Raw genomic sequence first — 72,089 nt, 5'->3', positions numbered from 1 at the left:
TCATTAAGTACGTGCTAAAAATATCTTTTTGGCTAACAATGTTGTCTAACTTTTACTATGATCGTCTTTTTTCAAAAACCATGTTTTTTATTGTTCTTTTTGCGTTTTCGCAAAAAAAAAAAAAAAAAAAAAAAAAAAAAAAAAAACCGCATGTGGTAGATGCTACTCTTGAAGATGCACTTTCCACCTTAGCGCAAGACGGAAAATTGCGCGCGATACTATTTTTGATTATGATGATTCGTTTACGTACTTTATAGTCGAGCTAATGACATTACTTCTTATGAGGTTCGTCATTAGAAGTTCGCATCTCTTAATAGGACGTCATCAATATGTTTATTCTTAAATGTGCTTATTTTCGTGTTCATCATTTTTTTAGTTGTAATTGGTCAACCTTGATTTAAGAGTATAATTTATTTACCTCTTATATGGTTTAAAAAGAAAATCTCGAGAACTTTACTTGGGATGATTGCCTCACACAAAAAAAAAAAAAAAAAAAAAAAGAGAGAGAGAGAGAGAGAGAGAGAGAGAGAAATAGAACGAAAAAAAATATCGTTCTTAAAAAAAAAAAAAAAGAGAGAGAGTATGATACAAAAAAAACATATTATTCTAAAAAAAAAAGAGAGAAGATAATGAATGATAAAACCGAGAAAATGATTTAATTATTTCTTGATTTTACATTCGGAGGCCATCATTCTTTTTAAACAAATAGTAATATATAATCCTTTAAAGATAAGCAATATGAGAATCATAATTAAAAAAACGATATTGATCTCTATTGTAATCTAAATGAACAACAAATACTATAATGTATTTGATAATTTTAAGGAGTGTGTTCGGGTTGATTAATTTTTCTAAAAATTTGATGCGCATTTTCAATCCAACTTTCTTCTCTTTCTCTTCTACCTTTTTCGAAAACAATTCATTTAAAGTAAAATCCTTAGATGATTACCTTGTTAAAGTCAACACAAATCATGACATTCCATTAATGATTGTTTGTGAATTTTTTTTTTTTTTTTGACATTCTTCATCAACAAACTTGCTTAAAGTGAATTTGTATTACAAAAAAAAAAAAAAAAGTAAAACAATCATTTTGACTTTAGTTCATTGTTTGAATGCTTGGCAGAAAAGGTTTAAGTGAACGCGCTCAATGTCTCGTGATACACATTACTAGATCATCTTCCACATTCGCATACTAGTCCAATCATGGGTGACAAAACAGCATTGGAGAAACTTAGAGAGGAACTCCAAAACCTAAAGGCCCTACAAGAAGAAGAAGCCCAAATGAAGGCTCATAAAAAAGCAAAAAAGGCTAAAATAAAAGCAGAAAAAGAAAAAGAAAACATTCTGCAAGAAAAATCAAGAGCCGAAAGAGTAGAGGCCTTGGAGAAACCTGTCCTTCGAGCTAACTCAGGGAATAAGTACTTCAATTATGAGCTTAGCTTGCACCACAACCTAGTGGCAAGACTCTCCGAGAAAAGTTCTTGACTACGGATTTGCCAACCTTCAAGGTTATAGACAATCCTAGGACTCACTTAATGAGCTTTATTGGAATTATGGCATTGAAAGGGGTTGAGCCAAGCCTATATGCATGTACTTTTCCTCTTTCATTGGACCCAACTGCTAGATCATGGTTTTATAACCTCGATGCAAAACAAACTTCCACTTGGAGTGACGTTGTAAAAGCGTTTTTAACCCAATATGGAGATAACATCGAGCTCACAACTACCTTGCGTGATCTCGAATTGCTTAAGCAAGGGGAAGAAGAAGGCTTCATCGACTTCTTTTCTAGGTGGCGATCAAAGGTTTCTCTTATTCCACAAAGACCTCCGGATCATGAACTTGTCCCAAAGTTCATAGATAATATGTCTCCACCATACAAGTGCCATTTACAATACCTTGGTTTAGACACATTTCAGAAAGTCTATATTGTGGGAATATTAATCGAAAGGGACTTGATAAATGAAACCATGATCATATAGATGGACTTGATTTTTAGAGAGGATTTCACCTACGTCAGAAACGGACAATGCTCAAAGACAATCTCAAGAAGTTGTCAACAATTCAAGATGTAGCACTATAGGTCTTGTTTTGTTTCTTTCCTTTGTTTTTTTATGATAGACTAAGAGATTCATGCTGTCGAATCTACTTATTTTGTACTCTCATTAATTAATGAATAAAAAATATATTTTCAAGTACGTCTATCTTGTTCTCTTTTCAATCTCTTTATTGTTATTGACTTGAATTAAATAAAACGTATAAATACAAACAGGCAATATCAAAAGGCATACATACTAAACACTTTAAGAATCTTGATGAGCTTTGGCTCACAAGATGTATTGAATGAAAAGAGGCCCATCTTAGGCCCACAAAGAAAGGATATGATGATTTCACCAACACAGGAGGCAACTTGAAACTCCACAAATATAATCCCATGTTCTTAACCTAAGAGAAAATCCATGTTTTTGGCAGCCCTTTTAAGCCTCGTCAATTGAGCCTTAGTTATTCAACCTACATTATTCCATACATTGGGATGGGAATGGTGCAAAGATACAAATAGGAAATTGGGGGAATGAAACATAAGAGGGGGACACAAAGTTAGTCTAAACCCAAAAGGAAAGATCAAATGCAAAAGAAAAAAGAAAAATCGTTCTCAACCCAAAACAAAACTTGTCAGAAAAAGAAAGGAGAGATGACAAGGAAAAGGCACCTAATGCAGGAGTTGTCACACAAAACAGAAAGGTTCTAATTTGATAAGCACCAAAAGTAAAGGATTTTGGGAGTATACTTGAGCATGTCCATCCTTCATAACACTAAGCCTAGCCACGTTACAACCTTGGAAAGGCCCTTCTTGAGGTAGACCATAACCATATACCAAATTCATCATTCCATGAAAATATGGCCAATCTTAGGCCTTTGCACATATGGACCTACTATTGAGTAGTCATGCCCATATATAAAATGCATAAAGTGTTGAGTTATGATTTCAAGATCATACAAAAAAAATCAAGTGATTTGGATGATTTGATAGCCATTAGCTTGATTACATCATGTTAGTAAAGCAATCGAATCAAACTAAATTCGAAGTTTTCCATATCTTTTGCCAAAGAAAAATGAGATGATTATCACTTTAAAAAAAAACAATCATCTTATTTTTTTCTTTTAATAATAGGACTATTTATTACCAAGGTCATTCAGGTTCTACATACATTGCCTAGAAAGAAAAAGAGTTAACACAATAAATTGATTTGATATATCGACAGCCTTGACGTCAATTTAGATGTCTTTTACAACTCTTGAGCATTGGTCTTCTCACTTATCATGAGCAACTAATATATCCGCCTGCGTGGGATATCTCCATCTTCTCTAAGCGAGGAACATTGATTGAACATGATTGCTACATGAAAAAAAATGATCGTTATCACTATCACACGTATACCTCACTGCCAAGTCATCACGATGATTCAAATATTAAGTCAATAATCCTTGCTTTTCGAAAACATGTCTAATTTTCTTTCTTTATTCTTCTATGGGAAAGTTGGATTGCCCTTCCTTTTTATACAAATCCGTCTTTTTTTCATTTCTTTTTTAGGGGGTTAGTCGGGATGATCCGTCCCATTTGGCAACTAAAATACTCGGAAATAGTATAATTTTCCGCTCTTTGCCTCAAATTGGGGGCTTAAAAAAGACAGGACATCCCCACTTCTCTCTATTCACATATTTGAACACGCTTTTTATGCTGCGACATCAATGTCATGCAAAGCTTATTACGAACCATCTTAATAACTTTAAATGACAAAGGGAAGGATACCACTTCCTATTATTTGACCAATATAATTAATTATGTTACTTGATCAAACAATTTATGATAAACATATGCAATATTCCGCAAATTGAAAATACAAATCTTGGGGCCTTAAATAAACATGAGATACATCCCCTAGCATATGTATACATGAATTCCAAAAGCCACCTAATTCTACACTTGGGGGCTTAAAATTAAAAATGTAAGTATCACCTTAACTTTCATTTTAAAATGAGACCATATTTTGGAAAGTGATTCGAATGATTTTATAAATTATTATAACACTTCACCAAACCTAGGTTTGATAAACATTCGTTTTCAAACTACGGTGCTTATTTAATTGAAAGAAATTCACTTCAATTAGCAAAATATGACAACGATGACAAAAAGTAAAACTTAAACAAAATCAGATATACGAAAGTTTGCTCACATTTTCATATCTTTGTTGAAATAAGTTGCAAATTACAACTTACCTTCATCAATCTTGGACAAAAAAGCCACACTCAATTACGAGCTAGACTTTTCTTTCCAATTTGGGTTCAATTTTGAAAATAATATTATGTATTTTGCCAACTATAAAAAGTTGCTTTTCAAAAGAAACTTTTATTTAAATTATTGGACCCTTTACAAATTTTGAATTCTAGTTCGAAATAACCTGTCTCCAATAAAAAATAGTATTCAAAATTTCCTTTCTGAATTTTCGTTTCATTTCCTCAAATAAATAAATTTTCAGTTTCTCAATAACCTTTTGGATAATACGTGTATGTACATTTATATTTTCAAAAGGAATGAACTAAGATTCGACTTCTTGGATCGAACTTGTTCTCATTGGCTTAGGGATGGTAAACAAACCACTTGCAAGAACAAAATCAATGATTGATAAGAACAAAGAAAATGTTTGATGTTCTAAATCAACTTTGAGAATAAAATCACCACAATGATCTTTACAAACATTTAGACATTAGGTATGATATACTAAACCTTAAACACAATTGTTTTGGTTTATAAACAAGCAAAGAACTAACTTGCTTTCTGGAACATGACTTTAACTAAAATGTGAAAGCCATGTCATTGTCCTAAATATCTCAAAACAAAAATAGGACATATACATAGGTCTATGTCACTATCATGATTATATGAATGGCCTAAACAATAGCAAGTCATTAGAACTACCCCAAACTGGGGGCTTCAAGAGAAATAGCAAGAATGTGCATAACTCGACACATGGGGGCTCCAATATCCACAAAGAAACAAAATGAGATATTCATGCCATTCGAGCTACTTTCAAGAATCGTCTAAATAGTTGTAGATCTCGAGCCTTATAATTTTCAAATGCATCACAATGATTTAATAATCATTTTGTTCCTTTGAAAACAAAGTTTGCAACTGAACTTGGCCATGAAACAAGTTACATATTCAAGCCATTTTCAAGTTCAACTTCAAGAACTAATCTTAGTGCATAATTGTTGTTTCAATACTTCAATTTACTTTAGAAATTAGAGAGTATGACTAGTATAGAGCAACAAAATCATGATATTTGCTCATACGAAAGTTTAGTACTCAATCATTCATCATGAAAATTGTATGAAGACACATTATTAACATAAGACAAACAATTTCATGAGTTAGAATGTAAACAAAAGACTCCTAAATTCGAAATTAAGGAGTCTTCATTCTAAATTATTCTCCATTGTTGCACACATTGGAATTTTGCAAGGAGGATAACATCTACTTTCTCAAGCTTTAAAACAGTGACAAAATTTGAACTCAAAAGAAAGAATTCAAAAGTAGCAAGAATAGACGAAAAATTTGAACAACATTTCATTTTTCCCCTTACTTGTTCTAATGAATGACCAATATGGCTAGACTTAGCAAATTTCTTTGTTAAAACTATGAATGGTCAAAAAATGATTTAAACACACTAGTTTAATCGTTTCCAAGATCCTAGTTGTTATTATAATAAGACGAAAAACGGGATTTCTAGACCCATTTCAAGCAACATGAAAGAATCTAATTATTTAAAAAAAAAAACAAGTCATCGTAGTCACCCAACATTGGGGGCTACAATATTCGAAAACATAAAATGTGGGCTCAAAAGCCCGAAGTATAGCCAAACTATTCCAGTTCAATGATCTCTTCAAGAATTTCCTAAACTAACTAGTTTTGTGCAAATCTTGAAATCGCAGTTTTATAAGTGAATAATAATAACCATCGGTTATTTTTATCATTGATAAAGCCAATTTTGCAACTTATGCATGAAAAAAAAGAAAAAAAATATGAGTCGCAAGAACAAATTCATGCTTTTATAAAAGTTCAAATTTCATTCATAATTTTAATGCATAATTGTTGTTCAAAACACATCAATTTACATTAAAATTAACAAGTATAGTCTATGTGAGAAAAAAAGAGAAATAAAGTTTAAGCACAAAGTCAAAATTAAAATGAACAAAAAAAAAACACATATATGCTTGACATGCTCATACATGATCAATACTTTATCACTTCATATGAAATTTGTTGCAATATATATTGCTTAAACATGTCACAACAACAAACAAACAAATTCATGACAACAAATCGAATCGAAAACCCCAACTTTCGTTAGGATTCTTCATTCGATTTCTCCATTTTATTGACCAAGGTCAAAGTCTGGTAGAATAAAAGGAGCAAGATTTACTTTCCTTAGCTTTAAAACGACAACCAAAATGGAAAAAGATCAAATTTAGAGAAGGAGGAGAAGAACATAGTGACCTGCAGAGCGCACTTCTCCAAATCTTGTTACTAATTCAAATGTCGCGCGCAACTCATCAAGTTGCGCGTGGCATCCCAGCGCAACTTAGATTCTTGCGCGCGCCTGGCCAGCGCGACTTACTATGTTGCGCGCGGACAGTGGTCACTTGAAAGACCAGTACTCATATTTAGATCCGTTTTGAATTTTTCCCAACAGTTTTGTACGTTGTTAGACGTAATAACGCGTAAATTATCGAACCCTTTTAAAACTGCTTTGCATCCAGTAGTTTCTTTTCTTATTTGATAGTTTTTTGCATCATTTTGCATGCACACCGTGCTTTGTGCCTTCCCTATGCATAAGTTTTGAACGTTTTTTGTAAGAGTATCTTAAGACGTTTTGTGGTGGTGCTTTACGTAAAAGCACCCATAGACAAGTTTGTCATTTTACTGTACTGACGTTATAAATGTCCGGTTTTTCTTCTTTTTTCACGTCCGAAGAAAAAAGGAAGGCGTTGTCATGCAGCGTAAAAATGCAAAAGGTGTATCGTACGGCGCAAAATTGTACGACGTAGGTGTTGCGTAAAATTTCACTTCAGCCCAAGCGTTGCGAGATCTACCTCTCGGAAGTAAAAGGTAGAGGATTACTTTAGGCGTTAGCTCACGAGTCGACAGGCACGCCGAATCATCAGGAATAGACACTTCTTGATTGGAAGCAAATACGGTAGTTAGTGAGCTTACTTGCTTACCAGACAGTTAGGGTGTCCGTCCACCCCCTGTATAAAGAAGCGAGAGACGATGTCGCACCTATGTAGTCACGTGCCCCCAGTCTTAAGACACGTGTACTCATCTTGTGGACAAAACTTCTGAGAGAGTTGTTGACTTTCTTCCCTCTCACTGGATTTGGATATATGCCTCCAGTCCCGAGACATGTATTTCTATCTTGTGGACATCCAGCTCGAATACTGGACAATTTCGACTCGAATACCGAAAACACCTTTTTCATCTTTTTACTTTGTGAAAGTCAGGCTAAAGTTTCAATAACATATAGAGGGACTTTAGACCAACGTACGATGATACGATTGAGAGGAAATCATCCCCTTTTATTCTATTTTAAAACCGATCTCTTCTGATGACTTGATATCACCCAGAACACCTTTACTTGTAAAAGCGTTCTACAATTGCAAAGGATCAATCTAGATTCTTTAGCGCGTCAAGACTAGGAAAAAACTTTTCCTAGCCTTAATATCTACTTGTTTTGAACACTTAGCGAGCCAAGGATTGTTTCCACATCCTTAACATTTCTGAAAGATTCTCTATTCTTTGAGAACTTCGCGGAATGAGTCTCGGATTTATTTCCTTAACTACTTTGATCATCGTCTATTCTAGACTCGATCAAAGTGGGGGATAACTGTAGACACCTACTTTTGGCCTCTTGTCCCGAAAGGAAGTGCGATGATGTTACAAAAATCCGTTCTTCATGTTAGATCAAAGTTGAAGTGTTTATGGACTACGAAAAGTATTATGAAGTAAGATAAAACCCATATTTGAGACCAAGTTATCTTAAAGCCTTGTTCGATTACTAACTAATTAGGCCTAAAACGTGTTCATACATGTTTAAACTTGATTAATAACGGACCCAAATGCGTCAAATGCAACGATTGGATCCAATAGAACCTACATTGTTGAAAACCGAGCCAAACAGATGAACCAAACATCAAATTCCCATGCAAGGACTATACATATGGATATACCTTTCAAAGATATTTCTAAAGGTAGATTATAAGCCCAATTTCGAGCCAAAACGAAGAAGTTATGATCAAAACACTAAACCGGGCCCTAAAACCAACACCCTTGCACTCCAGCGGCCATAACTTTTGATCCATAACATCTTTTAACCTAATTCTAACGGAATTGGAAATTATACATTCAGAGATTTCCAATGATATCTCACACGCCTTAATCCAACTCCGCAATTAAAAGTTACGGAAGTTTTAAAAACGCGCTTTTGTATAAGGCAAACCGCAAACAGGCGCAACTCAATCAGTTGCGCGCGGCACCCAGTGCGACTTTGAGAGTTGCGCGTGACACCTGAAGGCGTGACTCTAAAATCCTAAACCTAGATCCCTAAGCCTATAAATAGGGGTCTTAGTTCAGCATTACGAGGACCGAAAATTCAGAATTGAAACCCTAGTATTCTCAAAACTCTAATCTCTCAACTTCTCTTACTATCATACTACTTTTCCCTCTTTATTCCCAACTACTCTTCAACCCTAATCCATCCATTGAAGCTCTTGAAGGTACGAAGAAGAAAGAAAATCCATAAACACATTAAACGGAGATTTAACATAAAGGAAAAACGGTTAGTTTCCTGAGCACTTAGATAAATCACTTTTCTTTTATTGTTTAAATAACTTTAACTGATTAATTAGTGTTGTTTGATCACCTTAAGCAAACTTTTAATTAATTAATTCACATAGTATTATGTTGTAAATCAAGAATAGAATTTGATAATTAATTGTTGTTTTTAATCACTTAAGACAAGGCGAATATTGTTTATTTTGTTCTTTTCACGAATATTTATTAAACAAAGAATAACGACTTTGGCAATGTAATTCCTACGTGATTAATGCTTGTAAATAAAATCAACTAACTTATTCTTTAGGTATCACGTTGCATATATTGTTTAGTAATGAAATTGTGAAAATAGAAGAGCTAGTAGAGGTCGTACTAGGGCTAGATAACGATTCCCCTCTAAAGGGAACGTTATCTTAGTACCCTCGCTCCCGAACTCATTTCTGGTTTATGTAGACCAATTTGGGCATGGGTAAACTTACAATTCATGCTAATTATCCCTTGAACTCTACTTGAGGGAAAGGCATGAACGAGGTTTATGAGTTTTCCTAAAAATCATTGGCGACTCCTACTTGTTTCTTACAAAAAAGCGGGATAAGAGTATCATTTCTAATTCAAGGTCTCCCAAACAATCAGGTATTCAAATCCTAATACACCCTAACAAGTGTAAAGTCCTAGGCTTTTAAATGGCCATGGGCATCTAAGGAAGGACCCCCTTATGATGGGGATCACCTTCCTTAATGTTTTTCAATAAAAGACTTGGGAGAGGCTCAGTACATATTATGGATCAACATCTATAGGGATAGATCAAAGAGGATGATAGGATTGAGTCAAATTACTTATATTGATAAGGTACTAACTTTATTAAACATGGAAGGAGCCAAGAGAGGCCACCTACCCATGTTACATGGCATAACCCTAAGCAAGAATCAGTGTCCAAAGACACCTGATGAGCGGGAAAGGATGAATGAGATTCCATATGCTTCGCTTATTGGATCGATCATGTATGCCATGATATATACTAGACCAGATGTATCATATGCCTTGAGCGCTACGAGCCGATACCAATCAGACCCATGAGAGGCGCATTGGATTGCGGCCAAGAATATTCTAAAGTACCTGAAAAGGAACAACGATAAATTCTTGGTCTATGGTGGTAGAGATGAATTGGTTGTTGAGGGTTACATCGACGCAAGCTTCCAGACAGATAGAGATGACTTCAAGTCATAGTTTGGGTACATATTTTGTATCAATGGAGGAGCGTTTAGTTGGAAGAGTGCTAAGCAAAGCACAACTGCAGATTCCACAACTGAAGCCGAATACTTGCCAGCATCTGAGGCAGCTAAGGAGGCAGTTTGGATTCGCAAGTTCATTGGGGAACTTGATGTTGTACCCTCCATCAAGGGTCCAATAGATCTCTATTGTGACAACAATGGGGTTATTGCTCAGGCTAGAGAGCCACGAGAACATCAGAAGGTCAAACATGTCAAGAGGTGATTTCACATGATTAGAGAATGGAAATCAGAAGGTGAAATCAGAATTTGCAAGGTTGGAACGGATGACAATGTAGCCGATACACTCACTAAACCTTTGTCTCAAGTGAAGCACAACAAACACGTTAAGGCAATGGGAATCAAGCACATTGGAAACTGGCTTTGATTTCCTTATTTTAGTGTTTTAATTAAATTTTGGACAATGTTGATGTAAAACACTATGATGAACCATTCAGTTTGGAGTAATTAAACTTTCATGCAATTTAAATCACTCCGTTTCTATTTAATTGTGGTTTAGAATTAAATAATGAGTCCATTCAATTTTAAAGAATACTCAAAATAGGGTATCAAGACAATGTCTTGGATAAAGAAACACCTATTAAGTGAACATTGAATATTTTAATCGAAAATTATCCCTAATCAAGGTAATTTATATGGTGGAATATTAATGACCAATAGAGATTAGTATGTAATATGATTTATGGCACCATTTCTTGTGCTATGAGGACACAAATCATTTGCACAGGTATTGGTTTAGAACCATACTGGATCGACCTATGAGAATACTTTAAGAGATTCAAAATCGTCATAAGTATATTTCTCATTATTGCTACCGGAACTATTTTCCTTAACCATGAGTATTGTGAGGTCTCTTGTTTGAGTACTAGTCCGTTTTTGATGTCGGTCAAACGTCTGCTGTAATTGGGGATTATAACGACGGCTATCAGGCGGCTAGGTCCTCTTAGTAAGAGAAGCTACAGTACAAGACTGGGAATGTCCCCCTACTAAAAATAGGGAACATGTCTTGTTGTTTACAAGGCCGTGCTTAGATGGATTTTAGAAATCATCTGCTTATTGATAGTCAAACTCGGATTTCGAGAAACACTTCTAGACGTAACAGGGATGACGAATAATCTTACCTTGTAGTTCATGAAGAGACATGAAGAGACATAGGAAAGGGGCTATACACTGAATTCTCACTTGTCCGGAAGGACAAGTGGGAGATTGAACGGAATGGTATCCTTCGAACAAGTGTATTATTCTGATAGTGGGTTTAGAAATCTAATATATTCAGTAAGGTCAAGTGATCGGAATGCCTAGGTGGAGGCCGCTTCCGATCAGTAATATAAATGTATAATTAATATTACAGCTTAATCTTGACTGAACCCTTCGGGTCACACCCAACCAATTAACGAACCGACTCGACGAATTAATTCGGAAGAAATTAATGAGTCGCCCGAGTATTAAATATTTAGACGTTGGAAATTCGAGCTTAGAGCGTCGAAATCGAAAATCGGAAGTCGAGTAAAAAATAGTAAATGACGAGACGCGCAAATAATAATAAATTGACAATATTTCCCAAAATACCCCTAACATTGGAATGCCCCAAGCATCCGAGTGCTAGGGGCATAATGCGTAAGCATGGTGGCTAGCATGCGCACCAAGCCGAGCCAAGGCTGGCTGGTGCTGTAACACCCCCGATTTACTAGCTAATAATAAACAATAAATAAAGGAAAAATAGACAACCTTTAAATAAAATTGCGGAAGCATACTCCTAAATCGGAGGTATTACTGCCACACTCAAAAACTTGTCAAGTGATAAGGCTTACAAAATCCCAATAATTACAACCCAATAAACTAAGTGAGCTATTTATACAACTTTATAAACTCGTTATAACAAACTAATCGAAACACTTGAGCTCTTTTAGCTACGACCACTTGATCAACCTGTTTAGACAAACTTGACTGCTCACCATTAAGGACAAATTCCAAAATAGATCGTCGCAGGGCCACAATAAGAAAAAGACATGGCCACAAACACAAGTAGCACAAAAAATTAACACACACGTCAGCAAGAAGCTGAGTAATCATCACATATCAGGATACAAAGAATAATATAATAATTAAAATTACTAGATCAATTAAACAATTTAGTTTGAAACTACATTACACATTGTACTCTGAAATTAACCTTTATCAACTCAATCTCGAATAATTATACAAACCTTTACTCAATTAACTCATTTGTCCCATAAATGTGTCATCTCTTTGTTTTATACCTAGCCTTGGACATGGGTAATTCGAATAAAACCAACAAGTATAAAAACTTGAATACTCCCAATAACCAGAAAAACACCTTGAACCAGACCACATATGGGCCAATTCCCACTGTAGGGGACCATAGAAAAACAAATAATAAAGATTGTACCTCATTCTTAACTCATGATCATTATCTCATTACCAACATGCCAAGGACTAAGGTCTATAACGCAAAGCCTCAAACCAATAACAAAATAATAATCTCAACCTTTTTGATCTCATACATCGATCAAATAATCATAAACTTGATAATAAATAGTATCTCAATAATGGCACGAGTTCCCAAATGACATGACAATTCGATTCATAATATCTCAACTCTTAAAAAAAACACTAACAACCCAAATATAATCAAATCTCCACCCAAAAATAATACTCTGCATTAACAACCCTAAAACCTTGATAAAACAATACTCCCTGTAACAACAACATTAAAACCCTAGCAATAATTGTACAATCAATATATACAACAAAAATAAATAATACGATACTCAAATCTAATAAAATCATATAATACCATGATAATTAATCATATATACAAAGAGTACAAATAATAAATCATATCACACATAACAATACGAAAATATAGTGTGATTACCTTCCGAAGGAAATTACTCCAACCCTTCCAGTAAAATGACACGCAAATTGTATAGTGAGTGATGATGATCAAATTAAATAAGTCAGATCAATTAGTTGCACACAACTCAAAACTCACGAACAACATTATTAATTGTTGTTGACTTGGCTTGAATTGCAAAATTCATTTTGGAAGAAATAATTGGTGAAGGATTACTAATCCCTTATTTCGGTTTATACGCAAAAGAAAATCTAAGAGAGAAGCTAATATGATATTATACGGCCGCAGTTTGTGTATCAAAAACTTAAAAGGGTTAGAATAGTTTATATACGCTTAAAATAAAGAATTATATTTAAATTAAAATAGGGTTTTAAACCTTTCCGAACGCTAAAATAAAAGTATGAGATTAGGAAAGTTATTTAATAAATAAAAAATAACTATTTTTTTTATAACATATAATATGTAAAATCATAAAATATTCGGGTATTACAGGTGCGTGCTAGCGCACCATTGCTAGCAGTCGCGACATCCAAGGGCAGCAAGCTACTAGCAGCCCGCACTTGGAATGCGCGGCATGCTAGCAGCAGCCCGCACTTGGAGTGCGTGGCTTGCTAGCCGCAAGCAGCAGCCCGCATCTCCAAGTGCGGGGCTGGGCCGTGGCTGGGCATGGCACAGGCTAACTAGGGTCGTGGATATGGGAAGCATGTGAGGAGTGAGGGACATGTGGCACAAGGAGAGAAAGGAGTGGGGAGCAAGTTTGGTCCCCCCTCTTCAAGTGGTCCTCACTTCCCTGCATGTATTAACGACACTTTTAAATTTATTATTAGTTTGCTTATTTATTTTATTTTAGCTTTAAAATAAATTGTTGAATTTCATAGTCCCACATTGATGGGATAGAAATTCCCACTCTCACCATTCCCCATAGATACCCAACTTGGGTTTTTGGGAATGATGCTTGAGTAGGAGTTCAATAGTGCATTGCATTTGCAAAAACTCTTCAACTCATATAATACCCGCGTTTTGGTTTGACCTCGCTAACCTTGAGGTAACGGACCTAAAAGTCAGTAGTCGTTTTTGCGGGTGGATCTCTGTCGGAGGCTCTTGTGTTTTCGGGGCTAAGCTTTCAAGTAATCTTAGAAGAGCCCAATCAGTCGGACGAAGCACGCGACAAAGGTATATTTCCTATTTTTCCCTTTTGTGTTTATTTTATGCATTAGTGATATTATTTATTGCGAGCGTGATCCTTGGCTCGAGTTTTTTCCGCGGTGAGTAGGACTCACCAAACCCCAACAACGGGCACAAAACTAGATTTTGTAGGATAGAAAAGTTGGATAGATTTAGATACATTTTGTAGGATAAAAAAAACCATTTTGGATATATTTTTAAGATAAAAATTTTTGTTTGGAATTCTATTTTCAATAACATACCGATATTTTATATTATAAGTGGTGGATTAGGGTAATAGTGGTACAATTGTATCCCATTCTTCTTCCGTATGAAAAATCAAATAAACCTGTTATTACATACAAGTATAAACGATATAACCATATGATATGAAAAATATGTAAATAGGTGTAACAACTCTAAGCTGATTTCTCCTAATTTCTCTAACTATGCTACTTGCGTCACTTAACCACCCATATCTATATCGTTATGAGCATTAGTACTATATTTTATATTTTACAATATCGTTATGAGCATTAGTACTATATTTTATATTTTACAATATAATTGTCAAGCGGTTTAATCCATGAGTAATTTTTTTTTAAAAAAAACATTTATATTTTAGATAAAAAGTTTTATTTTAAAATTCAATAAATAACCCGAATATCGCACGGGGCACAAAACTAGTAAAATATTAAACAGGTAGCAAATGTGACACAATATTCTTTTGTAGCAAATAGGGATGTCAACGGGGCGGATCGGGTTTTGACATTACCATCCCCATCCCCACCTTAAATTTCCATCCCCATCCCCATGGAGGTCTGCAATTTATCCCCATCCTCCCCACACCACGTGGATATTCATCCCCGTTACAGCCCCACCTAATCCCCGCCCAAATCCACCACAAATTATAAATTTTTTTGCTATAAATCTATAGCCCAACTATATATTAATGTAAAATTCATATATTTATAAAAAAAACTTCAACAACTACAAAATTACATAATAGAGAATCTGTGAAGCTATGAATTATTTTATCCCAAGAATACTAAAATGTTGGAGGAGCGGTTGCTTGTGTGTTGTTTCAGCTATAGTAGTATTGGGCTTTAGGGTTTTTATGAGAGAGAAGTGAATGAGTGAAAATATCTTGAGTGTTTTAATGGAGTACTAGTGTACTAGAAACTTCTTTATGATATAGTACGCTAATACGGTATAAATTTTTTTAAAATTATTGTATTATAAAAAATTATATATAACTATGGGGGTGGGTATAAGGTGGGACAAGGCGGGTATGGGGTGGGGCAAGCGAGGTAGGACGGGTATAACTTAAAAATCACCCCCGCCCCATCACCCGTGACGGGTATGATTTTTATCCTCATCCCTGGCATGCCCGCCACCCGCCAAATCTAGACCCATCACCGTCGGGGTGGGGATGAGGTGGATCTCCTATTTGACCCGCCCAACAAACATCCCTAGCGGCAAATGTCAAATTTTCCTATTTATTTTTTGTTTAATAAATTTTTCCAACATTTTTTCCAAAAAATATAGAAAAAAAATCCAACATTTTACGTTATTCGCCCCCTCTCCAAAAAGCCCTAGTGCAAAACCCCTCTGAAATCTTCCCAAACACCACTTGCAACGATGTCGTTGTCTATACTTCGATCTCGACTCTTAAAATCATCCGCCATTAACACCAATACCAAAAACCTTAACACCATTATCTCCCAAAGATTCCATTGCACAAATCTTCCCAAGGAATCGCCTTTATCGTCTGCTTCTTCTCAACCTAACGAAGTTCCTCCATCTTCTCCGCCGAAGAATTCCAACGCTTTTTTCACTGCCCTAAGATTCGGCCTTACTGCCGCCATTACTGGTGCTGCTGCTTCTGTAGGCTATGCCACTTACGGTTCGCTCTCGTCAATTGCTCTTTTTCCGATGATACTTTTGTTATTTTATTCTATCGCTTTTCAAATTAGTTGACGCGTTTTCCTTAATGTGTTTTTGTATTTTTTAAAGATAAGTCAAATAATTTTAATGCTAGTAATTCTTGTATTATTTGATTTGATCTTTGGTTCACTTTTTAGTTGACTTATGTTGGTGTTGTGGTTTTGCAAATTGAATTGCTTGGTAAATGCACAGCTGCTACTTATTAAGGCTGCATTACCCGAAGAAGTAAGTAAGTCCGGCGATTTTGGGGTGGTTGGTCTGGTGCTGTATTACTGTATAGTCTCTAATCCTCACTTCCTCTCTCCCTCTCCCGGTTTTGCCATGGTATAGGGTCTGCCCCAGTGAATACAATATTTAGCTGTTTGGTTTAGTTTACGCGTTGTTGGAGTAGTTTGAGGTCGTGTTTGTTTGTTGAATTGGCGGAGTTTTGATTTCAACAATGTATTCTTTTATTGATTGTCGATGTATAAACAACTGTTTGCTACCAGGAAATGATAGTTCGATAGAGCTAGAATGCGCCAATGCGGAATATGTTATTTTAAATTCTAGCTCTCATATGGCTGATGAATCGATGATACTTAGTAGTTCCACATAGATTGCAATGTTGAGTAACGAGATTGTGAAAATCTAAGGTGTAAACAAGAAAATCAGTGAGAACACCTTTTTTATTTTTATTTTTTTTGTTTTAAAATATTGTTTATTTATTGTGTATGGTGATGGGCTAAATGCATTTAACAAGCTCATATGGGATGTAAGCACTATGAAACTTACACTGTTTAAAGTATGGATTTTTTTATCCATTAAATTTTCATAAGTAAATTTTAGTGTGATAGATAAGTGTCCTGTAATTTATACAGAATTTAAGGTAGTTTTTGTTTGCAGCATACACATTAGAAGAAGTAGATGAGAAAACAAAAGCATTTCGAGCTTCTGCGAATCATCACATTGAAGATGATGCATCTTTTATCAACGTGAGTACAGGATTGTGGTTGCCTTTTAGATTCTTTACAGTTTCATGGTATTACTTCAGTTATGTCCAAAATATAACATGATTATGTTTTGGGAAGATAATATGTCTGGTTCACTGAGGCAATGATGCCTGAAATAGGAGACTTGGGATACAGGATACTGGTCTTTGTGTTTTGACCTTTATCCTTATGGGATTAAAAATTTATCACATTGAAGATGATGCATCTTTTATCAACGCGAGTACAAGCTTGTGGTTGCTTTTTAGATTCTTTACAGTTTCATGGTATTACTTCAGTTATGTCCAAAATATAACATGATTGTGTTTTGGGAAGATGATATGTCTGGTTCACTGAGGCAATGATGTCTGAAATAGGAGACTTGGGATACAAGATACTGGTCTTTGTGTTTTGACCTTTATCCTTATGGGATTAAAAATTTAAGATCTTCTCTCAGTATTTTATCTTTTCTAGTCAATGTTAATAACACTTGTTACATGATCGTTAATGATGTCAAACACTGGTCTGATGAAACTTCTATATGTGTTCTTGTGTAGAAATTTCAAGCTTTGGGGCATTACGCTGCTGTGGTTGGTATATTTCTTTCTCTCTTTTTTCCAATTTTTTTATTGGATTTTTCTTTTTTTTATAGGGAAAAAATAATGTTTTTTTTTTTTTTTTTTTTTTTTTTTTTTTTTTTTTTTTGGATATAACATATTATCAAATGAGTGTGATAATTTATACTACATTAAGGGCTTATAGCAATGTCAAATAAATTATCCTCTAAGCTATTGAAACCAATATCTATGCTACTTGGATCCTTAACTTACCTTGCCAATCCTCTGTGTTATAGATTTATTTCTACACAATGAACAATTATGATAGCTCGTAAATAAGGTCGAATGCTTGAGTACTTGGATTACTAAACGATTGAATTACAGGGGATAAACATAACTTGAGGTTATGAGTCTCTGAGTAACTTTAGGCTACTAGTCTCTCTAGTGTTTTTCACTCAATTTTCTGGATACCCTCTCTCCTACTACATTCCAATACATATACTCAAGACTTAGATCCTACATGTGACCTTAATTAACTAAAATGGAAACTCATACATTCATGATTAAAGGAAGCTGCTTCCTTTCCCTAACTCTTCCTTAATTAGTCTTGTCTTGTTGCTCATTGTTTCCCTTCAACAACTGACCCTTGCTGCTCTGTTTTGCGCGCCTGGAGTAAACCAAAATAGGTGGCTGAGTTGGTGCTTTGTAGCCGTTGACCCTGCTGACCCACTCCATAACATCACTCCCCCCTTTGAGTTTCACCTTGTCCTCAAGGTGGAAGGAGGGAAATCGCGCATTAACCGCTTCAAACTCTTCCCATGTGGCATCATGCCCCGGCAGACCCTTCCATGATAGCAGTACTTCGAGGATTACATTTGAACCTTGCTGGGTGGTGCGCACATCCAATAGCTCCTTTGGAAAGTTGTGGGAGAATGGTTGCATAACCCGTGGAAGTTCCTAAGGCTCTCTTGAGTTGTGAAATATGAAATACTGGGTGGATCTTGCAATCAGTCGGGAGGAGAAGTCGATAGGCCACCTTACCAATCCGCTCTAACACCTCGAAGGGGCCATAAAGTCTGGCTGCTAGCTTTTCGAATGGTCGTCTAGCTAGTGAACGTTGGCGGTACGGCTGTAGCTTGAGAAACACCTTTTCCCCTACGGCAAATTCGTCCTCTCTCCTCTGTTTATCAGCATTCGCCTTCATTACTTGTTGTGCCCGATTTAAGTTCAAACGCAACTCTTATTCTCTCGAGCAACAACTCCTCCAAATTACTGACCATAGTCTGCCCAGCCCCTATACGCCATAATTTCGGGGGGTCCCGCCCGTAGACAACCTTAAAAGGTGTCATTTTGGTCGAAGTGTGGGGGGAAGTGTTATACGAATATTCGGCCCAAGACAACCAACGGGCCCAGGTCTTGGGCTGTTCCGATATGAAACAACGCAAATACATTTCAAGACTCTTGTTCACGATCTCCGTTTGGCCGTCGGATTGAGGGTGATATGCCGTGCTACGCCGGAGATGTGTTCCTTGCAGCCTAAATAACTCCCTCCAAAAGATACTCATAAAAACTCGATCGCGGTCCGACACAATTGAAGCCGGAAACCCGTGAATCCTCACAATTTCTTTGACAAACACATCTGCCACCTTAAGGGCATTGAATGGATGCTTGAGGCCAATGAAGTGCGCATATTTGGATAATTTATCCACCACCACCAACACCGAATCGAACCCCCGTGACAACGGTAGGCCTTCCACAAAATCCATTGAAATATCCTCCCACACGGCCTCGAGAATCGGTAGAGGTTGTAGCAATCCCAACGGGCTCTTGGTGAGGGTCTTGTTTCGTTGGCATACATCGCATTCACGAACAAATTTTCCCACGTCTTTCCTCATCCCCGCCCAAAATCAGTCCGCGGCAAGGCGGAGATAAGTCTTGATTTCGCCATCATGGCCACCTATTGGAGAGCTGTGGTATTCCTGTAACAACAATGGAACAAACTTTGAAGTGTTAGATAATACCACTCGGCCCTTATAAAAGAGTCGATTCCCTTCTACATGGAATCCTTTGGGCCCTTCCTTGCCTTCCTTTAGGCACAAAACAATGTGGCCCAGACCCCTATCCTCCTCCAATTCCCTGTCAAGCTCGGTCCAATCCACATAACAAGAGTAGACTAAAGCCCCATATTCCATCATCTCAGTCTTCGTCTTCCTTGCTCCCTTCCTTGTTCGAACCACCATAGCCTCATCCTTATGAGAAAGCGCATCCGCCACCCTATTTGCGGCCCCTGGTTTATAATGGATCACAAAATCAAATCCCACCAATTTCCTCAACCACCTTTCATACTCTCCATTAACTTCCCGTTGCTCAATTAAAAATTTGAGGCTTTGTTGGTCGGTGCGAATTACGAACGGCCGCCCTAATAGGTAGTGGCGCCACTTAGCCACAGCCAACGAGATTGCCATCAACTCCTTTTCATAAATCGATTTTCCCCTCACACGGACCCCTAGCAACTTACTGTAAAAAGCGATCGGCCTATCTCTTTGCATCATCACGGCGCCGATACCGTACCCCGACGCGTCCGTCTCAACCACGAAACCTTCATTGAAGTCGGGCACAACCAAGACCGGTGCCGTGGTCATGGCTGTTTTCAGTTTCTGGAATGCCACGGTCGCGTCTTCCGACCTCCCATAATTATCTTTTTTCAACTGAGCAGTGAGGGGGGCGGCAATCTGTGCATAATGCTTGATAAACTTCCGGTAATAACCGGTTAATCCCAAAAACCCTCGGAGTTCCCTGAGGTTGCTCGGAGTTTTCCACTCCACGATGGACCGCACCTTATCAAAGCTCTACTGTAATGCCATCAGATAATAGGGTGGAAGTCACAAATCTCATAATGTATAAAGCTTGACCTAAAAGTTGTCTTTGGCAGACCCTAATTGTTTCATAGAAATGATCAAGTCCACAAGAATGAGACAGGAATACTGCATTGTAATTTAAAATAGAAATCATATAGTACTGGTAATATTATAGTGTTGTCATATTAAAAAAAATAATATATTTGAGATTCTTATTATCCCACGGGACCCACACTATAATCTTGCCCATACCGTCAAAAGTATTTTTGTTTCCACAATTACTTTGTGTGTTTTATAAATCGAGGACAGGAGATGCCACATATTGGACTTTCTAGCGTATTATAGATATGGTGACCAGTGATCTTTTGATTTTGAGGTAGTTGTGTGTGTGTGTGTGTGTGTCCTTTGAAATATATTTAAGGTAATGTGTGTCAATTTTGCAATTTTTCTGATCTTTATCAGACTTTTATTATTATAATAATTATAAGCTTCTATCTTGTTTGGTATTTTAGTGCCTGCCAAAGCAATTGAACTCTACTTAGATTGGAGGAGATCTGTTGAGGATCAAGTTCGAGTAAGCAACTATGAAATTTAAATATAATTCCTATCATTCTTAAGTTCAACACTGTTTTGATCATATTTGTTGAATTTTTTTTGTTTGTTACTTTATGACAGGGTTTCACTGAACCGTTGTCTGATAAGCTACTTCCTGATTTGCCACCTGGAATGCAACATGTATTTACACTTATTGTGGATCTGAACGAGACTTTAGTTTATTCTGATTGGAAGGTAAGACCTAAAATTGATGCACACCTGAAATTGAGTTGAATTCTATTGGCTAGTTCAGTCAAGCTTTCCTGGCAACCCTAGTAAACAACTTTGTTTTTTTTATTAGTTGCAACATTTTTAATTTCAGATTTGCCACTACGTAATGTCAATCCCTTGTACTTGTTGTTATTAATATGTAAAAAATACAAAAAAATGATATTTTACTTATAAATTGAGACAAATTTAACAAAATCTGACATTATTGTATTTTTTTCTTAAGGTTAAATCATTATAGAGAGTCAAAGCAGAGTGTGATACGAAATAATCAATAAAAGGGGGAACAACATCAAACAATAGGTCCAATGCAACAACACAAGATTAATTTATCTCAACAATCACCAAGATCTATACAATAAGGGTTCTTAATCAATACCAACACCAAGTAAAGCCATGATTAAGGTAATAATAAAGAAAACAAAGGAGTATTAAAAAAGATCACAAATAATCACCAAGATTAAGGAGAGAGATCTAAAAACACGTGTAACTCTTTTTATAGGGCATCAATACAAACCCAGAGTTCTAATATTACAGCCCTAGGATTACAAGATGAATATGCAAAATAAAAACAAGTAAAATGAAGGAACAAAGGAATCAAAAGTCAACGCGGAAAAGGGGTGCTGGAGCGGTTGCTCTAGGGAGTAGGAGTGAGCGCTCCACCTAACAAGTCACTCCTCGCTATTGCCTTCTAAACTCAGCGGGGAGCTAGAATTTTGCCTCACTATCGAGGACCTTCTTTGAATTAAGCTCTCTTTCTTGGCTTACACTTAGAACCCATGTGACTTTATTCTTAACTACATAAAAGGATCATTCAGCCATGATGATGGTCAACCTAGAGACATGACCACCTTATCTTAGCACGACTTTGAATTACAACATGCGATTCTTCTTCGACCTCCTCCACTAAGTTCCATGCACCCGCATCAAAGTGTGTGAATTGTGCAAAAGTGAAACCAGTGTAACTTAAATGAAAACGGAGGAACTACTTTCTTTGTTATGTTTTAGTCGCACTTTTTTTATCACTTTTTTCAATGCACTAATTCAACGATTAGTATCTCTAATTATCAGTAATTATAAATTATAGAAAGTTGATAATATAAAAGTATACATTGAGATAATTCTAATAAGCTCCCATATAACTATTAATCACCGAAGGTAGTCAGAGTAGACTTTGTGAATAGTTTCACAAATAAAAACTTGTCAAATAAAAAGGGACAGAGGAAGTTATATTTTCTAACCTGCTTTTTCTCCATCTGTTGCTTCTTGGGGCTAATAAAAGGAAATTATAAAGAAGAGTATGTTGTTGGTGCAATGTGTCAATTTACCGTGTAAGTAAGATTTATGCTTTAGCTTTTGGCCACTTGAAATTTTATTCTTGGTAGTTGTATTCCAATTTACATTATTTGGTTTGAAAATGCAGTTTCGGTCGCGGTAATTCTGTAACGGAATTAATGCGTTTATCGCAGACCGCATCGTGGTTCTCGCACAAGAATTTTTTTAAATTTAAGTTTTGATTTTTTTCTCGTAATTTTTAAAAATCTTACTCATGCATATTTCGTAATTGTATCTTGTATACTTGTATGCTCTTTAAGACTTCAACTAGTACTCAATTGAAAAGGGGGGTTAATTTTAAAAAAAGGTTAATTGGCAAAAGGTGGAAGTAAGGGGTGTGGAATGGGGACTAGTGGTCACGTGAGATATGAAAAAAAAAGAAGAGGGTAATAGAAAAGATGGTGGGGTCATCTGGTCACGTAAAAAATTCTAAGTAAAAATTAAAGTGGTAACTTCCAGCTGTCATAAAGCCATACCCAACTACCCCATGAATTGCTTTTTTTTTTTACTACAAAAAAACCCCTTTTTATTCAAACTGTGGATACCAAGAAACTGATCGGTTTCATGTAGAAGCATAAACCCTCGTCGAATAGAAGTCAAAATGATTAGATTTTGGATTTTTTTCTTCGAATTCTGCAGGTAATGCTTGATGCGGCCGAGTTTCTTTAAAAAACGGCCGTATCGGCCGTTATCGCGGGGTTTTGAAAAGCGGCGTGCTGAATCGGTAAATATCGTAATGGCAACTTGGAAATCCGTTACGTCTCGCCCGATTCGCGACATAACGGCCGAGTTTTCGAACCATGGTTATGTGTATAGATGTTATATTTTAGTTGAGCTTATGTATTCTATTGAAAAAAATTAATTATTAATGAGTGTATTTTTGTAATTTTAGATGGAAAAATCTCATTGCTCCATTCTTAGCCTTTGGTGGAATGAAATGAAAATTGCGTCTTTCTAAATAATGCCTGAACTAAGCAACTTTTTCTCTTTTCTTTGTATTATTTACAGCGTGAAAGGGGCTGGAGAACATTTAAGAGGCCAGGTGGTGATGCCTTTCTTGAGCACCTAGCACAATATTTCGAAATTGTTGTGTATTCTGACAACTTGTCAATGGTGAATTTTTTTTTTTTTTTTTTTTTTTTTTTTTTTTTTTTTTTACGCTGTTGTTTCGCTGCTACTTCCCTGATTTTATTAGAAAATTGTTCTTGAGATTGGCTTGTATCTGGCATGTGCAGTATGTGGACCCCGTTCTTGACAGATTAGACGAGAAGCACTGCATAGCTCATCGGTTATCTAGGGCTGCGACAAGATATGAGGATGGGAAATATTATAGGGTAGGGTTCTTTCTATTAGCACTTGTTCTTTAAATCATGCACTCATCCTTTGAATTCATCAGTTGCTGAAAAAAAGTAAAATAAAATTCAATTGACCATCTTGTTTCTGCCTTTCTGGTTCACATCAAACTTTAAAGTTGATATCCATGTCATTTTCAAGAAGAGAAATCTACCTACCTTTGCTCCTTTCTATACACAAGGTTGAATTATTTTTCAATTTGAATCAGCTAGGGCTATCTTTAAATTTAATTATTTTTTATGGTTGAAAAGGGTTTGGTTGAACAAATTTCTATTCAACCATGAACAATGTAACTTAGTAGTATTATGTTGTATACCTTGTGCTTGCATCACCTTGACGTCATCTTAATGAGAGGGTTCCTGGTTTCCTCTTTTTAACGTAAAGTATAATCGGTACGCCTCATTTTGTTTTGGTTAACTACCTTGTCAAGTTGTCATCTATCTTTATTTGTTTATTCTCACAAGTTTGTTGTTCTAAAGGTATAATTCTGCTTTCGTCACTTGCTAAATGTCAGTTGTCTTTTATACATTTCTATTTCCGAATTGAAAATAACATCTGTCTTCCTTCTCCACTCCTCCCTTACCATTTTCCTTCTCTGTTATTAATTTGTTAACAATGTTTTGTTCTGTATTGGATTTTTTTGTTAGATGTTTGGCTTTCATTTTATCTTCTTAATCATGAATCTAGGTATTGTAGCAATGGTTGCTATGGGTTTGTTGTCATTTGCTTATTTCTGGAAGACATGCTTAGATCAGAATGATGCCTTAGTCATCACTCTCTGTAACTCTAGTTGGGACACCCTCAATTGTGGGGAACATGGAAACACATTGTTCCTGATATTAGGCTGAAGATGTTGTGATTATGGGGATGCTACTTTAGAACCCCGTCATGATCTATACCTCAAATTATGAAATGATTCTCATTTTACCTTAACCAAAATTTCTGAATAATATTTTACTATGGGATTAGACTATCAGATAAAATGTAGAGGAATTATAAGTAAAAGGAAAATTTGATTTGGATAATTTGACCTTTGTGCGATCTTGTTTTATTAATCCCACTTTCGAATTATTCCAAAATAATCCAAGCTTTGGGGGTGTTCTAATTTCCAAGCAGATCACTTAACCTACAACAACATCAAGTCGTCTGCCACGTGTTGCGTTTTCATTTGTCCAAGAATTATTATTCAATATATATATATTTTTTATAAACTTAATTTTTTAAAGGGTTTTTCTACATGGTACCTTCAAATTATCGCGTTTTCTATGCTGTACCCTTTTAAATCCAAATTTCTACACGGTGCCCACAAGTTTAAGTAACTTAATTACTTTTAACCATTTTATTAAGTTAATGTTAAAACACTTTTAAATAGACTACTAACTATGGTTAGCAATTTTTTTTTTTACTTTTTTTAAAAAAAAAAAAAAAAGAGGTTAGTATAATATAACCTTATAATTTAGTTATAACTTTATAAGATAAATTTAGTTGTTTTTCCCCCCAAACTCACGATCTTCCATAGCTTCTTTCTTTTTCTTCTCCAAAATGAACTCTTTTTCTCTAAACTTTCTCAATCAACTTATCCCTAATTAAAATCTGAATTATGCAAGAATGAATTAGCAAACAACCTCAACCAATTTCTAACCCGCAACCTTCCCCGTTAAAACCCAAAAAAAATTCCCCCGCAAACCCCTAAAATTCAGCCCCATATTCACCGTATCGTCATTCTCCGATGTCAAATCGACTCAAATGTAATCCAAAAAAATTTGTAAAACATGAAAGTAGCAATCCAAAAACACAGTAGTTATGTTTGTATTGTTTGTCTCTCATTTTTGATGAAGTGATTTTTTATCTCTGAAATGTAATCCAAAAACAATTTGTAAAACATGACAGTAGCAATCTAAAAAAATTCAGCACCTTTTTTTGATGATGATGTGATTTTTTTGTATTCTTTTATATTAAAGAACTGAGAACATATATAATATACTAAGATGGAATCCTACATGGAACTTCTAGAGCATATATCTCATTATCTATTACTTTGTATTGTTTATGATTAGAATGCCAGCTGCCATGATTTATAGAACAATTTTGTTACAGTTGCAAAAAAGGGTAGTAGTTAATGCCTGGATTTATAGAACAATTTTGTTTATGCAGGATCGGGTTTGATATTTTATAAAACCAGTTGCAAAACAGGAATACAGAAAAAACATATCTGTAATTTTAGACAGTAGCAATCCAAAAAAAATCATAAAAATCTGTTTGGTTCATCATATTATCCATTATACCAGTGAAAATAGTCCAAAAACACAGTAGTTATCACTACTAAAACTGTAATCCTAAAAACACCCAGGTTTAACAAATTGCAAAACCCACAAGAATAAGGGAAATACATGGGAATAAGACCAACACATTAGGGAAACCAAATCTATCTTGTCTTTTGTCTCTTGCCAGCACAACTTGTAGAATGGAGAGGAGCACTTGATGAAGGTTGAGTTGAGTTCGACCTTGGTTGATGCAGATGGCTTACCCTAGTTGCGTCATGTGGTTAGATGCTTGCGATTCTGCAATCATGAGTTCAATCATGTTCATTTCATTACTTGTGCGTTCTCTTGTTCTTACATTACTTTTCCCCTTTGAAGCTGCCTTTTTTGAACTTGTATATGTGATTCCTTGTTGCATTAGTTTCTCTTTTCGTGTTGCTCCTCCCTTGCATGTGAGAGCATTGTGGCCATATTCTTTGCATTTACTACATTGAACGGTGCTACTCCTCTTTCCCGTCCTCTGCTCTCCCTCTTCTCTTCTCCTATTACGTGAAGGCCTCCCTACGCTCCTTTTCATAGTAGGTGGGATTAACTTTGGGACAGCAAGCTCAGGCCACTGGTTACAGTGAGGAATTGGTAAAATATTCCCCTTGTATGCCTCCTTATACATAGCCACATAGTACCACTCTCTAACAAAGTCCAATGGGTCCTTTCTAGCATGCCAAATAGCTTTGATAGCATGCTTACAAGGAATTCCACTCACTGCCATTTACCACAAACACAACTCTTATTGTTCAAGGATACGGGAAACATACTTCTCCCATCTGACACCTCATATTCACCTCTTCCTGCGGGGTATGCATTGCATTGCCTTAAATCCTTTGTTAGGACCCTAACTTGAGCAAAAATATTAGGACATACTCCATCATCTTTCCAATCCTCACATAATTGTTGCCTAGTTGCATGTCTAACCATTGCGATTCTTCTGACACCTACATATGATGACACAAGTTAAATTAATTACCTTCAAGAAGTGTCAGGATTGGGTAAGTCCTTTCAACGCCTATAGTGTTATTAAAACTCTTTACAAAGTTGTTTGTGTTCTTATCTGAGCATAATTGAGGATCAAACCTCCATTTAGTCCACCTTTCCATTGGTCCAATCTCTTTAAGCCACTTCACAGCACCTAAGCCTTCATACTTTTGAATTTGCTCCATTGACTTTCTAAATGTGAACACACAACATGCATTTGCAACTCCCCAAAAAAGTTTGTGCATCAATACTCCGGGGTAATCTTTCTTAAAGTTTTTGCGCAAATGTCTAGCACAGTATCTCCTTGGAACCTTGGCCCAAACCTCATCCAATGAAGGGTCAATACCCTAAGAGATCAACAAATGCAAAAACAAGGTTAAAATAGCAAATAATTATGTATCACAAAAAAAAAAAAAAAAACCACACAATACCTTTTGCCTATCTGACATTATCGTCCAGTCATCTCTTCCATCATTAGTCAAGATGTTCTTTAAGTGATGAAAAAACCAAGACCAACTAGTCTTATTCTCGGAGTCAACCACTGCAACAACAACCGGGAATATCTCATTATTTAGATCAAGAGACACGACACTTAAAAGGATTCCGCCATAGTTGCCCTTAAGGTGACATCCATCAACCCCAACACACCTCGACATCCATTCAATAACCCCCTAAACTATGCAGCAAAGCTTATGAAGATTGACTTTAATTGTAGTGGTCTCCCAGGCTCTTCAAGTTCTTTCCATGTACAAAAAGCTATGGATCCTAGATTTCTATCCCTGATCAACTCACAATAGAATACAAGGTTTTTGTAAGATTCATCATGCCCCCCTTGAATAATATGCAACGCTTTGGCCTTCATCTTGTAAATTGTAGAGGTAGCCATAGTCACTCCGTACCTCTCCCATAGCAAAGCATTCATAGCTTTCCCCTTAATATCTGGCTGGACCTAATGTCCTCAAGAAGTAGCAGCCAGTCACAATTACACATTGGGTTGTTAACCAAGGGGTCACATTTACGTCCTTCTCTAATGCTTTTAATTGCCCAAATGTGCTCATCTGGCAGTTTATTTGCATGAATTCTCCAAGAGCATCTCATATCAGCACATTCTGCAGTGTACCTGTCATTATCAGCTTTTTTGACCACTAGTGAGAATCCCTCTTGCACACAAAAGTCTCTAAGGACATCTCTAAAATGGTCTTTATCCACGAATAATTGCCATGCTCTTAACCTTATCCTTCCAATGTCAGCATCATCATAAACCTCCCCATTTCTATACATCCTTGACAAATACCCACCGTCATCTTCATATACATCACCTCTCACACTAAAAGGTTCCCATCCACCATCCACATAATTTTCCTTAAGCAGTTCCGTTGTATTCTCCTCGGCGTCAAAGTCAAAGTCAAAATCAAGTAACTGGTCACTTCCTTCATCAGACTCTAAAGGTTCATACTCATAATCACTCTCACTACCACTACTACTACCGTTCTCATGTACTTCAACCATTTCCCGACCGACAATTGTGTGCTCCCTATCCCTAAACCTAGTCCTTGAACCAGAAACCTCTTGTGTTTCCACCTCTGTGTTGTCATTAGTAGGGTTCCATAATCCCTTGTGGATAGCTGTTGTTTTGGGCATCTTCTTACCATGAGTGAAAACACAAGGCCTACATGACTTAGGTTTTGGGGTAACAATATTAAGATTTGTGGTTGTAACTTTTGGGTCGGGTAGTGGTGAGTTGTTCACTTGTGATAAGGATTCAAACTCATCAAGGGAAATAGGAATGGCTTCATCATATTTAATGTGGGGAGGAGTTTCAAGAGTGTCAAGTGTCACATTTGTTTGATTTTGTGAAAGAAAAATATGAGGTGGAGAAGTTGATAACTCCTCCAACATTGCGGGTAACCTTCGAACATATATTTTCTGCCTACTAATGCTAGGTTGTGAGGTATTAGGTTGGACAGTTGGTGTATTGTTCGCCTTCACTTGCATTGCCAAATTCCAAATGAAAGAAGGTTGTGTCAAACAACCAACCTACAAATCAATACTCTTCTTCCCAATATCTTCAAACATTTTCAATAAGCTTTTATCATCCGTAAGGTCAATTTTTTTTTGCCTAGCACAATAGTATAGGCTTGGGTACAGGGGCAAAACAAAACCTTTCTTTGAGAACTCATCACACATATCATTGATCACATCAAGTAGCACACATTGATCAACATCATCAACCACAACATCGACAACATTACCATCATGATTAATTCTTAACACCCTCCTATCCATTTTGCATCAAATTCGTAAACAAACCATGTACAAACAACTTAAATTGCTGACAAGAAACCATAAAATTCAATATATACTTGTAAACTACAACTCCACTCAAACAAATTTAGACATTCAACATAGCAAACATAAAGTAAACATGCAAGAAGTTTACACTGGTAATCAACCCAACAACGAACTACTATTGTTAAATTTACCAATTCTTTTGGTTAATGTAATCAATTTTAATTATTGTAAACATAAGATAACAAAAAATTAACTATCAATTTTGTATGAAAAAAAATTGTTCGATCATACCTTTGCCTCAACGAAGAACACCAAAATTTCTGATCGAAAAAAGCAAAGAAGTATTCTGGATATATATGTTATTGTATATATTAATCGATCCTTATTAGCTTCGAATTTTCGAGTAAAAATCTTAGGGTTTGTAGCAATTGGGAATTCAATGAGATAGTCGTTTTCAATCAAACAGGGGCGCGCGAGAGAAGGAATTTGAGGGGTTTGATCAGAATGAGGTTTTATTTTGTATTTATGTCCTTTTTAATAAATTAGCAATTAACTAAGGTGGGTGGTTAATTTAACTACTAGTTAATTATCATGAACAAAAACGCTTATAAAGGGAAAATATTAAACAATACATAAAATTTGTGGGCACCGTGTAGAAGTTTCGATTTAGAAGGGTACAATATAGAAAACGCGATAATTAGAGGGTACCATGTAGAAAAACCCTTTTTTAAAATACATATTTATCCCCTTTCCCCTCTCCATACTTTTAGGCCACCTCCTCTTCCTCTTCAGGTGCATTACTCTTTTCCGACCATTGTCCCGTCCCGCCCTCACTTCCCTTTCCGGCCTCTGCAACCCCGCCCCTTCCTCTTTCTTTCTCCGTCATCTTTCCACCACCGCACCCAGCCATCCGCCCCACTCCTCCCCCTTCCCCTCACTTTTCGCCACCACTTTCCTCTCTCTTTTCCCACTGCTCCTCCCTTCACTTTTCCGACCACCTCACCCCCTCCTCTTCCCCCGCACCCACCTAAAATCGGCAATCCAAAACCCAAAACCCTTCCCCTAAAGACACCACGATTAGCACCCCCTCTAAGGCTACCATGTTCAAGGAAAATTTTTTAGTTTCGTATTTCATAAGTTGTATGTCGCCCTCCCCCCACCCTCCTGTCTCTCTCTCTCTCTCTCTCTCTCTCTCTCTCTCTCTCTCTCTCTCTCTTTCTTTTTTATTCTTTTTTTTTTACCTTGCATTTTTCGTTTTGCTCCTCTACCTCTGTCCTTTCATTGACCTTTTCCAAACTTCTACTTCATAAATACCATCCGATTGATTACTTGACTTGAATTACTGTAAGATCTTTGAGCTAACTCAATTGATCAAATTTCAGATTTCCAGTATGTCATAGGTCATTCATTTTTTTTTAATTTTTTTTTACAAGAATCATAGGTCATTCTTGTAATGTTTTGTGTGCTTCAATTAAGCCAATATAGCTTTCCCATTTCCAAACTAATTTTAATAATTTTCCAATCTGGTGAGTGGTTTATAAGAGTACATTGAAACTCAGCATGTCTGTATACTTGTAACCCCCTTTTTAAAATAAAAATATAAAATGAACTAAAACATTCTCCTTTCTAATTTCTTATTCTATACCATGAAATTAACTAGCTGCTTTGTTGTTTATGATTTTTGGTTAATCTGATTCTTGTAGGCTTCATGACTTTACTTTCTTAACCTTGTGATGAGAAGTACATATGTGGTGGAACTTTGAGAAGTGTAATTCTGTGCTCCTTATGTGGTGAATATGTGAAATGCTGTTTGTTTAACATATGACTTTATAATCTCTTTGGAGTTTCCACCACAATTAGCCTCCATTAATTATATAGTGGAGGAGTTAGGCCTTGTAATGTATTGTAGAATGTCATCTTAAAAAGGAATTCTTGGGGAAGTCCAGTTAGATAAATATATCTTCCTGTTCACAAGGCCGTATACATTTATCAGCTCTGAAGTTTATCTTGACTGATCCAATTGACTATCATGATTTATAAATTTCATGGCTGTACCGTAAACATTATTGTAAAGGTTATAGGAGGATTATAATTTTCTATTTATTGTGCAGGACCTTTCCAAACTGAACCGTGATCCTAAAAGGGTTATTTATATTAGTGGCCATGCCCTAGAGAACTGTCTTCAGCCTGATAATTGTGTCCAAATCAAGCCATGGAAAAGTGATGATGTGGATGATACTACTCTGTTGGATCTTCTTCCATTTCTTGAATGTGAGTATGCTTTTATGCTATGTCAAACATCTTTTAAGTGTGGTTTGCTTACTAGTCAGTTTTTCAGCTTGTTAAATTGTTGGCTTTTTTGGTTGCAGTTGTAGCCCGGAGTGGACCATCAGATATCCGCCAGGTGTTAGCATCCTATAAAGGAAAAGATATTCCGAAGGAGTTTATTGAACGCTCTAAAGAGCACCAAAGGTTTGTTATGAACCTTGTAACTATGTGTGACTCTAATTGCTGATATATATATTTCATAAATTAAGTAATGCATTTGCTTGGACTCAACTTTGACAATGTGATGTCATGACATGGCCTGGTTTCGTATATTGGTATATGCCTGAGGCTTTCTTTAAAACCTGGGACATGACACAGTGATAAGAAAAGTTGGACTCCTCTTTCTATGTACCCAAAATTATCTCCTTGATCTGTCTCTTAGCCACAATACTCCAAATATGATGACAGTTGTCTTGTCGCCAAATGTTAACAATTGATGGAGGAAAGTGAAGTGAGGTTGAGGGGACCAATCAAATTAAAAGTCATAATGGGATATAGTTATCTTGTGTTAGTCTTTCTCGTCTGTTATTTATTAGATTCATGTCTCTTTTAAGATTGTTATTTCTTACCTTATTCCTTAAAAACTGAAATGGAGTCAATCAAATACTATCTATGTTAAGAATTGCAGACTGATCAGAAGTCTGACATTCACACCCTAGTTAAGCCATGATTGAAACTTATAGCAGAAAGATATTACAGACTATGATCCTTTTACCTCTTCTGTAATTATATAACTATTTCTTGTGAATACTTTGTGAACCTACAACATGACTAAACTGTCGATAGATCCTCAATTTGTGTTGTATTTGTTCTTTATTTTTACACTTGTACAACACCTTACAATAGCCAACTTATTACTGGTTATTGCCTACTTGACATTACCGCTGTAGCTCTGCTCCGTTACAGAGAACTGGTTTTTTTGCTTGTTTTGCTCAGGCTACTGATAGTAAAACCTGTGAAATATAATGTGTGTTAGTGCATTACTTATGAGGTATGAATACTTAAGGCAAGAGGGGGGGGGGGGGGGAGCATTTGTGTATTAAGTTAGGGGGAAATATAAAAGAAACGACATTAGCTACGTACAATGAATTTGGGACAGATCTATGTTTTAAGGCTTAAGAGGGTAACGAAGGGATAAATCAGTTCCGATTTTTAGAAATATGAAGGTTAAGTTCTTAAACAAAAATATGATGAATAGATTGTGCTTGATTAATAAAAATGTTGATATAAAGAATATGGTGGAGGATGGGTTTGATTGATTATGAACGAAGTATTAACACCTCAATCTGACGCCAAAGTATTCTTTGTTTGTGATGGTGGTGGGGATTTTTGCCATCATGGAAGAGGTTGTGGAGATAGAAAAGGGAATTTAGATTGAGGATAAAGAAAGGTTGGCGACAATGGTTTGGGGAGTTACACACACACACACACGCACACGCACACACACAAAGAGGCTCATGTAAGAACCCTCCTCTATATAAGAACCCAATCTTATTTTACCTCCGGTTCAATTTACTCGCAAAAATTTCCTTTTTTGGGTGGTTCAATATACTCGTAACAAACTTGTTTCTTTCCCTTTTTAGTATGTTTTTGGGTGATAATTTACCAATGTACCCTTTTTTTTTTTAAAAAAAAAAATAACCTTATTAAACTGCTAATTCTAATTTCACTTGATTAAACCCCAAGCTTAATTAATTAAACCCCCATCCCATTTAATTTTCTCTCTCCTCCTCCAACCCCATTTTCATGGTGGCTTCGTGGTGTTATGAGCGGCAGGGGTTGTTGATCAGTGGCGTTGTGGGTGTGATTCGTGGGTAGGGTTTCGTGGTTTCAGATCAGTGGGTTTGTGGGTAGGTTCCGTTGGTTTGGTGGGTTGGTTCGGTGGGTTGCTGGGTTCGTGGGGTGCTTCGTGGGGTGCTGGGTTCGTGGGTTACGGGTTCGTGGTGTAGGGTGCGGGGGTGGTGGTGGTGGTGGGTTTGGCGAGTTGCTGGGTTCGTGAGGTTGTTGGGTTCGAGGGGTGCTGGGTTACAGGTTCGTGGTGCTGGGTGCGTGGGGTGGTGGTGGTGCGTCGATGGTGCTGGGTTCGTGGTGGTGGTGGGTGGTTTTGGTGATGCTGGATGGTGGTGGTGGGTTGTTTCGGTGATGCTAGGTGGTGGTGGTGGGTGGTTTGGGTGATGCTTGGTGGTGGGTTATTTAATTTAATTAAGGTTGAATTTGGTTTTTTTTTTTTTTTTTTTTTTTTTTTTTTTTGGGAGGGTTGGATTAATAGTTAAGCATATACCCTTATTTTCTTATAATCATACTTTCAATCTTTTGCCTTGGTTTCTGAAAACTTGTACTTTGTTGCGAGTAAATTGAATTGGAGGTAGTATAAGAACCAATCTCAACCCTTTATTAGTTTTGATCTAACCATCTAAAATGATCTTTTAGTAATGAGATTTCTGTAATTTTGAGGAGTTCATATTTAGAACTTTGAAAAAAATTTAGAATATAGGAAAAAATTCAGAACATAGCAAAACATTAGAACATAAGCAAACTAAAATTTAGAACATAAGAAAAATAATTTAGAACATAAGTTGAAAAAATAATTTATAACATAGGAAATAAATTTAGAACATAAGTTGAAAAAATAATTTAGAACATACGAAAAATTTTAGAACATGAGATGAAAAAAAAAATTTATAACATTTGAACAAATTTTAAACATAAGCTAAAAAAAGTTTAGAACATAGGCAATAATTTGGAACATAAGTAGAAAAAAATTACACTAAGATATTGTAAAAACTTTAAAACATAAGCAGAAAAAATTTTAGAACATAGGAAAAAGTTTAGAATATAATGTGTTTTTACATAAGAAATGGTTCTTATATAAAAAGGGATCAACCCTTCGTAAGGATCCGGTAAGAACCCTCTTTATATGAGAACCCTTTTTTTATGTAAGAACACCTTATGTTCTAAATTTTTTTTCTGCTTATGTTCAAAACTTTGTCCTATGTTCTAAAGGTATTCCTATGTTCTATATATATATATTTTTTTTTTACTTATGTTCTAAATTATTTTTCCAGCTTATGTTCTAAATTTTTTCCTACATTCTAAATTATTTTTTGAACTTATGTTATAAATTTTTTTCTTGTGCTATAATTTATTTTTTCAACTTATGTTCTAAATTGTATTTCTGATGTTCTAAATTTTTGTTTGCTTGTGTTTTAAACTTTTGCTATCTTTTAAATTTATTTTCTTATGTTCTAATTTTTTCAGCTTATGTTCAAAAAATTTTCCTATGTTCTTAAGATTTTTTTTCTATGTTGTAAATTTTTTTCTATGTTCTAAATATGAACACCTCAAAATTAAGAAACCATTACTAAAGGATCATTATAGATGGTTAGATCAAAACTAATAAAGGGCTGAGATTGGTTCTTATATAAAGGAGGGTTTTTACATAAGTCGTCCTTTATACTTCCTTCGTTTCTATTTAGTTGACGCGTTTGATTTAGGCACATATATTAAGGAGAGGAGAGAGAGTGAGAGAGAAGGAAAAAGCAAGTGGGGTAGCTTGTAAATGCAAGGTAAAAAAGTTACCACAAAAGAAAACGTGTCAACTAAAAAAAAACTTCCTAAAAAGGAATACGTGTCAACTAAAAAGAAATGGAGGTAGTATAATTTACCACAATTAATTATTAACTTGTTTATCATCAAAAAAATCATTTTTAATTATAACTAATACTCTCGTAATTTATTACTCGCTCCACTTTCCTCGGATCTATTTAATTACTTGCTCTATTTCCTTTTTTGAAAACTTTTAACTATATTTTATTATTTTTCTCCCCACTAGTGGTCCCCTCACTTCATATTGTAATATTTTTTATGTTCTCTCCTCTTTATATATATATATATATATATACATATATATATACATATATACATATAAATTACATACATACATATATATATATACTCCCTCCGTTTCGGATTACTCGCAACAAAGGACAATGTTGCGGACTCCTAGGCAAAAGATTGAAAGTATGATTATTGAAACATAAGGATATATGCTTAACTACTAATCGGTCCAACCCGAAAAACAAAAGGAAAAACAAATTCAATCTTAATTAAATCAAATAACCCACCACCACCGACACCACCAAGCAGCAGCGACACCTACCACACCACCACCACCACCCAACATCACCGAAACCAACCACAAGCACCACCCAGCATCACCGAAACCACCCGCCACCACCACCACCACCACCTAGCATCTCCTAAACCACCCACCACCACCACCACCAACGAACCCATCACCACCGACGCACCCAACACCACCCACAAACCCAACATTACCTAGCCGGAGCACCCCATCGTACCCAGAAGCATCCCACCGTACCACCCTAAAACCACCGTACCCTACAGCATCCCACCGTACCCAGCACAATCAAAACCCCAAAACCAAAACCAAACCCACGAACCCTCAATAATCAAAACTCATAACCAACAATCGAACCCAGGCAACAACCCCAATCAAACCCACAATCGAACCCAGAAAACCACGAACCCTTGAACCCACAAAACCAGAAACCCTTGAACCCATCAACCCAACGAAACTATTCACGACCACCACCACCACTAGCCAGACCACCAAGCTAGCGCACCCACCGATCCCGCGAACCCACAAAACCCTAAGATCTTGAAAACCTTGAGAATGAGGTTAGAGGAGGAGAGAGAAAATTAATGGGGATAAGGAAGAAGATGAAAAAATTTGATGATGATGGAAGAGAGAGAAAAATAATGGGGATGAGGAAGAACTGAAGAAGATAAAGAATGATGAGGGTGGTTGAATGATGAGGGTGGTTGAATGATGAAGGTGGTTGGGATGATTGATGAGACTATGAGAGGGAAGAGGATTGATTTAGGTGGAAATTCTTAAGTTAATTAATGTTAGAGTTTAAGTTAATAATATAAAATCAGAATTTTTACTTAGGGTGTTTTAGAAAATAAGTAAGGGTAATTTTGTAAAATCATACAAAAAACTTACTAAAAAAGGAAAGAAATCACTTTGTTGCGAGTAATGTGAAACGGAGGGAGTATATATATATATATATATATATATATATATATATATATATATATATATATATATATATATATATTACCATAGTTAATTATTTAACTTTTTTATCATCAAAAAAATCATTTTTAATGCTGTATATAACTAATACTCTTGTAATTTACTACTTGCTCCACTTTCCTTTGCGGATATATTTAATTAAATGCTCCATATTTTTTTTAAAAAAAAACTTTTAACAATATTTTATTATTTTTCTCCCCTCTAGTTGTCCCCTCACATCATATTGTAATATTTTTCATATTCTCCCTCCTCTTTACTTATACTTACTTTTACTTTTTTTAGATTTATTTTAATATTTGCTAGAGATTAAACAGTAAGATTACAAGCTAGAAAAAAGGTAGAAAATTGGCAACCAAAGGATAGATTGTATTATCAAACGGAGTATTAAAATATTTAGGGGCCTTCATTCGAGAGGAAGGTGCCCTCTCAAAACAAACTTCTCAATTAATTTCTTTGATGCCTCCCCCAAACACCTATTAATACCCAAATAAGCCAACTAACAGCTAAGAAAGAATCAAAATAACAAACTCATAACAAACTTTCCATAGATTACTATTTTACCCTCTTCCCACAAAACTGAATTTTAACAAACTTCCAACTCAGAATTCTGATTAATTCTTGATCGTTCTAGATTAGGTGAAAGCGTATGCATTCTTCAACCAACCCCATTGTCCTTCTTATAATAATATTGGGTTTTTCTAAGCTATACCCCTAAGGTAGTTGAGTTTCTAAGGTGTACCCATGCTTTTTCAAGTTTCTAAGCCGTGCCCTTCAACTTCTTATCAATACTAAAATGTACCCTTGTTAGTTATTTAAAAATTAATTGAGAGTGTGATTTCATGGCTTTAGTTTTCGTTATTAGGGTTGTTGTGGTTAAGATTTCTTTTTCGTATCATTTCCTTACCTTTTATCATCTTGTTATTAAATTTATAGTTAACTTTAGGTGACGTGGAAGTCCCAAGGAGGATACCATTCATTAATGGTAGTGAGTTGAGGGGCACAACTTAGAAATTTGAAAAAGCATGGGTACTTCTTAGAAACTCGACTACCTTAGGGGCATAGCTAAGAAAAATCCAATAATATTTTATACTATATCTCCTAAAACTCCATGTTCGGAGAAATGGAGCAAGTAATAAAATACGGAGGGATTAGAAAAAAAAAAACACATAGCTCTATGTGATGTTTTGAATGTTTTTGTCAACCAATAATAATCGGCAAACTTATAGGTTACCAATGAGAATTGCTCAACAATACTTAAAATGGAATAAAAAAGAAAAGAAAAGAAAAATAATCAAAATATCATAGGGGAAGGAGGTAAGTGACACTGATGGAGTAATGGTTTGTGTTTTCATAATACTTCAGACAAAAATTTACTTGGTACTTTTGTAGTTCCATGATATTCAATTATTTATACCTCCCTTTATATAATTACCATATTTTCGTATCGAGTTTGAAGCTAAGTCATTATTATCAAATGTCATTTTTTCTTTCTTTCTTTTTTTTTTTTTTAAAAAAAATTATTTTGTAAGCCATTGCATCATGAATGTGAGTCTTTTTTTTTCCTGTCTTTGAAAAATTCTGAGATGTTATTCTGAAAACTCTGTGGAATATGGCAGTTGAACATAATTGATGACAAATCATGCTGCAAATAATTGAGTTTTTCACTAGTATTATTCTATCAGCATTGGAATTTTCTGCCAAAAAGATATCTGTAATTGCATTATCTGTATGAGTCATGTTGCGTGCTTCTGACCGAGTCACTGAGAGGATCAATTTGTTTAAGATGTTGCTACGATATCACTACTTTTATTAGAAGACCAGTGACTGATTGGAACTGCAAAATACATAAAAGTGTCATATCTGTCTGTTGGTACAGCAGACGGTAGGAGTTGGTGACTACCTGAACTTTGTGACTTAGCTAGTAAAGCTATGTGTAGCATGGATTGGCCCTTGTTATATATAGGGGTGAGCAAAAAATTAAGGTACCCTGAATCGGAACCGGAACGTGTTAGGAACTTCAGTTCGGTGTAACAAAATGGAGAACCTATTGCAATAGGTTCCGGTTCTCAATTTTTTAGAGCCAGAACATGTAGGGTACGCTCTAACCTTATAAAAGTATCACTTAATTTCAAATTATTCACCAATTCTAACTTATTTTTTAAATAATAAATATCAAAATTACAATTATAAATATATGTATTAACAACTACTCCACTATTAGTTTGTTTTATTTGCGAGTTGTAAACATTGTAAATTAGTGACCAACCATCTGCAAAAAGTTAGTAAGTAAATTACAAGACAAGTACCCTTAATCGGTTCTGGTTCCGAGTCAGAATTTCCAGTTTCCAATGTCCAATTTCCATTTGGTTCTAATTCATATATTGATAGGGATGTCAATTCGGTTAAACAGTTCGGGTTTGGGTTCGGTTTATCAGTTTCGGGTTATAACGGGTCGGTTTATAACGGATTGAAATAATAAGCGGGTCGGTTTTGAAAATTATCGGGTCAGTTTGGTTTGGTTTTTTTAATTGCAGTTTCTATTCGGATCGGGTCCTTATCGGGTCGGGTTTTAGTCGGTTCGGGTCATAATCAATTTGGGTTGAACTGGGTCGGTTTGAAAACGGGTTTAGCCCATTTAATGTGGGTTTCGGTTAAAAACAGTTCGGGTCTTAATCAGGACGGGTCGTAATTGGTTCGGGTCATAATCAGTTTGGGTTTAACTGGGTCGATTCGAAAATGGGTTTCGGTTCAAAATAGATTGGGTGAAATCGGGTCCAACCATTATTGTTTCGGTTATAATCGGTTTAGATTGAACTTGGTTGGTTTGAAAACGAGTTTACCCAATTTGAAACGGGTTTCTAATCAAAATCATATCGGGTTAAAATTGAGTCGGATGATTATCGAGTCGAATTAGTCAGATAATGGGTAGGAACGAGTCATGTTATAATCAAGCCAAGTCATAAATAAGTTGGGTTTATCGAGTAGTGGGTTGAAACAGATTAGATCATAAACATATTGGGTAACAGGTTGTAAATGACTCAGTCATAACGGGTTACGGGTTTTAAACGGTTTGGTCATAACGGGCTACGGGTCGTAAACGGTTCGGTCACAACGGGTTACAGATTATAACCGGTTCGGTCACAACGGGTTACGAGTTGGAACGATTAGGTTTATCGGATTTTTATCGGGTTTTAACGGTTTTTGGTTTAAAACGGGTCGGGTTACTATCGGGTTTAAACGTAATCGGTTTGGGTTGCTTTCAGTTTCGGGTTGTAACGGTTTGTCTTGATAACGGGTACGGTTAGTAACGGTTTGCACAAATTCGGTTTAGTTCAGTTTCGTTTTGGAAAAAATTGGGTCGGGTCAGTTTTCGATTTCCAAAAAACGGGTTTTAAACAGTTCAGTAATTATTTCTATTCCTTGCTGTGTAAAAGTCGATTTTCTATCTTTATTTCTTCCTGCTGCAATTTGTTTCTACTTTAATTTACAACCTCATTGACCAATTATTTTGGTATTATGGACTTCTTGCTGGATAAATCTGAAAAATTGTTCTGTTATTTGGTATAACTTAATAGTTCATTTAAGAGAAATTTATTTAATTCTTTAATGCTGTAGGCGAATGCAAGAACAGAAACAGCAAGGACGTTTTTGGCGACGTTGAAATCAAATTTATTTTATGCTGCTACTTAAATATTGGCAAGCATAACCATTTTCACCGATATAGTTGAACACCTAGCTCAAGACAGCGAATTCGCAAACAGTTGATAATTTGGCACAGCTTCAGCATGAAACAAATTCGGCTCTCAATTGTTAACCAGTCATATTCAATTATATTTTTTTGTCATTGTACATTCTGAGGAAAAACTGGAAAATTTTGTTTCATCCTGTTAGCTTCTTTATAGTTGAACAAGAGATGCTCAAATAATGTTATAGCAATCAACTCCCTCTTTAGTGTACCCTAATAGATTAAAATAATATATGGTTCTTAGTTTAAGAAAGCGCACCAAGTTTTTCATGGATGCTAGGCTAACCAAGGTGCAAAGTTAAACACATTTGTCTATTTTGCCAGAGTACAGTGACTACAGTCTGTACAGTAACCATTTGCAAGGTGTTGTGACTTACCCTTTTGTTTTAGTTGATTTAAAATTTGATTTTTACCACCCCAAAAAACTCCGTAGGAGACTAAACTTTCAAAAGTTGCAAAGAGGAGACTGAAACCTGGCTGAAGGGAATATTCTAGTCGCATTTGATACTTAAATCATTTAATAAAAAACACAAATTACTTTGTGAAATCATCTTCCCGCCTCTTTTTCCTCTCCACCATTATGGTATGCAACATTCAAAGGGTATACCATCAGCAACCGTAATCGGTCTTTTAAAGATCAAGAGCAGTAAGTAGCTTCTTAATGTTGGAGATATCAACAACAAAAGCGGGATCAAATTTGAAATCTCATGAAGTCATGGTGCTATAATTTTCAAGTCTTTAGATATGTACTCCCTCCATTTTTAAATACTTGCCCCACTTTTTTTTTCCGGTCGTTTTTAAATACTTGCTCTATTTTTTTATTTGGAAAGTTTATACAATATTTAATTTATTTCTTTCACCTAGTGGATCCAACAAATATCATATTTTATTAATTTCATATTCTCTCTCTTTCAATTTCTCCACTGCTTTTGCTTTTTACCATTTTTTATTATTTCACCAACCTCACTACCTACATATTTTATTACTTTCTCCAATTTCTTCTCAAACTCCGCGCATGGAGAAATGGAGCAAGTATTTAAAAATGGAGGGAGTATAAATTAATCAAATCAGACCAATTTTGTTGAAACCTAAACATTTCCCATTTTTGGAAAAATTTCTCATTTATTTGGACTCCAATAATTTATAACTAGGTTAATCCCGTGCGATACACGGTTTTATAATAAGAATTGAGTTTTAAACTTTTAACACATATTGAAATAAAATAACTACTTCCTTCGTTTTCCTAATAAATTTTTTATTAAATAATATACAATTCCCAAAAGTGCATAATTTTCATATTTAATTAGGAAATATCAATTAAATTATATTATTAACTATTGTTAACAAATCATAAATAACTAAATAACATAATATCTATAGAAAACCAAAAATTTAAAAATTCAAATGAAATTTAATTTTCAAAGCAATGTTAAATAGGGTAGCTTGTAAAGGAAAAATATGACATCATCCAAGTATTTTGAAGGGAAAAAATAAAATAAGAAAGTGACACGTAGGCAGAGATGACATCAGCGGTTGTTACTTTAGTATAGATATAGATAGATAGATTATACGTGAATTTTATTGCTCAAATTATAATATCAATTCACCAAATTCCAAAATTTTGAAACAAATAATCAAATAATATCGAACTTGAAACTATCCTCCACATCGATGACGATGGCAACGGTGGGCAAATATTACGAGTAGTCGATTAAAGCTTGTGATATATTTTGGCAACATTTTGGGGACAAACATAGCATGTATATGCAATTGGTTGCTTGAAGCTGTTAGCCTGTTACTCGGTCATCTTTGTTTCGCAAGGTGTTGCATTTGAGTGCAATTTTATGTGATGATCTCTAATTGAAGTCTGAGGACAAGCTTGTTCTTATTCAGTGATTACTGTCCCCTGCTTGCTCCGTAGTACTGCATTTCAGGCTCTTTCACACTCCATTCAGGTTGATTAGATTAGTTCATCCAACCGCAAATTCATCTTCACAAATATTTCTCTGCTCTTAAAACTTTCAAAATTTCCTAACGTGCATCACAAATATTTCAGTTTTAAAACTGAATGAAATGATTATCTTTTTCACGCAAATAGTTTTACTTAAGAGTACATATTGTACAGATAATGGAAGTAGGGGTGAGCATGGACGGGTACCCATACCATTAGTACTAACGGTTCGGGTACCCGATTACCAATATCACTAAAAGTGATATCCATAAACCGAACCGATAAGTTCGGGTTCCCGGACTTCGGGTACCCGGATTTTCGGAACGGTTATCGGATACCCAATAAAATATCCAATAGTGATCATTAAACTTAATAAATTAATTATTATGATATATTTTAACACTAATTAACAACAATACCACATGATCTTGACCAAATTATTAATTATATTACTAATCAATGATATTATATAGTGATTATGAAGTAAAGTAAGAGTTTAGATTTTGGAAAAAATAGATTTAAGTAGGATAAAAAAATGAAAAATTGTTTATCGGTTCGGAACGGGTAACCGTTAATTTTAAAATGATACCCAATAACCATACCCGATAACAAATTATCGGAACGGGTACCCGAACCATTATGGTTATCGGACCGGCGACCCTAATTTTCGGAACGGTAACGGAACGGGTTTTCGGTTTTTCGGGTAGTTTTGCTCAGCCCTAAATGGAAGTGGAATAAAAAAAGAAACAAATAAGTCGTTTAGTTAGATCTTTTGGAATGGAGTTAGAATTTATTCTACCAATTTTATTGTTTTGTTGGGGTTTTAATGATGAAATCTTATACTAAGGAGTCTAATTCTACTCCATCTACCTAGAATCCCATACCCACCTCACTCTATAAAGTTTCACAATCAATTCCATTAATGAAGGCTAAATCCACTATTGGGAATTGGATTAGTATAAAATTTAGGATCCACCTAAAATTATAACGCGCCTCATGCGTTTCTTTGAAAACCCCCAAAACCATGTAGCTTAGCACGAATTCATAGTGTACAAAAGAATACTGTACACTAAGCTCTCATTGGTAGAAAAGGTATTTTTAATTTTTTTTTTATCTGGGTCTTCCCTCTTTTTATTTGAATTTCAAATCTTATTTCTAATTTTTAAAGTTTGAATTTTATATTAATCCTAACCTTTCAATTACCTAATTTAATTTGGTATATAATTCAAAGCAAAAATGTCTTTTGACTTTTTTCCCTCATTTTTTTCTCTCCAAATTTTTTTCTCACTTCAGTCCTCATAATTGTTTTTTTGAAAAACGACGAGGAATTTATTATATTAAATCAAGGTCCGCCAAAGTCATAAGGCTTTGTGGGAAAGGTCCACAACAAACAAATTTATCACAATCCCTAGTATCCCACCTTGCCACCAAGTGAGCTAAGGTATTCCCCACCCTTTTAACGTGATATGAGAGAAAAACATGAAGAAAAAGACTTTGAATTTGAAATAGAGCAAATATCATCTAACAGTAGATAGAATGGAGAGCATCCAGTTGATTTTTGCTTGGCACCCAGAATCACAGTAGCCGAATTAATTTCTAAATTCTACTTTTTAAACTTTCGGGTAGGCTATGAACAAGAAAACAACCATCGTAATCGTGACCCGTACGATTACAATGAGTGCAATAGAGATTCGACTTGCGCTTGGGAGTAATAGAAGAAGTCATAGTATTAGGGTCATTCACCATTATTGATCAATGAGAAGTTAAGAAATCTGAACTAGAAACTCAATTGCCAGAAACTCGAAGCAGTAGAACAGAAATTAGGGTCCAAAGAACACCAACACGAGGAAACCACAAAAATTAGGGACCAGAAATTTGAAGAAGAAATTCAAACTAGAAAAAAAAATTGTAGAAATTGAATTTAGGAATTTAGAAAGTAGAATTTAGAAATTTAGGGATTTAGAATTTGATTGGCTCCGATACCATCTCATCTGCCCCTCCATCAAATGGATTTTTTATTTTTTATTTTTTTTCAAATTTCTGGTCCCTAATTTATGTGGTTACCTTGTGTTGGTGTTCTTTGGACCCTAATTTCTGTTCTACTGCTTCGAGTTTCTGACAATTGAGCTTATGAATCGAATTTCTTAGCTTCTCATTGATCGATAATGGTGAATGACCCTAATACTATGTCTTCTTTTATTACTCCGAAGCGCAAGTCGAATCCCTATTGCGCTCATTGTAATCGTACGGGTCGTCACGATTACGATGGTTGTTTTCTTGTTCATGGCCTACCCGAATGGTGGCTGAACAAATATGATTGACGAGGGGTGAACTAGGTTGTTGAAATTAATCCTCCCTCGGTCAAACTAAATTTATAAACACTTAACCAACCTAAATACTAGTATATAGGCAAGTCAAGAATCGAACCCAAAGGAACGGTATTGTTCAAGCACTCTCAATTATGCGCCTAAGCTAGGTTTAAGACGAAGGTAAAGGTAACACTAACAACTAACAAAACAAACAACCAAGGAAATAAAACACTAGGAACGGGGATCAACAAGTAATCATGACAATTGCAACAACTTGGGACAAGCATGCCAATCAATGGTTGTGAAGACTAATGATAAGAGCAATAAATTGGAATCAAAGAGTTATCTCCTAATTGTTAAGCTAGATGTCTCTACGAATAACAAGCTAAGAGAATCACAATCCAAACCAATCGATAATTGCGATTCCTTAATCAATTGTTCGTGTCATTAGCAATTACAATGCAATCTATTATAATTCTCAAGGTCTAATCGAATTACACACATGCACAATTTCCATTAATCACTTTAATCTCAACAATCAATGAACACACTCCCATATTAATCACAATCAATCAATCTTATAAGTTTCAAGAATCATCATCAACTACACTAATTAAGCATCAAACATCAAAATCAATCCAAACAAAACAATAAGATGAGATAGAGTTAGAAATGCTCATTGATAATGGAGAAAATCTTCAACACAATTGTCACCATTGAATCTTCAATCTCTCAATCACCATTGAAATTCCTCACTTTCTCTCTCTAAAATCTACTCCTAAACAAACCCTAAAACTAGAGAGAGAAGCTCTTAACTAAGCTAAAAATATGATCCAAATTATGTCTAAAACTTCTTACAAAAATCGGTTAAGGAAAGGTATTTATAGAGGTGCGGAAAAGGAAAACGAACGAAGCCGGAAACAGGGAGGAGAGCCTGCGCAGGAAGAGGTGCGCACCCTCTCCCAAGCCACGCACGCCCGCACTGCAAGGGTGTGCGCCCGCGCGGCTGGGCTGTGCACCCACGCTCCTGGCTTGCGCGCCCTCTCCAAACAGGGTTTCTTCCGACTTTCTTTGCCGCTCGTGCGTCGATAATGTACCCGCGAGCTCCGAATGATGCATGATGTTATAGGCAGTATGTTTAAGCACTTTTGGTGTGTTCGATACCATATTCATGGGAGCACGACTCGAGAGCACAAGAGCTAGAACTTGGAGCATCTACTTCCTTGCATCTTGAGCTTTCTCAAAGCTATGAGCTTACTCCAAAAGCATTTTCCAACTTAGAAAATCATCAATATCGAGACCCAAACCTCGTACAATACCTACAACCACATAAAGAAGAGAAATAAAGGAGAAAAGTATTGAAAAACCATAAAAACACAAAACAAGAAAGAAAAGGGAAATAAAGGGAAAAAGCATAAAACTAAGCATTTATCAAGAAAGAACGCTATGAAAAGAAAGAACAACCTAAAGCTCATCAAATGAGTGCCATAAATGACACTCATCAAATGTCCCCAAGCTTATCTTTTGCTCGTCCTCGAGCAAAACAAAACCATGGGAGAAATGATGAGCTTATTCAAAAAAACAAAAGAAAAAGAGAAGTGACAAGAATATATACTAACTCACTTTCGTAGGAATCACGGTCAATTTTAGCAACAATTGACAAGCCATTTAAACCCCTAGATCGCCATAGAGGACGAGTAATGCTCTCGTAAGGGTTTCCTAAGAGATTGACCCATAACTCTCACAAACCAAACAAACAAGGCAAAGCACGAAAAAGAAGCAAAAAGAAAACAAAAGGAAAGAAAACAAATGTTCATGAATGGACTTTTGATCGAGGGTGGAAGTAGGTCGTTGGGACTACTAACCCTAACCAAATTAGAAATTTATAATACCAAAACTTACACTAAACTAGTTAATGGCAAGTAAAGGGTCGAACCCAAAAGGACTAAGTGTATCAATTTGTGCTAATTACACTACTAGGAAAGATTGTGAGATAGAGAGAGGTTCAACTAAACACAACTAAGAACAAATAACTAAAACTAGGGAAAGTGGAATCCAATTACATCAATACATTCAATAACATCATACAATTAGATGAAAATGACCTTGATTAAGAACAATCAACATATTTAACTCACTCTCGCACAATTAAGCATGTTAATTATCCTACTAAACTAATTCACTCTCGTGCAACTAGCCTAGCAAAGGTATGGAAAAAATTAGGGCTCTCAACTAACTCACTCTCGCACAATCGATTGAAATCACAATTAAGAACATATAATCAATTAGTTAGAAAGATTCTAATCCATAAAAGCATCATCCATACACAATAATCAAGAAACAATTCCATACTAATCACAATCAATCATTCAATTTATTAACATAACCTTCATCCATTTCCCTAGAACAAAATCTAAGCTAACATAATGAAGAAAGACATGGAAAACAAGGTAAAATAAGAATAAAAACAAGATTAAACAAATAAACTAATTAATCTACTCAAATCAATGAACAAAAAGCAAAAACTAAGAATTAAGCAAGAAATAAAGATGAGAGAAAGTTAGAAAATGCTCATTGAATAGATGAGAAGAAGTTCCACAAAGTTGCTTCTTCAACCTCTCAAAAACTCCATGGAAATCCAAGCTTTCTCTCTCTACACTACTCCTAAACTAACCCTAAGAGAGAGAAAATAAAATTAGGCTAAACTAATCTAATCTATCTAAAAAAATGTTGATTAAAATTTTTTAGAAAATAACCCAAAGAGAGTATTTATCAAGCTAAAATAATATAAAAGAAATTAAAAAGAAATAAAACTAAACTAAACCAATTAAAATACTAAACTAAAAACCAAAAAAAAAAAACAAAACTTAAAATAAAATAAAATAAGAGAAAATGAAATGGAAAAATAAACTCAAAAACCCCCAAAATTCCCACCCAAACCCACGAAACATCAGACCCCCAAACTCCCCCTTTCTCGTGGCTGCTCTAAAATTTCATCACCATCACTCATCATCTTCACCCTTCATCGAAAATCATTATCAAGCATCATCACATCACAATCGTTCGATTTTCATTAAAAGTCACGCGCGAAGCTCGTGAAATGGTTCGGTCGAACCATGGGTTGGTGCGGCCGAACTACGGGGTTGGTTCGGTCGAACCATGGGTGTGTTCGACCACACCTCTTCAAATTACAAAACCTCAAAAGTTTCTGACTCGAACTTCGACCGAACTCCTTTGGTTTGCTCGAACTTGATTAATTGCTATTTGCTCTGATTTTGGGCGCTTGATTGAAGTGAATTGTTGTGATTTGTTGGCTGCTACTGTTGCGGTGGTTTTGGCGGCTGACGGATTGCGAGTTGGCTAGGATTGGTGGCGAAATGGGAGGCGCAACAGGTGAGGTTGGTTTGTGGTGATGGTGGTTCAGGTGCGGCTGGGTTGGTAGTTCAGGTGGTTTGGTGAATTGAGGTTGGTGGTTGATTGGTGGCTGACGGAGGTTGTTCTTGGTGTGAGGTGAGCTGAGGCGCTGTGGGTGGTGTTTGCGTGGGTTTGGTTGGAGGTGGTGAATGGAGATGAATTTGAGGTGAGTTGGAGGTGATGAATGGAGATGCTACTGCTTTGGTTGTGATGGCGAGCGGTGACTGGTGCGGCTGCTATGCTGGTGTAGCTGTTGCGGTTAGTATGGTGGTAGCAGCAAGGGGGTGATGAGTGGCTGTGATTGTTGGTGATTGAGAATTGTGGTGCGGATGGTGGTGGATACGGAGGTAAGGTGATGAGTTGCTGTTGGTGTGCGCTGTTGCGGCTGCTAGGTGTGGGGGTCTGGTTGTGGTCGTGTGAGGTGGTGAGAGCAGTGGTGTTGCTGCTTGGTGTATTGGAGGTGAGTGGTGTTGTGAGGGGGGCGCAGCAGCTCAGTGAATTGGAACAGGGGGTTTTGGTGTGGTGGAGGATAAGGAAGGTGGGGTGACGGATAGGAGGCAGCAGGGGCTTGATGTTGGGTGGCAATTAAAAAGCCTCGGCTTGGACCTTGAACTCGAGCCTACACACAAACAAACCCGAGGGTGAAACCGAGACAAAGAAAATAAAATAAAATAAAGATAAAATAAAATAAAAATAACTTAAAAATAAAATCAAAAGAAATTAAATAAAATAAAGAAAACAAACATGAAAATAAAATAAAATAAGAAAATGAGAGAAACTAGGAACTTATTAAATAACAAGAACTAAAAACTTAAAATATAAACATAGAAAATAAGATAATTCAAATAAATTAAGAAAATAAGCTAAAAACTATTAAAAACTACTAAAATACTCAAAATAAAGATAAACGACGCGAATAAGCAAATAAAAGAAATAAAGGATAAAACGGTTAAATTATTGGAAAAATAAGCCGGAAAACGACTCAATAAACACCCTAAAAGTGACATAAAAGTCACTTATCAACTTTTTGCAAATGTACAAGCATAAATGAATGCAAATCTTTCTGAAAAGGTAAGGGAGTGCACCTTCTAAGATATTTAAGGTTGATTGAAACATAGGATATGCTAAGCATAGAGAACTAATGGAACACGATTCACTTTCATCTCAAAAACATTTTAGCACATTCTCCCACTTAGCTTCAAATCTACTTTTTAGTGAGCGTCTCTATAGTTCCTCGAAGGAACCGGAAAAACAAATATATTTTAGGTTTCTCGACATCTTGACTTTGCATACCCTCTCCTTAGGCTTTAACTCATAATGCCCTCCCCCGATATGTGACTCAACCTCTAGGTCAAAAGGGCTTTCCCTAACGTTGTAACGTAAGAGCAAAAGGGTGAGGGTAGGCTTAAAATTTAGAATTTGGTGATATTCCTTATTAATTAGTGAAGCAAAAGGGTGATCAAACCTTCTCCTCATAACCAGTAATCACCAAACAAAAACAAACTAACACCCCCAAGCTTATTTAAAACTATAACCACAATCATATATACAAAAAACATAAGAACGCTTCCCCCCAAGCTTGAACAAAGCATTGTCCTAAATGCTTAAAATAGGGAGAAAGACACTTACATCAAAATGTTTTTGAAATTTTTCATTTTTCACTTTTTTTCAATTTTTTCCAAAGCTTTTTGAATTTGCTTTGCTTTTTTTTTTTTTTTTTTTTTTTTTTTTTTTTCATTTTTTCAATTTTTTCATTTTTTACTTTATTCATTGTCCTCGCCTCTTTTAACTATGGACGGCGTTTTCAACTTTGCATTTGAATGTCCTTGCCTTTTTTTTAACTTTCGATAGATTTTATATTTATTCACTTGCCATTATTCACAAGATAAACAAAACACAAACTTGCTTACAAATAAGCACCAATATCCAAACTCATATACCACAATCTCCAATAGCATGATCATTTTCTTCACAAAAACAAAAAAATGGAACAAAAAGAAACAAAAGGCTCAAAGTTCTAAAGATGTGGCTTGAAAAGAAGGGAAAAGGATCAAATGGTTAGCAAGTAGGCAAATGGAAACCCAAGAACTAAAAATAAAGAAGATTATCCTAAAAAAAAAGAAAAAATTACCACCCCAAAAGGTGCCTTTGTCCTCCCTAGATGGTTCGGTCTCGTGTTTGAGAATTATGAGTCAAGATTGAAGATTAGGTCCGCAATAGTCAAGGATCTCTGCCGCTCATGCAAGATATGTAGAAGGATTGAAAACAATGAAGCCTCACATGATTGTAGCAAAAACTCACTATTAGCTTCAAATTCACCAAAAGGGTGCAATTGCAAAATTTTCAAAAACAATAGAATCCGTCTTCAAGGTCCCAAAATTTCTAAACGACTACCTTAGCATACTCTATCCAAGAATTAACCAAACATGCACTCAAACCGTGCACACCGTTACCATTTAAGAATAAAAGCATTCAACTATACAAGTCCAAAATTATTATGTCCAAAGCAAGAACAAAACAAAACATATTGCAAATTTGCCTTGATAGAAACAAAAAATCTTTTTGGAGATTTTCAAGATAAAGATCATGGAAATGCATATACAAATGTGCATGACATATATGAATCAACATCCCACCAAACATGATAGAATACCCTCCCCCAAGCTAGAATGAGACAACATGCTCAAACACAAATCAAAGAACCCATGGAAGGGGAAAAGAAAAAAAAAAATAAAACCAACAATACCAACACATGTCCAACAAGGAATCAACCATTAGATAAAGAGAAAGGAAAGATATTACCAGATGTTAGGTGGATGTAAATACCGCAAATGACCCAATTTGACCTTTCAAAGCCAAGTTCATCTAGAATTGAGTCTTGTTTTCCAAATGCTAGCAAAATAGGAGTCAATCTTCCTTGATTCTTAATCCAAGCCAATGCACCAAAGTATATTAAGTCATGTCCCTAGAAAAAGGCACACAAACATTTCCATGAGAGAAAATCTATTCTAAAAAGAAAAGAAAATGAAAGAAATAAAACATGGGTTACTTCCCGATAAAGGCTTGCTTAAGGTCCAAGCTTGACCGCTCTAGAAAATAATATTGCAACGAACGCAAGAGCTTGTCAAATGCACTACTACACATTTCATAAGATAGAAGGTAGGAAAATGACGGGAAGAGGATGTGTAACAAGCTTAGTGCACACCCATGAGGAGAGAGATGCCAAGAAAAGGAAGAAAAATCAAAAGCAAATTCAACAAAATAAGAAAAAGAAGAAGAGGAAGAAGAAAAAGAAAAAGAAGAATAAGGCAAACTCTCTTTAAAATGAAATTATTGGACATAACCTCAAACGAGTCTAAATACTCATGGATAGAATAATCACAATCATGCACAAGAGACTCATCAAGATGGGAAGGAGGGTTAGGGTTTTCGAAATTAACACTCTCTTCATTCTCAACTCCTTCACCATCACTCAAATGCTCACAAAAGGGATCCTCACCCCCTCTTGGTTGCTCAAAATCATCATCATGTGACAAATAATGGATGATGATTCATCATTGAGTGAACGAAACACATCACAAGAAGGCATGGTAAATAATGGAGAAAATTGAAGCACACCATTAGCATCAACTTGAGCATGCACTTCATCATCATGAACAAAAAGGGAAATAGAGTTGAAAACATTTGTTCTAGGTTCACTAATGGGATCATGTGACAAATCATGGAAAATCATGCTAATATTAGAAGAAACAAGACATTGCACATCAATATTAGAAACATGATTACCCCTATTATAGACAACCCTAGAAAACCAAACATAGAAATCCCAAGCATCATCAATTGACAATGCACTAAATTCACCATTATGCATGCATTCAACTTCATTCCTAGTTTGTTCATTCAAACCAAAGTAACAAATCTCAAAAGCCTCCCAAAGACTACAACGATTATAATCTAAAAATCCCGCAAGTCTATTGAAATATTCATAAAAAGGCTTATTGTCATATTAAGGAAATGAGAGACATTTCATTTTTTTTTGCAAAACAAACAAAAATCAAATAAAATAAAAGTATATACAAAGACCTAGACTTAAGAAATAAAAAACACTCAAACATAGACACCGTTCCCCAGCAATGACGCCATTTTGACGAGGGGTGAACTAGCTTGTTGAAACTAATCCTCCCTCAGTCAAACTAAATATAAACACTTAACCAACCTAAATAGAGGAAAGTCAAGGGTCGAACCCAAAGGAACTGTAATGTTCAAACACTCTCAATTATATGCCTAAGCTAGGTCGAAGACGAAGGTAAAGTTAACACTAACAACTAACAAAACAAACAACCAAGGAAATAAAACACTAGGAACTGGGATCAACAAGTAATCATGACAATTGCAACGACTTGGGACAAGCATTCCAATCAATGGTGTAAAGACTAATGATAATAGAAATCAATTGGAACCAAAAGCTATCTCCTAATTGACAGGGTAAAGTCGTATCCCCTAATCAAAAATAATTCCTAAGTCCTCTAACTAAAGCAGATAGGGAAGTAGGGTCGATCTCCACAGGGAAACAAGTCTTTCTATTCCTAATTAACTAAAATAATCTAGATTATGAAGTAACCAATATTTATATTTAAATATGAAACTAAACTACTAAGATTTAGAATAGGGAGAAAACAATATATAAAAGGATCTAGGACATAGGTTCACCAATAAATAATATTCCAGGGTAGAATATAATAATCATTCATCAATGCATACATCAATCAGATTATAAAGGGCTTTCGCTACGTATTATAATCACACAATTAATTTACCGGTATTAAATCTCATCTTTCGAATCTCGACTTAACCATTTATAAATTAACCTACCTATTAAAACTAGACCTAAACATTAATTCACATCTGTCGAATCTCGAATTAATATTGCCAAACTCATGCATAAAAGACCAGGCCTAATCTAGTCACAGAGCATTAATTCAATCAATAGGAATTTAATCTAGCATTGATAATTAACAACAACAAATTACCCCTTCATATTATTTATGGATCCCCATAAACCCTAGAAATAAAACTACTCACACATAGTAGAAATTAAACTAATCAAAGCAATAAAGCAAGACATGATAAAAGGAATAAAGTAAATAACTAAGATTAAGAGAAGAGAAATCGTTACCAAAATAAATCTGGAATTAAGAGTAGAATTAAGAACAAAGGTTTAAGAGAAAGAAATCTAAGAGAACAATTAAGAGAGTAAAGAAAGAGCCCAAAGAGAGAGGAAAAAGAGATACTAAAATCGTATTACGGAGGAGTATTTATACTCCGTACAAAAACCTAAACTAAAACAAATTAAAACGACGCTAATCGTCAACTAATAAATACACGCGCCCGATCGGGCGCGCCTTTTTTCTCCCTAATAATAATCTCGCGCCCGGCCGGGCGCGTCACCGGGCGCCAGCCTTAGCTTCTCCCACCCGGCCAGGCGCGCCTCCGGGCGCCAGCCTCTTTGGCCGGGCGGCTCACTTGGGCCACTATTTGGACTACGATTGGGCTCCAATACTTCGGGCCAATCTGGGTTTCCTCTTCCGGTCTTGAATACTTGGTCCAAATGCCCCGGTATCACCTATACCGAGCCCTTAATCACCGGTTCGATGGCTCTAATCGACCCTGGGCTACAGAATCTGGTCGTGCTTCTCCAATGTTCGTGATTGCTCCAAAATATCTCGGGAAAATACTCCAAAAGCATAAATCCCTGCAAAAGTCAACCAAATCTACGAAAACACTAGAAAACATCAATTAGTAATAAAAGTGGCTCTAAATAGCCAAAAACACTACTAATTATGACCAAGGGACGGGGGTAAAATACTATATAAAATAGACACATCAAACTCCCCCAAGCCAAACCTTTGCTTGTCCATAAGCAAAGATCTCATCAATGAATTAATAAATATACTTCACCCCAAAAAGTAAAAAATCAAGCACAAACGATCCAAGGTAAATCAAATAAACATGCTTCAAAGTCAACCAATCAAATCCATCCAATTACCTTTCTTCCCTAACAATTGTCAAATAGAGCAAACCACAAGAGCATATAGAATTCAAGACTAGTGCTCACACACTCAACTCTCATTTATGTGGCGAGTAAAAGACGTACTCGATCGCTCTCCATCCAACCCCCTTTATGTGAACAATTCCCTCCCAACTCACACTCTCGTGTGTATAAAACAATGAACGCTCAATCCTACTAGTCGACTCGAAATATGCCAAATCATAACTTGCATTGATAAACAACACTTTCACATTCATACAATTCTATGCACAAAGGTCGGAAGGTCTTTAAAGCTTGTAATGTAAGGCTAGGGTAAAGGGTAGGATAAATTTGGGAATAAGTGAGAGAAAAGCTATGCTTAAAGGAGCCATTTCCTAATAAAACCCATGATCAAAATAAATAATGATCATACATCTCCTACATAACCAATTCTAACATCAACAAAATATACTCCAACCATAATAAATAAACCCAACTCTTACAAGTTCACTCATAAGATATAATAATGAAAAAGTAGAGTGAATAAAACACTTTATTTTCCAAACTTGAATTTTTCATTGAGGCTCAAAATCATTTTCCTTTGATCAACCTCCAACTAGAACATTTGAACATTTTTTTTCTTTTGAAGTTCACTTATTTTTTTACACTTTTTTTTTCTTGAACTTCTCTTTTTTTTTTCATAATATCATGCTTTATTTTTTCAAGAAAATATAACTCTCAAACTAATCATAAATAAACATGAATAACAAAAAAACAACTTCTCAAAAACCCACCCAAGTTGTGCAAATAATAAGCACACCACAAACTCCCTCACCTCACTCAGTAATGGCTCCCCCAAGCCAAGCTTGGGACTAGTAACCAATGGGGCAAAATAAGCTTGTAATGTGGCTAATAAACAACAAAAAGTCAAGACAACAACATGAGTATCAAGAAGGGAACAAATGTATCTACAATATCTGGAGGCTACCTAAAAGAACAAATGCCTCCGTCCTCCACAATGTGCATAATAATGAATCATATAAATATTACTAATAGTTGCAAACCAATACTCAAATTCATTGACATACCAGGAACTATGGAACTATCACACATTCCTTACCAAATCAACTAGTCAAGCACTATATTCACAAGTAGTTGGACAAAATTGACGCATGATAAGGTTTCAAGGCAATCAAACACCAAATCATGATCAACTAATCCACAATGCTTATCATCAAATACCAAGAATCAAAACAATTTTCTCAAATAAGGGGCACATGGAAGCATAATTTACAATTCATTGGAACGTATTTTTGAATTTTTTATTTTTCAAGTTTTTGTATTTTTATATATATAAGAAAGCAATAAAACTAACCTAGAAAGCAAGAAATCTAACCTAAGAAAACAACCAAAAATAAAAGAAAAGAGAAAAAGAAATATACCAAATCAAAATCTCCCCCAAGCCAGAATCAGACAATGTTCTCATTGGCTCGGGAACTAGCCTAGCATAGCTAGTCCTGATCATCCTCATCCATCGAGCCGAAACCCGCACCTCCACTGCCACCTGCACCACCTGCACCAGAAGAGCTACCACCAAAATAATCAGCATGAAAACTCCCCCCCACCGATCCCCTAAAAGGAATGTCCTGGCCGTACCCGAAGAAAGAAGAATAGTCAGTGTAAATACCACGGGCAGTAGGATCCCTATCGTATCCCTGGAGTGGAGGCTGAAACCGTGAATAGCGTCGTCAGGAATGTTGCCCCGACGAGCATAATCATCGTACATAGGGTAGAGAGCTCTACCCTGGTTCCTTTCTAGGTACCCTAACCTCTGGTCTAAGGAGCCTACCATCCTCCTAAGGTCAGTATGGGAATGCTTGATACGTCCTAAGGCCTGACCTATACTCTATTGATCCCAAACTGGGTCAGAGTCAACATGAGGGATGGAGTGGGACATACGAGGTGGAGAGAAAGCCACCTCGGGCTGAGGCTGGGGTGGTGGAACTGGTGGTGGTGGTGCCTGCCCCCTAGCGTTGGCAACTAAAACATCATAAGTGTAAGAAGGTTGCCCTGGGGGAAAATCGGTCAAGTCAGGACTGGGTAGGGGAAAAATGGGCAAAGGTTGCTCGCTCCCAGTCCGAATACACCAAAAGGGTGTCTGCTCGCTATCCGGTCTAACCCACCCTAACTCCTCAAAATACCTAGCAGTCATATAGGTATTTGATCCACAGTTGGTCAGCTGGTGGGGTTTGTCCACTACAAAACCAACCTTTTTCACTGCTATTCGAGTGATAAGGCCACCTAAACGGATAGGGGTCTTGGAAGTGGTGCTGGCCGTAGCATGCCTACTCAAATGGTGAACTATAAACCTACCTATGTTCAATTTCCCATACCCGTACACATAGTGTCCTATGACAGCTAGTTCGTTAGATTGGGCATTATGGGGCTCGGCCTACCTAAAAAACACAAACCCGTAAAATCTTTGCCAGATTTTTGGGACAGGGTGGTGAATAGGTTTGGTACTAGCATGTTGGGGGTCGGGGGTAGGCAAACCAGTTAAAGCATAATATATGTCACCCATTTTATAGTCCGCATGCCATTGGTGAGATAATTCAGAATTTAATTCAAAAATTTTACAAAATTCTACAAAAGTTAAACTAATATTTCTATTGTTTAACCTGAAAAATAAATTTGGCCCAATTCTACTGCTAACAACATGGAAAGTGGACAGGAATTCACAAGTAAGTTCTCGGAAAGTAGGATAGTGCATATCAACAAATTTTCTCATGCCAATGTCATACAAAAATCGTTTTACAAAATCATACAAACCAAATGATTCTAGGGTAGGGCGGTGTAGCCACCGAGAAGGAATAACCTCGCGGTCGATTAAGAGCTCTAGCCGCTCCTTTTGCTCTCGGCTCGCAATCCGGATCATCGGCCAGTACGGAAGTTGCAAGTCTGGGTCGTATTCCTCCCTTGAACTGGAGCTCCTACCGAAAATGGACCTAGCCCTCTTTGAAGCCATGTTAGGAAATGGGTTTAAAAAATTATTGAATTAAATCTAAAAATTTTTTATATGAAAGTGTAGAGGATGAAGAGAGGATCCCAAATATGTAAAAATCTTTGAATTTGGTTAAGGAATGAAGGAGAAATCTTAGAGAGAAGGTAGAGAGAATTTGAGTTTTAGAGAGAGAAAGTTATGAAGGTAAGAAGAAATGAAGGAAGAAAGAAGGAAGGGAAGAAGAAAATGACGCGGACGCCACTCACGCCCGGTCGGGCGGTGGGTCGCCCGGTCGGGCGATCGAAATTGCAAAATTTGCCTAACTCTCGCGCCCGGTCGGGCACCCATCGCCCGGTCGGGCGATCTAAATTGCGAAATTTGCCCAACTCTAGTGCCCGGTCAGGCGCCCATCGCCTGGACGGGCGATCTAATGTTCAGATTTTCTCATGGTCTTGCGCCCGGTCGGGCGATCTGTAGCTTTAAAATCTCGCCCTTCTCGCGCCTGGTCGGGCGAGGCTTGCCCAATCGGGCGGACAATTTAGTCCGTAAACGACATATTTCGCACCCGGTCGGGCGAAAAAACGTATTTTTGGACCCTTGCTCTTGCGCCCGATCGGGTGAGCTTCGCCTGGTCGGGCCCGAGACTAATTCGGGGAAAAATTATTTTTCATCTTTTCCCCAAAATTTGGCTAACTCTTTTCCTTCAAACCTGTACAAACACTCATAAAACTCATTAAATTCCCTCATCTCTCCTCTCATAAGAAAAAGGAAAGAAAAACTAGTCTAAAAAGCATTAAAAGTACGGGTTGCCTCCCGTAAAGCGTTGGTTTATCTAGGTCCCGCACGACCTTCTTACCAAGTACAATATCTAGGACCCTTGGCCTAGCTCTTGATCGGGTGGTTTCTCACCCGGTCTAGCGGTGTTCAAGCTACGATGCGGCCTCCTGACATACCCTGTGGGACGCTAAATCACCTTATCTGGTGGATCCTCCTTGACTTGGATTGGGGGATCTTCAATGCTACGCACTAGAAATCCTTCTTCGATCGAAGGTTGCTTCAAATTGTCATTGCGTTCAACACTTGCAACTCGATCTGGCGGAACACTTACCGTAGGCTCGATTCGCACAACTTGCTCGATCGGTTCCACCTGTTCATCTTCGAAACCAAGACCAACATTGTAGAGTGCTCTTTCTATTGCATCGACTTCCTTATGCCATTTGTCTATCTCATCTGAAAAGGATGCAACACAAGATACCGCCTCCAAGGGATCTTTTTCAAGAGCTTGGGGCTTGTTAGAATAATTTTCAACCACATTAACACTGAAACATTTCTCCTCAGTCATGGAGATTTTAGGGGCATTATTCAGATTAAAAACAACTTTATCATCCCATATTGATAATGTTAACTTACCACTTCTTACATCTATGACTGCTCCTGCAGTGTTAAGGAATGGTCTACCCAAAATAATTGGGGTTTGCATATCCTCAGCCATATCAAGAACAAAAAAATCTACAGGTATATAAAATTTACCTACTCTAACGGGGACATCCTCCAAAACACCTAAGGGGTATTTGAAAGAACGGTCGGCCATTTGTAGAGTTATATTGGTAGTTTTTAATTTATCCATATTCAACTTAGAACACACAGATAATGGCATGACGCTAACACTAGCACCCAAATCACATAATGCATTATCAATCAAGAGATTGCCAATATGACAAGGGATAGAAAAACTACCTGGATCTTTTAATTTAGGTGGAGACTTATTTTGAAGTACGACACTACACTCTGCAGTGAAAGCTACCGTCTCTACCTCACTAATATACCTTTTTTTCGTCAATATTTCTTTCATAAATTTTGCATACGAGGGGATTTGTGTGATCAATTCGGTAAAGGGAAGTGTTACCTTCAAATATTTTACCACCTCCAGGAACTTACCAAACTGCTTATCCAAGTTTGTTTTCAATTGACGATTGGGGAATAGAAATTTGATAATTGGCTTTGGAGCATTATTACTCTTGTCTGGAGTAGCCACCTTCTCTGGAGTTGTACCCTGCAATGTAGAATTATATATGTTAGTATTATCCTTTAGCCCTGCAGGGCTATCAACTACATTGTTTGGTTTAACAGAATCAAGATTAGCATTATTTAATAAAACAGGTTCATCAACTCCGGGCATAGAGGGCCCTTCATAGTTTGAACCACTCCTTAGAGTAATTGCAAATGCTTGATCCGTAGGCCTAGTCGGCTGTGCCGGCAGAACTCCCTGTTTGCGGGCTTGTAGGGTAGCGGAGAGTTGCGCAATTTGATTATCTACAATTTTATTATGCGCTAGAATTTGATCAATTGTCGCATCTCTGCTCTCCATGTGCTTTTGTATATTAACCAACATTGCTCTAATTTCCACCAGAGAAGGGTCAGAAGATGAGGAGGGTTGTTGTGGTTGGTTCTTCTGGCTAGCATTGGGATGATAATATTTCTGCTGCTGTTGCTGTGGTGCCTATGGTTCTTGTGGTGGTGGATTTTGAACATTAGTGCTCCGGTAGGAAAGGTACGGATGATTTCGATACCCAGGATTGTAAGTGTTGGAGTATGGGTTATTCTGCCTATAAGTTTGGAAGACATTAACTTTCTCCACGGAACTCCTGCAATCTTGCTCCCAATGACCTACAATACCACAATTTTCACAGAAAGCCTCATTAGAATTAGCCTAATTAGAATTATTATTAATCGCAGAAACATTAGCTACATTAGTAGTGCTCAGATTATCTAATTTTTGGCAAATAGAGGTTAGTTGAGCTTGCAAAAAGGATACAAAGTCGACACTATGGTTCCCCTTGTTAGCAAATCCTCTAGGGTTCCCATATTAGGAATTGTGTATCGCCATGTGTTCAGTAACCTGACTTGCATCTTCAACATCAAGATTCATAAACCTCCCACTAGCTGCAGAGTCTAAAATTATTCGAGAAGAATTTCCAAGGCCATTATAAAAGGGTTGGATTAACTGCCATTGTGCTAAATTATGGTGGGGGAAATCTCTTTGTAAATCCTTGAACCTCTCCCAAGCCTCATATAAAGATTCATCGGCTTCTTGGGCAAAGTTCTAGATCGCACTCCGTAGTATGACTGTTCTCTCTGCAGGATAATACTTGTTATAGAAATTCAAAACAAGAGTTTCCAGTCAGTTATACCAAGTGTAGTTCTATTTAAACCATTAAACCACAATTTAGCTTTTCCAGTTAAAGAGAAGGGAAAGACTGATGGTGTTGCAATATTGACAATAGTCAGCAATGTGAAGATTCAGGTCTTCACCCTTGGATCCACTGAATTGCTTCCTCTCTATCATCGTTATAAATTGAGATTTAATTTCAAATTGAACCCCATTAAGAGCCGGAGTAGGGGTGACATGTGAAAAATCCGTAAGCTTTGGTTGTGAATAATCACTAAGCTTCTTTGGAGCCGTCATCTCTGATTCTGCGTCTGCTGATGCCTCTAAATCGCTAGAACCAGTCAGAGGATCGCGGTGATTATTTTTATTATCACCAGAATCCGCCAGGATTTGCTTGTAGAGATTTTTCTGTCTATGGAAGGAACTTTCGATCTCAGGATCGAATGGGATGTAACCTGATCTGGAACACCTGGGCATAAACAAAAACTAGAAGCAAATGTGAGATTTGTCTCAGAGAACTAACGCTCTCTGAGACAAAAAGGGAAATAATCTAGACTACAAAAACAATTAGAAATAAAAATAAAATCGTTTCCCCGGCAACGGCGCCAAATTTTGACAGGGTAAAGTCGTATCCCCTAATCAAAAATAATTCCTAAGTCCTCTAACTAAAGCAGATAGGGAAGTAGGGTCGATCTACACAGGGAAACAAGTCTTTCTATTCCTAATTAACTAAAATAATCTAGATTATGAAGTAACCAATATTTATATTTAAATATGAAACTAAACTACTAAGATTTAGAATAGGGAGAAAACAATATATAAAAGGATCTAGGGTATAGGTTCACCAATAAATAATATTCCAGGATAGAATATAATAATCATTCATCAATGCATATATCAATCAGATTATAAAGGGCTTTCACTACATATTATAATCACACAATTAATTTACCGGTATTAAATCTCATCTTTCGAATCTCGACTTAACCATTTATAAATTACCCTGCCTATTAAAACTAGACCTAAACATTAATTCTCATCTGTCGAATCTTGAATTAATATTGCTAAACTCATGCATAAAAGACCAGGCCTAATCTAGTCACAGAGCATTAATTCAATCAATAGGAATTTAATCTAGCATTGATAATTAACAACAACAAATTACCCCTTCATATTATTTATGGATCCCCATAAACCCTAGAAATAAAACTACTCACACATAGTAGAAATTAAACTAATCAAAGCAATAAAGCAAGACATGATAAAAGGAATAAAGTAAATAACTAAGATTAAGAGAAGAGAAATCGTTACCACAATAAATATGGAATTAAGAGTAGAATTAAGAACAAAGTTTTAAGAGAAAGAAAACTAAGAGAACAATTAAGAGAGTAAAGAAAGAGCCAAAAGAGAGAGGAAAAAGAGATACTAAAATCGTATTACGGAGGAGTATTTATACTCCGTACAAAAACCTAAACTAAAACAAATTAAAACGACGCTAATCGTCAACTAATAAATACACGCGCCCGATCGGGCGAGCCACCGCCCGATCGGGCGCGCCTTTTTACTCCCTAATACTAATCTCGCGCCCGGCCGGGCGCGTCACCGGGCGCCAGCCTTAGCTTCTCCCGCCCGGCCGGGCGCGCCTCCGGGCGCCAGCCTCTTTGGCCGGGCGGCTCACTTGGGCCACTGTTTGGACTACGATTGGGCTCCAATACTTCAATCCAATCTGGGTTTCCTCTTCCGGTCTTGAATACTTGGTCCAAATGTCCGGTAACACCTATATCGAGTCCTTAATCACCGGTTCGATGGCTCTAACCGGCCCTGGGCTACAGAATCTGGTCGTGCTTCTCCAATGTTCGTGATTGCTCCCAAATATCTCGGGAAAAATCTCCAAAAGCATAAATCCCTATAAAATTCAACCAAATCTACGAAAACACTAGAAAACACCAATTAGTAATAAAAGTGGCTCTAAAGAGCCAAAAACACTACTAATTATGACCAAGGGACGGGGGTAAAATACTATATAAAATAGACACATCACTAATCGTTAAGCTAGATGTCTCAACAAATAACAAGCTAAGAGAATCACAATCTAAACCAATCGATAATTGCAATTCCTTAAATCAATTGTTCGTGTTATTAGTAATTACAATGCAATCTAGCATAATTCTCAAGGCCGAATCGAATTACACACATGCACAATTTCCATTAATCACTTTAATCTCAACAATAAATCAACACACTCCCAAATTAATCACAATCAATCAATCATACAAGTTTCACCCAATTCCTAGCCAAATTATTACTATAGAATCATCATCAACTACACTAATTGTAGGGAATATTTCAAGCGTTAATTCCCTATCTTGAACCCCATTGTGATAATACACTAAAGTACGGTGGCGTCCAAAGGGAAAGAATATAGAGCAAAAGAGTCGCCAACAAGTTTTAGGAGCTTATAAATCGTTCACAGGGTGAAGGTTACACCCCTTAACGATGCAAGAGATCGTCAACTCCATAAGGTCTTGAACCAAATAGGGTTTGGGGGTGAAGGTACAAATCCAACCTAAAAGAGATTGAACCTTCCCTAATAATAGGCCTCTACTTTATTCTGATCGTATTCATGTGCGCTTTCTGACTAACATGCAATCAATAGGATTAACCCTAAACTTGTTTATCTATGTTGGTTGAATATTAATGCACAAACAAAACTATTATTGACGATCACTTGAATTATAATCAAATTAACCCTAAATAAGATTATTAATTATCTTATTAAGCGTGATTACAAGTACAAATTCCCTTTAAACATGCATAAAAGGTGTGATCAAGAAATAACAATAAATATCAAGCAACATAATAATAATCATGATAATAATTATAATCATCATAACAATAATTATAACAATTATAATCATAATTAAAATAATCATGTTAAAGCATAATAATAATAGCAAGATCCTAGGCATGATACTAACAAGATTAATAACAAACCCTAGCATGTCACTAGACAATAAAAATCAAATATTTAGCCCTAACATGATACTAACAATCATAAATATTAGGAAAGAAAATAGAAGGCATCATACTTTTAATCATAGTTGATATTAAATTTACCCTAGACATTTGCATCCCCTCCTTTTAGGCTTTAACTCATAATGCCCTCCCTCGATATGTGACTCAACCTCTAGGTCGAACGGTCTTTCCCATTGGTTGTAACGTAAGGGAAAAAAGGGTGAGGGTAGGCTTAAAATTTTAAAATTTGGTGGCATTCTTCCTAATTAGTGAAGCAAAGGGTGATCAAACCTTCTCCTCATAACCAAGTAAGTGCCAAACAAAAGACAAGCTTGCTTACAAATAGAACCAATATCCAACCTTATATACCATAAACTCCAAAAATATGACCATTTGCTTCACAAAACAAAAAATGGAACAAAAAGAAACAAAATGCTCAAAATTCTAAAGATGTGGCTTGAAAAGAAGGGAGAAGGCTCAAATGGTTAGCAAAGGAAAATGTAAACCCAAAGAACTAAAAATAAAGAAAATTAACCTAGAAATTAAAACTTACCACTCCGAAAAGATACTTTTTTCCTTCCTAGATGGTTCGATCTTGTGTTTCAGAATTATGAGTCAAGATTCAAGATTAGGTCCGCAATAGTCAAGGATCCGTGTCGCTCATGCAAAACAATGTTGAAAGCTTGAAAAACGATGAACCTCACATGGATGTAGCAAAAACTCACTATAGGTGTCAAATCGACTATAGGGAGCAACTACCAACATACCACAAAGAAGTAGAATCCGGTTTCATGATCCCCGTAGTTCTTAAACATGCTACCTTGGCATACAACTATCCTAGAGTCAACCAAGAATATTCTCAAACCGTGCATACCATTACCACTTAAGAAGATATTCATTCAAAAGCAAAAATTGGTTGTATATATTCCAATTCAAAAGAAAGACAAAAAGTGACAAATAAAGCCTCAAAACATACCACAAACCAAAATAAAGAAGAAAGAAAAATAAAAGGAAAGAAAATAGAAAAAGAAAAACATAGATAAAGGAAGAGTAGGAAAAGAAAGAAAGGAACGAAAATGCAAGTATAACACCTAATTCCCAAACAACAAACAAATGATCAATTGACAACGCCAATGATCCCAAACACTCTAGGTGTTACAAGCTTCCATCCTCAAACCATTCAACTTCTTCTAAAACTAATCCTAAACTATGCATCCAAGAAAAGAAAAGAGATAGAGAAAAATAAGAAAGATCTCACCGGCTTCCGAGCAATGCTAATAAAGAGAATTAGGCGATAAAATCAACCACCTTTGTTGAGCTCCAAATACAATAGCATCATTATCAAGGCCATGTGAGAAGAAAAGTAGAAAAAGGAACTACATACAAAAGAAAACGGTTAGTAACTTCAAAACAAAATAAAATAAAAAGAAACTACGAAGCAAAACTAAACTAAACTATCAAAAAGTAAAGATAAGAAAATAAGAGCTAAATAACTAACTAAACACCTAACTAACTACAAAGCACTAAACTACAAAATTTGGATTCAAAGGTTTGGATTAATGGGATTTGGATATTAGGGGGGTTGGATTTGAGGGAGCAACACATGCATCATCATCAAGGATAAATCATCACAACAACAAGATCAAGAATGAAAGAAATAGGCATGAAAAACAAACACCATCAAAGAAAGATCAAGATAAAGACCATCGTACAAAGAGACAAAAGAAAATATGGTAAGCTCAACAACAAATTGGCCACTGAGACAAACCCCTAAGAAAAGTAAAGTTCCCCCAAGCTTAACATAAATACATCTCAACATCCCATCAATACAAAGTCAGCACATATAGGATAAGGGATGGAGGTAAACGACACAAAAATAAGAGAACTAGCTACCACTACCACTCGGCCCGAGCCATCTTGGTTATCCCTATCATAGGAAAACCCGAATGGGGACCATAAGGATCCCATTCCCCGATATAACCGGGTAGCTAACTATAGTTCCCCCTAAAGTTATCTTGTTGCCAAGGGGAAAGGGGAGTAAATTGCTCGGGCAAAGCGAGCGGTAATGGGTGCTCGGGGTGCACATAGGGGTAGTTTGGATCACCCCTATAGTCGCTCCCACCGGGAACACAATAATCATAGTTACTGTGCTCATCAGGGATTGAGCAAGTGTCGATGTTGGACCCCGGGGGTCCTTGCCAATATGGGTACGTAGGTACCCCATCACCCCCAAAAGATGGTATAGGACCATGTTGGGGTGGAAAGTAAGGGTAGTTAACCGGGGGAGTGATATCTCCCAAGTTAACACCCGTATCATACAATTGTTGTTGTAAGAGAAACATACCTTGTGGCATCTCCAAAATTCCCCTCAAATGTAGAGGGCCTCAAAATCTTGATCGTACATACCCTTGATCGAGGGTTAGATAGGTCGTTAAACTACTATCCTAATCAAATTAATCATTTATATTCCTAAACTACCCTAATATAAGTATAGGGGCATGTAAAGGATCGAACCACTAAGGAAGCTCACTCATTCAACATCAATTTTAACTAATGCAAGAGTTAAAAAGGGGAATGTTTTTGTTGGTTTTTGAATAAAGAGCACTAAAACTACAAATAAACAAAGAAAATGCTGATTAAAATCAAGAGAGAACGACGCTAGGGATACGGGGGTGTCAAACATGATTAGAAAGAGGGGAACAATAATGGTTATCATGAAGAACATGCCAAAGAACACAAGATTCTACCTAAACAATTCATTCTCATGCAATATTCTAGGCAAATCAATGAAAAAGGTCTATACTTATAAGGATCATTCTCATGCATCGTATTAGTTACAATCAAATCAAGAGAATAAAGAAGAACAATCCATAAAACTCCACTTTAATAACTCATTCTCATGCAATTATTAAAATAGAGATGATCTTAATCTAGTTCAAATCACTTTCATGCATTTAAACTAGAAAACATCAAATAAAGTGCCACAATAATCTCAAGCGATCAAAAATCATGTCTTTCATCAATTTATGGCATGATTTCAATCCAATCATCATCATTCATCCAATATCAACACATATTTTCCACCCCCTTCCCCTAGCTAAGAAATTAGCCTAGGTGTAGACACCTAAAAATGTCTCCCCAAAACCAAACCCGTTGATGAACACCTTTCACCGCCATTATTGGTCGAGTTGAGTATTTAATCTTTGGAGTGATTAAATCCATGTTCTATCCAATATATTTCATGAACCAATCCAATTTCTAGCTCATTTCCCTAAACCATAACCTATTTTCCACTTTTCGTGTCCACATCGCAAAACTGAGAGAAACTGATTTTATGGATATAAAATTTTGATCCAATTATTATTTTTTTGGATAGGCCTTTAAATAATCTTTCCAACCATATATCATAAGCCCAATTCTGAGCTATAACGAAAAAGATATGAGCAAAACATTAAACTCGGCCCAAAACCGACACCCTTCTACTAAAACGGCCATATCTTAAATATACAAATTATTTTGACCTGATTATAATTGGGTTGGAAAGTAGACTTGATAATCTTTCCAATGGTATATTATATGCTTTATTCCAAATTACAGATCAAAAGTTATGATGATTTTAAAAACGCGTAAAAAACTAGAATTACAGCCCAACAGCTAAAATGCCGCGACGCGGCAAGATCTGACGTGGCATGGGAGAAATTCCCGTGACACGGTAATTTGGAGGGGATTTTCATGTTTTTTAGTGCCCCGTGACTTGGCATAAGTACCGTGACCCGGCGCCATATGCCGTGACACGGTGGACTTTGCCGCGTTACAGTGTTTTCTGCCGTGTCACGGTGGGTTGCTGACGTGTCACGGTGCTTAAAACTTCCCCGCGTCACGGGGAACTATGTCGCTACACGGGAATTACTGCCGTGTGACGGTATGAATTCCCGTGTCACGGTGCCAGTGCTGTGACACGTGACAACTCCGTGTATTTTCCGCGTAATCCCTTCACGCGTTTTTACTCCCGTAGGTCAAATATTTCCCGCGTCACTCTATTTTTCCCCGCGTCACGCTAATTTCCCCCGTGACACGGTAGAATCTGCCGTGTCGCGGTAGCCTTTTTTAGGGTTTTTATCTTTTTAGGGTTCCGTGTGTTCCCTCTGCTCATTTTCCCTATAAATACCCCCCTCCTTTCCGCAGTTCGAATCACCAATAATCATTCTCTCTCACCTTACACCAAAAATCATTCTCTTCTCCCTCTTGAACCTAATTTCTAGCCTCTTTATTCTTCCACAACAATTCCCCTAAGCACTCCAAGGAGTCTATACTTAACCCGAGGTTCCGTCCTTAAACCAAGGCGTGAAAGGTACAAATAACTGAGGGTTTGGACCAAATCAACTCTACTTTTTATTTGATTTAATTTTCATTTACTTTATATTTTTTTATTGAAGTTACTAACAGTTTATTCATGATGTAGCAATTTAAAAGAACGCGCAGAATGTGAGTAATTAATTAATTTAATTGCTCTTATTTTATTTTTAATATTGCTAGTATCATGATTAGGGTTATTTTATATTTGATTTGGCTAGCACTATTATTGTTAAATTTCTTCCAATATTAATGATTATTCCATCATTTTTTTATTGATCACCATATTGCATGTTTAAAGGGAATATGTAATTGAAAACCACGCCTAATAAGATAATTTGGACAACCGGTTTAGGTTCCTTTTAATCTTATTATTAATTGAAGTGATCACCAATATTTTAGAATTATGTGTGCACTAATATTAAACCAATTTAGTTAAATAATAGTTTGGAGCGAATTAAATTATTGTTTGTACGCCTTTGAGATCACAAGAATGCTTTTCAATATAAGAATCGAGTAGAGGCCAATACGGGCGAATGTGACTCCATGACTCACTTCGTACCATCATCCCCGATCCTCCTTTCATGGTTCCGAACCATATGGAGTTAGTGATCTCATGGATTAAGAATGGGGTGTAACCTTCACGGGTCAATCGTTGTTGCCTATCGTTGTCCCTTATCGTGGTTGCCTTTTTATGATCCGTGAACGGTTCACAAGTTCCTTAAAAACTTGTTGGCGGCTCCCTACTTTTTTGTCCCTAATCGTATATGTCAATTCCCACTTCCTATGAGTGCCAAGCATATTCACAACATGCTTTTATGTAGGCGCACTTCGAACGACGCCTACACTAGGGAAGAGAGATTAAGCTCAATAACAATACTAAACATGAATTCAAGAAGCACAAACTAAGAATGATTAAGAACAATGAAAACAATACCCACTAGTTCAACTAAAAAGATGAATGAAAATAATCAACAATAAAGCAAATAAATAAAGCTAAAAGAAGGGATTAGATATTACTAAAGATGAACTTGATTAAAGATAAAAACTTGGAAATATTGCTTGATTGAAATGAATTAGACCAAAAGTTGAATCCAATGAAGAAACTTGAACAATAATCTTCTTGTTACTAATTAAGAAAATAGCATAATAGATGATTGTTAAATACCTCCCCCCCCCTCCCCCAAGAAAATGGGTATTTATACTAAACTAATTAAAATAAGAAAAATAAAAGAAGAAAATAAAGTAAATAAAAGGAGGAAGTAAATAAAGGAGGAAAGAAAGAAATAAAATAAAAGGCAAATGAAATGAAAATAAAATAGGAAGTTAAAAGAAAAAGAAAATAAAAACCAAAAATAAAACTAAACCCACAAACAAATCAGACCCCCTCTTCCTCCTCTTCGAAATTTGGCTGCTCTAATTCTCTAATCTTCCTATTCAAAGCATCATCAACCATCATCACCACCGTTCATCAATTGCAATTAGCATTATCATCATCAAGCATCACCACATCGCAGCCGTTGGATTTCCAGGCCACAAAGTATTCACGAGAAAATCACGTGGTAATTAAGAAATGAGGAGCGGCCGTGCAACCCATTGGAGCGGCCGCTCATACCTTCGGCCTCGAATTGGAGAAATTGAACGAAATGGAGCGACTGCTTTGTATTGAAGAGCGCCCGCTCTGAAGGGTCTTCGATTTAAGGCTCAATTAAAGCTTTGTGGCTGCAATTCTTGGTGTTTGGGTCCAATTTAGTCCAAATGGGCTTAGGCATTAAATGATCCAATTAAAAGCCCAAGGTCAAGGTTCATCTCTCCAATTGTGCGAAAGTCAAAGATCAGTCCTCAAGGCAAGCCAATTGGGCTAAGGCCCAACTTCTCCATGCATGAAGAGGTATAAAAGCCATCAATATTACATTTGTACATTCATTCAAGCAAAGCCTCAAGCAACTAATTCTCTTGCATAGTGTTCTTTTTCTACGCACTGTACTGACTTTAGCATCGGAAGGGCCTTCCTCAGCAACACCCCCGAGGCTAGTTTACGTGTGTTTACTGTGCAGGAAACCTTCGGCCCAACATTACTTGGATCGAATCTAGTCTTCACCACTTCATCGGACCTTCGGCAAGGTCCCATTGTTTTCACCCGAAACAATTTGGCGCCGTCTGTGGGGAACACTTTCAAAAATCTTTAAGCCAAATTTCTAACCAAGATCATCTTTCAATTATCTTAGTAGCAATGGCTAAGAACCGCAAGAACAAAGGCCTCCGTCAAGGAGCGGGCGAAAAGCCTAAAACCCCTACACCATCACCCTCGCCGGACCGGAACTCTCCCAAGGGTGCCAGCTCGGGGGGAGGATCATACAGGGAGGATTCCCTTTCTCCCGTAATTCATGACTCTCATCATAGGCCGAGTCACTCTCGGTCTATCAGGGGTGAGTCCGATCATAGGACACATTCAGTGCCCCAAAGCCAACCATCGACTGTGCGCCCTCATTCCCATACTCGGCCGAGGACCCCTTTGACGGGGCCCAGCTCGGAGGAGGTGGCAAGAGCGCTGGCAGTGCTCATGGAGGCGATGAGGGCACAAAATATGCCACCACCTCGTGATCGAACTCCTCCGCATACCCGGCATCAGCGGAGGAAGCTAGACCATGATGGTGGGAAGCTTCCTTCCTTCCGGGAACTGGAAGAGTGGGAAGAGGATACCTGGAAAAATGAAAAAGAGAGAAAAAAGAACCCTCAATTTTTAAAAGGATCCTCATCCTCCCGACCAGAAACGCATAAGAGCAGCAGCTCAGCTTCTCGGCCAGAATCTACTCACCGAGAACGACCTGAGACTGTTCGCCGAAGCGTCCTCGACCGACTCGGCGGCAAGGAACCGAGCGTGCACAGTCGCCTCTTGTTCCCTGCGGCCGAGGCCCAGACTTCCCAGCCAGGGACGAAAACCACTCCTACCTCTCTAAGAGGGCGGAGCGCGGTCCCTTCGGCCAGGAACAAGGGCAAGGCCGTTATGCTACCCGCCAGTTCGCCATTCGAGCAATGGATACTGGAAGAGCACGTGCCCACGGTTAAAATACCGTCGCACATCACATATGACGGGACCTCGGATCCGAAGGATCACGTGGCCTCGTATGAGACTCATATGCATCTTTGCCCCAGATTCGAAGCGACTTGGTGCAAATATTTCCCAACCACTCTCAAGGGGGTCGCGCAAGCGTGGATCTCCAAGGAAGTAAAGCAAGGCTCCATAACAGGGTGGGATGATCTGTCCTCCAAGTTTAAGAGCAAGTTTTCCACGGCAAACCGCCGAGAGAAGACTACTACAGAACTCATGAGTCTGCAACAGGGGGAAACCGAAAGCCTCCGAGACTATCTGACCCGTTTCAGTAACGAGTCATCCAGCGTCTCTCAGCTGGACCAGGGGCTAGCCGTTTTTGCAATGCAGAATGGCCTTCAGCCCGGGAAGTTGCTAGACTTCATGGTCATGCATACCCCGCAGACCTTAGAGGAAGCTCTGAATGCCTCGGATAAGTTCATCCGAGCCGAAGAATGGAACAAAGCGAAAACCCAACCTCAATTCGGGGGAGGGAAACAAAGACAAATACCAATGTCTGAAGGCCAAGGCCATAAGGCAAAGGGAAAGTCAAAGGCCTCGGAGCAATCTTCGGCCAGCGACCCAAAGAAGGAAAAATCTGCCTCATACACAGGCAGATACGAGTCCTACACTCCGCTCTCTCTTCCACGCGCCAAAATTTACAGCGTGACGAAGGAGGAGCAGAGTTACCGAAAGTCGAGACCACTCCCAGAGTGGTATCAGCGAAAAAATAAAAATCAGTGGTGCGAGTTCCACGAGTCTCCGGGACACAACACTGAGGAGTGTATCCAACTGAAGGACCAGATAGAGGACATGGTCCGGAAGGGATACTTGAAAAAATACATCGCGGATCACCGCGAGAAAAAAGAGTCCGAGAAGTCAGCAAAGGACTCTCGGCAAGACCTCGACTTCCCCCGGAAGAT

At 36.8% G+C, this 72,089-nt stretch overlaps 1 protein-coding gene across 1 annotated transcript; it reads left to right on the top strand.

Moving 5' to 3' along the window:
* Positions 1–15,753: 15,753 nt before the first annotated feature.
* On the top strand, positions 15,754–41,084 carry LOC110700192 (mitochondrial import inner membrane translocase subunit TIM50-like). The gene is made up of 10 exons (XM_021877725.1): positions 15,754–16,124; positions 17,048–17,136; positions 17,688–17,724; positions 21,058–21,119; positions 21,221–21,334; positions 23,711–23,815; positions 23,938–24,036; positions 31,752–31,911; positions 32,010–32,112; positions 40,706–41,084. Exons 1-10 carry the CDS (start codon positions 15,860–15,862, stop codon positions 40,749–40,751), a joined length of 1,080 nt encoding a protein of 359 aa, XP_021733417.1. The 5' UTR covers positions 15,754–15,859; the 3' UTR covers positions 40,752–41,084.
* Positions 41,085–72,089: the final 31,005 nt, after the last annotated feature.

The sequence above is a fragment of the Chenopodium quinoa genome, unplaced genomic scaffold (genome assembly GCF_001683475.1).
Source record: "Chenopodium quinoa cultivar QQ74 unplaced genomic scaffold, ASM168347v1, whole genome shotgun sequence".
Lineage (NCBI taxonomy): Eukaryota > Viridiplantae > Streptophyta > Magnoliopsida > Caryophyllales > Amaranthaceae > Chenopodium > Chenopodium quinoa.
Note: the sequence above shows the minus strand (reverse complement) of the source record. Positions and strands in the feature narration are given on the sequence as shown.

What these genes read in the sequence shown, in the direction of transcription:
- LOC110700192 (XM_021877725.1), top strand. Translation starts at nt 15,860, where the DNA reads ATGTCGTTGTCTATACTTCGATCTCGACTCTTAAAATCATCCGCCATT. An exon ending in ATGATGCATCTTTTATCAAC is followed by an intron (nt 17,137 to 17,687) that starts GTGAGTACAGGA and finishes GTTCTTGTGTAG; the next exon opens with AAATTTCAAGCTTTGGGGCA. An exon ending in ATTCTGACAACTTGTCAATG is followed by an intron (nt 23,816 to 23,937) that starts GTGAATTTTTTT and finishes TGGCATGTGCAG; the next exon opens with TATGTGGACCCCGTTCTTGA.